General features: G+C 37.2%; 5 protein-coding genes, 1 non-coding gene and 2 pseudogenes across 7 annotated transcripts; 3 read left to right on the top strand and 5 right to left on the bottom strand.

Annotated features, from left to right (window-relative positions):
* Nucleotides 1–3,950: 3,950 nt before the first annotated feature.
* LOC126801327 (small nucleolar RNA R71) lies at nt 3,951–4,057 on the bottom strand. The gene has a single exon (XR_007672818.1). It is a non-coding gene; the product is annotated as a small nucleolar RNA R71 (small nucleolar RNA).
* Nucleotides 4,058–13,716: 9,659 nt separating this feature from the next.
* On the bottom strand, nt 13,717–14,374 carry LOC126796950 (auxin-binding protein ABP19b-like; annotated as a pseudogene).
* Nucleotides 14,375–27,899: 13,525 nt separating this feature from the next.
* LOC126800835 (leucine-rich repeat receptor-like tyrosine-protein kinase PXC3) lies at nt 27,900–31,583 on the top strand. Of its 2 annotated transcripts, none has more exons than XM_050528246.1 (3): nt 27,900–28,035; nt 28,470–30,927; nt 31,049–31,583. In XM_050528246.1, the coding sequence occupies exons 2-3, from the start codon at nt 28,581–28,583 to the stop codon at nt 31,366–31,368; spliced, it is 2,667 nt and encodes an 888-aa protein (XP_050384203.1). In that variant the 5' UTR covers nt 27,900–28,035; nt 28,470–28,580; the 3' UTR covers nt 31,369–31,583. The 2 variants fall into 2 exon arrangements, with proteins under 2 accessions (XP_050384203.1, XP_050384202.1); XM_050528245.1 differs by lacking the exon at nt 27,900–28,035 and adding an exon at nt 28,233–28,381.
* On the top strand, nt 28,233–46,257 carry LOC126800837 (leucine-rich repeat receptor-like tyrosine-protein kinase PXC3). The gene is made up of 3 exons (XM_050528247.1): nt 28,233–28,381; nt 43,244–45,701; nt 45,823–46,257. The coding sequence occupies exons 2-3, from the start codon at nt 43,355–43,357 to the stop codon at nt 46,140–46,142; spliced, it is 2,667 nt and encodes an 888-aa protein (XP_050384204.1). The 5' UTR covers nt 28,233–28,381; nt 43,244–43,354; the 3' UTR covers nt 46,143–46,257.
* Nucleotides 33,428–57,805, bottom strand: LOC126800834 (protein SEMI-ROLLED LEAF 2). Its single transcript, XM_050528244.1, has 21 exons — nt 57,651–57,805; nt 57,303–57,551; nt 56,573–56,647; nt 56,130–56,245; nt 55,495–55,609; nt 55,249–55,377; nt 54,881–54,928; nt 54,030–54,214; nt 53,734–53,930; nt 53,315–53,607; nt 52,891–53,040; nt 52,382–52,804; nt 51,644–51,793; nt 50,965–51,037; nt 50,532–50,659; nt 50,227–50,427; nt 49,988–50,128; nt 49,675–49,797; nt 49,349–49,585; nt 49,020–49,229; nt 33,428–33,714 (listed from the first exon to the last, which is right to left on the bottom strand). The coding sequence occupies exons 2-20, from the start codon at nt 57,447–57,449 to the stop codon at nt 49,062–49,064; spliced, it is 3,099 nt and encodes a 1,032-aa protein (XP_050384201.1). The 5' UTR covers nt 57,450–57,551; nt 57,651–57,805; the 3' UTR covers nt 33,428–33,714; nt 49,020–49,061.
* On the bottom strand, nt 33,708–38,007 carry LOC126800836 (protein SEMI-ROLLED LEAF 2-like; annotated as a pseudogene).
* An 8,230-nt stretch (nt 57,806–66,035) lies between the features above and the next one.
* LOC126796949 (putative F-box/LRR-repeat protein At3g58880) lies at nt 66,036–67,505 on the top strand. Its single transcript, XM_050523660.1, has one exon. It carries the CDS (start codon nt 66,036–66,038, stop codon nt 67,503–67,505), a length of 1,470 nt encoding a protein of 489 aa, XP_050379617.1.
* Nucleotides 67,506–68,193: 688 nt separating this feature from the next.
* On the bottom strand, nt 68,194–70,500 carry LOC126799002 (zinc finger AN1 and C2H2 domain-containing stress-associated protein 11-like). Its single transcript, XM_050526106.1, has 2 exons — nt 70,186–70,500; nt 68,194–69,189 (listed from the first exon to the last, which is right to left on the bottom strand). The coding sequence occupies exons 1-2, from the start codon at nt 70,282–70,284 to the stop codon at nt 68,410–68,412; spliced, it is 879 nt and encodes a 292-aa protein (XP_050382063.1). The 5' UTR covers nt 70,285–70,500; the 3' UTR covers nt 68,194–68,409.
* Nucleotides 70,501–72,089: the final 1,589 nt, after the last annotated feature.

Below are 72,089 nucleotides of genomic sequence, written 5' to 3'. Positions count from 1 at the left end.
CACGATTTAGAGAATAAATTTTCTGATATTTATTCATCTCACACTGGAAGCTACATATAGAGAATACATTGTACTACAACCCTACGTACTAGGTACTACCATATTCAGAATATGTAAGTACTAACTACATGATGTACATCCCTAAATTATATGATATGACTCGAGCTAACACTTCCCCTTAAGTTGATGCATACATATCAACCATGCACAACTTGCTAAGTGAGTCATAAAATGCCTTCTTAGAAACTCCTTTAATGAGTATATATGCAAGCTGCTCTTCAGTAGGGACAAAAGAGAAATTAATCATTTTTGCATCTAGCTTCTCTTTTATGAAATCATGATCTACCTCCACGTGTTTAGTACGATCATGTTTGTGATATATCAATTGTTATTTTGTTGTCACAATACAATTTCATAGCACTTTTCAACTTAACACCCTAATCACATAGCATATTTCTCAGCCTCAATAATTCACACACTCCATGAGCCATACCTCTATACTCAGCCTCAACACTTGATCGGACCACAACGTACTTTCTGCTTTTTATTCTTCTATATGACCAAATTACCTCCCACAAAGATAAAGTAACCAAATATTGACCTCCTATCTGTAATATTTCCAGCCCAGTTTGCATCTGTAAAGCCATTAACCTCAAGAATGTTGTTGTGTTTAGAGAACATTACTCCTATTCCTCGAGCTGCCTTCAAGTACCTCAGAATTCTCACAACAGCATCTATGTGACTCTCACTTGGATTATGCATGAACTGGCTCACTACACTCACTGCATAAGCAATATATAGTCTAGTATGGGTCAAATAAATCAAGCACCCAACTAACTTCTGATAGCGAGATCAATCAGTTGGAGTCTGTGTCACGCCCCGGTCCCGAGGTTAGTGGCTTTTTACTGCCACCAGACGCCGGTCCCGACGCGAGACTTAATTTTACAGTGCGGAATGTAGTAAAAATAAAAAACACTTCTTTTTAGGCTCTTCACTCTAGTTAGATTCGTCCAATCCGTTCTCGACTGATAGGAGCACAAAGTGTGACGTTCTTAATATATATATATATATATATATGTCATATTCTTATGCTTTGTTACTTCTTATTTAGTTGTTTTAGGTTCATAATTGTCATTTGTATGTTCTAAGTAGAGCTATATCGAAATTAAATGACTTGATAATGAAATTGTGCTAAGTGTTAGAAATCCTTATTGAGCTAGGATTCCTTACTCGACTAGGATTCTACTTTCCTATTTTCATTCTTTCATATTCCTTAATCGTCGAATTATTTTCAGGAAAGACAAATCATACTTGGAAATGAAGTAGTGATGCCGTGATGCATGCCTAGTGAGATAAGGAAATCATATCCGAGTTGAAGAAGGAGAAGAAGAGGCCGGCCTAACTATTCCTAGTTGAACAAGGAGAGATGCCGTGCAGCCCATATGTCTTCTCCCTATTGGATTTGGTTTCCTACATCAAGTTGGATTTGGAGTACATGAATCAAAATCCATATCAAAGAAGATTTCAGCTTTGCAATTGGACTCTATCTCCCATAAGGGACTGCAAGAGGGTTTATTTTCTCCTATATATAGAGGCACGGCCTCCCCATTCATTCATCATCAACCTTGCACACAAGCACAAGCCTAGCTCTGCCGAATCAATCTCTCACCCTTCCAAGAAATCCTAAAACCAATTCCACCATTCTCCATCATCATCCTTAGCCTTCAAGCACGCTTGTGAAGAGGTTTCATTCCCTTAGAAGCCACGGCTACACCTTGGAGAATCGCTTGATTGATAAAGTGTAACCATAATTCTCTCTTTGATTAATTCGGTTTTGGTTTTCTTGTTCTTGGATGAGCATGCGATTTGTGTAGACTAATCTTGTTTCGATTTTGTCTATGAAATAGCTACTTGATTCAATTTATATAAAGATGTGAATTCATGTTTTGGTTTTATGAATTTTCTGTTTTGGTTTCTACCGTGTACTATCTATGAACAATTTCGATTTCTAAGTGTTATGATTATGCTTGTAGCATGATATTTAGGTTGTTGGATTAAGGACTTATGCTAAGAATACGTTTACTCTTTTATATGTGAATTTTGAATTGCATGGTTGTTGGTTAAGTAGGTGACATGCTTAATGAATTCAATGTGCATGGCTTTGGAATTACATTATGAAGATGAACATGTTAGATTTCGATTATGGCTGCTTGGTATTAATCGAATGTGTTAAGTGTCTATGTGTTAGGTTACTGCTTAGAACCCTAATTGCATGATCCAACCTTAAGTGTTCATAAGGAGGTCTCGGCATGATTCTAAAAAGAGACATAGAACTTGTTTTTTCGATTTCTTTATGTGAATTGTTTTGGTGATGTATTGTGTATTGATTGGTTGATCACATGTATATAGTAGTTTAGGTTTTATTTACTGTTTTTATCTTTCAATCCGAACCTATATCAACAATCGTTTATATCTCTATGAATTCGTGTTAAGTGTTTGTGATTCTAAGCCCTGGCTGGATCCCCGGTTTGTGAACGATACCCTCTTTCTTTATACTATTAATGATGCGTACATGGTTAAATATTGATGTTGAGTAATCGAGCAACCATCAAATGGCGCCGTTGCCAAGGATCCATAGAGATGGATCCCTAACTTTTAATTGCGAATTCATTGTTTATATTGTACATTTGTATATTCTTATCTTGTTTCGTTGTACATATAGTAAATATATCTTAGGTTGTTGTTTTGGTGCTTGAGTGAATGATTGTTGTAGGTTGTAAATCGAACAGAATAGGTAAAGTCCCTTTTGTTAATATTAGTCTTAACCTTTCATGCTAGCTCTCGGGTTTGCATGATGTCGAGGGCGGCGTTTATTAACACTTGGAGATTTGTCTAACACACAAGGTTAAGTCCAGCTGAGTAAGAGGCACGCTCTCTTACTACTCTGGTGCATGGGACCAAAATAGATCTCAGAGAACTACTGACTGACATACATCTCGGTGATGGAGTCGATACGGAGTTCGCTCTCCGTAGTTCAACAAATGAGTCCTACCATGTTCACTATCTCTAATTGAGCTACACGGCATTCTGAAACAAAGACTTGATCTTGTGTCTAGGTATCTATACTTAGGCCGCACGTCCACCTTGATTTACAATTTAGAATTAATCGATCATTCAATCATTGAAACAGCAAAAAGAACTTGTGAATTGTATGAACTTTTGTAAACGTAAAGAACTAACTTTTTGTAAACTTGACAACATAGTTGTCGTGCCTCTTCTATAAGTGTGTGTGTATATGGCTAAGGAAGGGCATGATTTTTATGTCTTCATTGTGTATTCTTCAATGCTAACTCTTTAACTTTTGTGTCACAAGAACTATGCATGTCTGAAATATCTACGAGAACACAAGAGCTCAAAGATCAGATTTAAGCACTTAGAGATTTAAACAACTCTTTCACGAGTGGACCCTTAGATTTCGAAACATCTCCAAGCAATTCAATCTTAAACTCTTCACCTAGATCAGAAGAAGAGGAGGACTTTTCCTTCCCCTTCATCTTCAATTCAGAGCTAGACACAATTGTGGACCGTGACATAATTCATGTTAGTGCTCCAATTGCACTCAAGAATGCGTTCATCCCTAACACCCATGAATCAGCTTCATGCATTGCTTTCACTCCACCTGATGAAGCTAACTTCTCCATTCCAGTTCAATTGCTTGGGCAGCTGCCTAAGTACTCTAGTTCGTCAATGGAAGATCCTAATGTTCACCTTAGGGAGTTCTTGGACATTTGCAAGCTTCAATCAATTCATCATCTTTCTTAAGAAGTCTTGAGGTTGGTTTTGTTTCCATTTACCCTTAAGGATGATGCTAAGCGTTGGTTGTACTATTTGCCTACAGGAATCTGACTAGGAGGTTCTTGAAGCAATTCTTCCCTGCTCAACTCACGAAAAGACTTAGGAAGGAGATTCAGAACTTCACTCAAAATGATGGTGATTCACTCTATGAGGCATGGGAGGAATTTCAGGAACTACAAAGGAAGTGCCCTCACCATGGTATTTCGTTTGATGACTTGGTGCAATTCTTCTATGAAGGACTCGACACCACCAATAAGAGCATGGTAGATTCGGCATGTGGCTGCACATTCATGAACAAGACCGGTCAAGAAACTTACACCTTGATTGATGACTTGGCTGACAACAATCGCCAATTTAGTTCCAAGGAGAAGAGAGGAAGCAAGAGCCGTGGGGTGTATGATGTTGATGCAAGAAATCAGATGGCTACTTTAGAAAGGAAGCTTGACGTTTTATTCAAGGCATTCAATGGTTCGAGCATCAACACTCAAGCTTGTGGAATTTGTTCTTTCAAAGATCACACGATGGAGAATTGTCCAAATGGTGCAATCACTGAAGAAGAGTTGAATTTCATGGGGCAACAAAGGCCTAGGTATGACCCTTACTCGAACACATACAATCCTGGACTTAGAGATCATCCCAATTTTCGTTGGAACAACAATGCTCAACCATCAAATGTTCAAGGTCAAGGACCTCGTCCTTCAGGTTTGTTTGTGAGGCCTCAGGTACCTCAAGGTTATGTTCCCTTTAACTCTAATGTTCATGGTTCGAATAACGCATCTGCATCTAACTATGATGAACTCTTGAAGTCCCTTGCTCAAGGGCGACAAAATTTAAACTCTACTACTCAAGCCTTAGTTACAGGTCAACAAGCTCATTCAAAGGACATAACAGAGCTTAAGAAGCAGATGGGACAAGTGATCGACTTCATGGGCAAGATCCATGAAGGAGGAAAGTTTCCGAGTCAAACTGAGCCAAATCCTAACGTGAAGGCCAGGCTTACAAGAAGTGGGAGGACCTTGGATGCTCCATTGCAACAAAACAAGAACCCCGTGCCTTCTAAAGGACAAGAGGCCGAGAGTTTCAATATCAATGACTTAGAGAAGGACTCTGCCTCGTCTAAGGCTAATGATGTCGTGCCTCTATCTCAAGGAGGTCATGCCATGCATGACTAAGGTAAGGATCCTAACTCTAGTTGTTTGGTTTTAACTAATGATCTTCCTCGTGTTCCCTTCCCTAGTAGATTTGCAAAGCAAAAGAATGATGACTCTGATCAAGCCATGCTCGACATCTTCAAGAAGGTGGAAGTGAACATGCCTCTTATTGAATGCATACAACAGATTCCTAGGTATGCTAAGTTTTTGAAAGAATTGTGCACCAATAAGAGGATGACTCGAGAGAAGGAGGTTGTCACAATGAGTGAGACGATTTCTGCCGTGCTCCAAAGAAAGCTACCACCAAAGCTTAAGGATCCAGGGAGTTTTTCTATCCCTTGTACAATCGGAAATATGACATTTGAAAAGATAATGCTAAACTTAGGTGCATCTATCAATGTAATGCCGTACTATATTTATGAGGACCTAGGTCTAGGTGAATTGAAACGTGATAATGTTGTGATTTGATTGGCTGATTGTTCCAACAAAGTCCATTTGGGCTATGTTAAGGATGTTCTTGTGCAGGTTTAGAGCTGAATTTTCCCTACAGACTTCTATGTCATTGACATGGAACCAACTGAAGCAGATGACAAGGAGGTCCCCATCTTATTGGGTCGTCCCTTCATGAGGACTGCAAGACCAAAACTTGATGTGTTTAGTGGATCACTCACCTTTGAGTTCGATGATGAAGTGAGTAGCTTCAACATCTTTGAAGCCATGAGGTATCCTCTTTCGGAATTAAATGATTGTTTTTCAGTTGACATTCTTGATTCCCTGACAGATAACTATTTAGATACTTTGGCACATGACGAGTTAGCACTTACTATTGCCCAAGGGGCCGGATTTACAAGTGATGGTTCTAACGTTTTTGAATTAGAAGCCAATGATGTCGTTCCATTCTTTTTTCTAGAGAACGTGACCTCTCTTGAGGTTGCACGTGAGGTAAGTTATGTCTCTCCTAGTCCAATTCTCTTAACTACTAACAAGAATCTTCTTTCTGTGGTGCAAGCTCCAAAGTTTGATCTTAAGGTTCTAGCGGACCACTTGAAGTATGCGTTTTTGGGAGATGAGGATACATTGCCAGTGATCATTTCATCTGCACTCAACGAGGAACAAGAGGAGAGATTGATTGAAGTGTTGAAGAGACACAAGACGGCAATAAGATGGACCCTAGCCGACATCAAAGGAATCAGTCCTACCATGTGTGTGCACCGAATTTTGCTTGAAAATGGGGCTAAACCGACCAAGGAAGGTCAGAGACGCCTTCACCCACCAATGATGCAAGTTGTCAAGGATGAAATCACTAAGTTGCACGATTGTGGCGTGATCTACCTCATCTCGGATAGTAGGTGGATCTCTCCCATTCAAGTTATGCCAAAGAAGTCATGAATCATGGTGGTGAAGAACAAAAATAACGAGTTGGTGCTTTAAAGGACAGTGACTGGTCACCGTGTGTGTATTGACTATAGGAAGCTCAATGCTACAACAAGGAAGGACCATATCTCATTACCATTCATTGATCAAATGCTTGAGAGGTTAGCTGGTCATTCTTTCTATTGTTTCCTTGGTGGTTATAGTGGATACAATCAAATTAGTGTTGCGGAGGAAGATCAAGAGAAGACTACGTTCACATGCCCTTTTGGTACGTTTGCTTATCGTCGCATGCCTTTTGGTTTATGCAACGCTCCAGGTACGTTTCAACGTTGCATGTATCACATTTTCTCTGAGTATGTTGGTTCAAAAATTGAAGTTTTCATGGATGATTTTTCTGTTTATGGTAAAAATTTCGAAACATGTCTAGAGAATGTTGAACTTGTGCTTAAACGTTGTGAAGAAACTAACTTGGTCTTGAATTGGGAAAAATGTCATTTCATGGTTACGCAAGGCATTGTCTTAGGCCATATTGTTTCATCTAGAGGAATTGAGGTTGATAAGTCTAAAATAGATCTTTTGCGTCACTTACCCCTCCCCACAACTGTGAGGGATGTTCGATCGTTTCTTGGACATGCCGGTTTCTATCGTAGGTTCATCAAGGACTTTTCCAAGATTGCGAGACCAATGAGTTCATTGCTTCAAAAGGACGTTCCCTTTCACTTCGATGATGATTGCAAGTATGCATTTGAGACCTTGAAGAGGCTTTTAACGTCGACACCTATCATGGCACCGCCGGATTGGTCCTTGCCATTTGAGTTGATGTGTGATGCCTCTGACTATGTAGTTGGAGCCGTGCTAGGGCAAAGGAAGGATAAGCAGCCCTACGCCATCTATTATGCCTCACGAACACTCAATGATGCTCAACAGAACTACACCACAACCGAAACGAACTTATTGTTGTGATCTTTGCTCTAGATAAGTTTCGTTCTTACTTACTTCAATCCAAAGTTATTGTTTACACTGACCATGCAGCGTTGAAGTACTTAATGACGAAGAATGATATCAAACCAAGATTGATTTGATGGATTCTTTTACTCTAAGAGTTCGATCTTGAGATCAAGGACAAGAAGGGAAGTGACAATGTTGTGGCGGATCACTTGAGTCATTTGGTGAGAGATGCCGAGCCCTTGGCTATCCAAGAGAGCTTTCTGGATGAGCAACTCTTTCGAGTTGAGGTAAGTGAGCCATGGTATGCAAATATTGTGAATTATCTTGTTTCTAAGCAATTTCCGGATACTTTATCACATGTTCAAAAGAATAGACTCAAAGCATTAGCTAAGTATTATGTTTGGGATGAACCATACTTGTGGAAATATTGTGTTGATCAAATCATTAGGAGGTGTGTCCCTGAATTTGAACATCATTCTATACTTACTTTTTGCCATTCTGAATCTTGTGGAGGACATTTTGCTTCACGTAGGACTGCTCTTAAAGTGTTAGAATGTGGTTTCTTTTGGCCTACGATTTTCAAAGATGCATATCATTTTTGCATGACTTGTGATAGATGCCAACGCATGGGAAACTTAGGATCTAGGGATCAAATGCCTATGAGACCGATTATATATGTTGAAATATTTGATTGTTGGCGTATTGATTTCATGTGACCTTTTCCTAGCTCAAATGGTTTCTCGTACATATTTGTTTGTGTTGACTATGTTTCGAAATGGGTGGAAGCAAACGCCACCCGGACTAATGATTCTCGAGTTTTTGCAGACTTCCTTCGTTCTAACATTTTCTCTAGGTTTGGTATGCCGAGAGTTATCAATAGTGATGGAGGATCTCACTTTTGCAACCGGACCATTGAGGTGTTGTTGAAGAAGTATGGAATCAAGAATAAGGTTGCTACGCCTTATCACCCCCAAACAAGTGAACAAGTGGAGCTATCTAATCGTGAGATCAAGAGAATTTTGGAGAAGTCTGTTGGACCATCACGCAAGGATTGGTCTCAACGATTGGATCATACTCTTTGGGCCTATAAGATGACATACAAGACTCCTCTTGGCATGTCACCATTTTGATTAGTCTATGGCAAGGCATGTCATCTTCTTGTGGAACTTGAATATCGTGCATGGTAGGCTGTGAAGAATTTTAACATGGACATTAATGAGGCCGGATTGCATAGACAGTTGCAATTGCATGAGCTTGAAGAAATTAGGAATGAGGCCTATGATTCGGCAATTATTTACAAGGAGAAGACTAAGACATTCCATGACCGCATGATTAGGAAGAAACACTTTGTCGTTGGGCAGAAAGTTCTTTTGTTTAATTCTCGACTTAAATTGTTTCCGGGCAAGCTCCGTTCTAGGTGGCTTGGACCGTTTGTTGTTACTAATGTTTTTCCTTCTGGTGCTATTCAGATCAAAAGTATGGTGCATGGGAAGGAGTTCACGGTCAATGGACATCGCTTGAAGCCATACTATGAGAATTTTGTGGAACATAACGTGGAGGAGACGTCTCTCCTTGATCCTACGGCAAGCAAGTGATATTTTGGAGATAGTTTAGGCTATAGACTCTAAACTTAAGCTAATGAAGGAGCCATCAATGAGTGTTTGCATTTTCTTATCCCTTATCTCTTTTTAATTTTTGTTGCTTATCATATTGTACATTGAGGACAATGTAAGTTTTAAGTGTGGGGTGGGGTATACATCATTCGTTGAATTCTATTGTTTGATGTTTATGTGTTTTAATTTTGTTGCTTTGATTTCCGATTTTTAGTTTGAAATTTTCGATTTTGAGTTGTTTTGTTTTTGTTTTGAGTCCTAGGTATGCCTTTAACTGTCTAGGATGAGTTGATCTTTGAATTTATGGTTAATAGAAGATCACGATATTGAAATAAACTTAATTTTTATTTGATGGTTAATCGATATGTAGATTTTGTACGAACATGTAGTAGATGAGGATTTTGAAACTTAGGTACAAAATGAGCATGTTCCTTACTTGTTTGAATTCATGTAACCTATGTGAGTTTCGTTTGAATTCATGTAACTTATGTGAGTTTAGAGCCATATATGTGTCTTTCTTTGGAGAGTTTTATTCTATCGTTTCTTGGCTGTATAACCTCATTACACCTATTTTGATCAATTCATATGCCATAGAATTGCAATGAACTAGAGAATGCTAGAACTTACTTGCTGAAACTTTCAAAACTTTATGTCATAATATACTCTGATTTTGAAAAGGATTGTTGGATCTTTTTAGGATTTCCACCACTTAAGCCAAAAAGCCGTATCCCTATTTGAGCCCTGTTTGGGACACCTTAGTGTTAACCCATTTGAGCCTACGTTAAGCATTTTCTTTCATTACCAACATGTTATATCCTTGCTTAGTATAATTATATCTCTACCTTGTCTTTGAGGCTTGGCAGAGCCGATTCTTGGTGTTAATATGGAGTGATGATTTGATTCAAGTGTGGGGTTATGCTATTGTATGTAAGAATGTCGTGAAAAGCATATGAAAAAGAGAAAAATTGTATGATGTCGTGTGAAAAAAAAAAGTATATATGCACGGTTTGAGAAAAAATGAAAGGAATGAAAAGATGGCACGACTTGGGACTTGTGTTGTGAATTTGGAGTTGTGATGTATTTGTTGAAGGCTCAATAATGTTATACTTTAACTTTTTTTCGTTTTTACAATGTTTAAAGTGAAGGATGGGTCCAACGTGATGATATTTGGCCCTTGTTTTATAGAGTATGGCGACATAATGATGGTTTGCTCTGCTAAGTCTTGAGGATGACCTTTGTGATTCCTTTATCTTGAAAAATATATCCATGCCGAGCCTAAGCCTACCCTATTCTCAAAATCCGCATGATTCTTAAAATGAGTAGCTCTTGATCTGTGGAGTTTGTTTCACGAGTAAGCATATGGTTTGGGTTCATTTGTGCATATAATTGCTATCTTTCATGAGGTTTTCGAATTCACTATGTGTTCATAACTCTTGTGTGTGAAAAGCTTTTAAGCATATGCCATGTTCTTGAGAGAAAAGAATCGGATTACATATCCTTTGTGAGTTGAATTTGAACTTGTTTTGAACATGTCGAGCTTAATATCACCTCTGTTTCTGCCATGTCTTACTTGTTAAACAAAATCTCATGTTTATTAACCATTGAATTCATCCTATCTATTTTGATTTCATGTTATTCTTGATGCTATGAGTTTGAGTATCTCTAAGACAAAATGTTGAAGGCATTAGAATGTTTCGTGTCATTAGTTTTAGTTGTATTGTTTATGTTTTATGTTTTGATTTCCCTTTTTAGTGTTTGCTATGGGACTAGCAAAGTCTAAGTGTGGGGTTGTTGATAGGAGCACAAAGTGTGACGTTCTTAATATATATATGTCATATTCTTATGCTTTGTTATTTCTTATTTAGTTGTTTTAGGTTCATAATTGTCATTTGTATGTTCTAAATAGAGCTATGTCGAAATTGAATGACTTGATGATGAAATTGTGCTAAGTGTTAGAAATCCTTATTGAGCTAGGATTCCTTACTCGACTAGGATTCTACTTTCCTATTTTCATTCTTTCTTATTCCTTAATTGTCGAATTATTTTCAGGAAAGACAAATCATACTTGGAAAGGAAGTAGTGATGCCGTGATGCATTCCTAGTAAGATAAGGAAATCATATCTGAGTTGAAGAAGGAGAAGAAGAGGCCGGCCTAGTTATTCCTAGTTGAACAAGGAGAGATGCCGTGCAGCCCATATGTGTTCTCCCTATTGGATTTGGTTTCCTACATCAAGTTGGATTTGGAGTACATGAATCAAAATCCATATCAAAAAAGATTTCAGCTTTCCAATTGGACTCTATCTCCCATAAGGGACGGCAAGAGGGTATATTTTCTCCTATATATAGAGGCTCGGCCTCCCCATTCATTCATCATCAACCTTGCACACAACCACAAGCCTAGCTCTGCCGAATCAATCCCTCACCCTTCCAAGAAATCCTAAAACCGATTCCACTATTCTCCATCATCATCCTTAGCCTTCAAGCACGCTTGTGAAGAGGTTTCATTCCCTTAGAAGCCACGGCTACACCTTGTAGAATCGCTTGATTGATAAAGTGTAACCATGATTCTCTCTTTGATTAATTCGGTTTTGGTTTTCTTGTTCTTGGATGAGCATGCGATTTGTGTAGACTAATCTTGTTTCGATTTTGTCTATGAAATAGCTACTTGATTTAATTTATATAAAGATGCGAATTCATGTTTTGGTTTTATGAATTTTATGTTTTGGTTTCTGCCGTATACTATCTATGAACAATTTCGATTTCTAAGTGTTATGATTATGCTTGTAGCATGATATTTAGGTTGTTGGATTAAGTACTTATGCTAAGAACAAGTTTACTCTTTTATATGTGAATTTCAAATTGCATGGGTGTTGGTTAAGTAGGTGACATGCTTAATGAATTCAATGTGCATGGCTTTGGAATTACATGATGAAGATGAACATGTTATATTTCGATTATGGCTGCTTGGTATTAATCGAATATGTTAAGTGTCTATGTGTTTAAGTTACTGCTTAGAACCCTAATTGCATGATCCAACCTTAAGTGTTCATAAAGAGGTCTCGGCCTGATTCTAAAAAGAGACATATAACTTGTTTTCGATTTTTTTATGTGAATTGTTTTGGTGATGTATTGTGTGTTGGTTGGTTGATCACATGTATATAGTAGTTTAGATTTTATTTACTGTTTTTATCTTTCAATCCGAACTTATATCAACAATCTTTTATATCTCGATGAATTCGTGTTAAGTGTTTGTGATCCTAAGCTCTAGCTGGATCCCCGGTTTGTGAACGATATCCTCTTGCTTTATACTATTAATGATACCTACAGGGTTAAATATTGATGTCGAGTAATCGAGCAACCATCATCCACTCGAAAAATCTACACTTTAATATATATAAGGAGAGAAACTCATGATAAAAATAAGAATGCTTGTGGTGGGATTAGAACCTTGGTCATCCAAATGATCCAACAAATCCTCAACCATTCCAACATATTCAGTTTTTGTTATATTTATGCACACTTTAATATATATACATCTAAATACTTTCAAATTTTAAATTAATTTTTTAATAAATATATATATATATATTAAAATAATTTTAATTGACGTGTCCACCACGTGTCCGTGTCCAAAAACATTTCTATATGCCGTGTCTACGTATCGAATCGTGTCCAATACGGACACTCGTGTCTTTGTCCGTGCTACATAGTAAATGACACATGACTCACATCTGATGATGACATAAGTAGCCCACATGGGTTAGCTGGTCACCTGCCACATGTCACCACGTGGTCCAATAAAAGCCCGCCACATCACTATGCGACATAACTTCAACGAAATTTTCTAAAATACGTTAAAAAATAACTCGGAACTCTGAAAAATTCACCGAGAATATGGCAAACTCGTGGCAACCTCTACATTATATTTCTCAAAAGAAAAAAGAATTTGACCTACTCCAAAAATCGGGATAGTACAATCAGGTGTAGAACTCTGCTAGGGTTTTGCTCAATAGGGGTGTCAATAGGTGTGCAATCTAACATACATGTCTCTATCAACAAATCAAGTATGTACTTCCTCTGGTACAAGTAAATCCCGTCTCTCCCCCTTGCTACTTCAATCTCTAAGAAATACTTGAGATCCCCCAAGTCCTTCATCTCAAACTCAGAAAAAAACGGTCTCTGCAGCCGATCCATCTGTACAGTATCATTGCCAGTAATCAGCATATCATCAACATATATGGTTTGTTGGAATGATTGAGGAGTTGTTGAGTGCTTTGGATGACCAAGGTTCGAATCTCACCATAAGCACTTTCACTTTTATTATGAGTTGTTGCGTGTCCGCGTGTCCGATTCGGATACTCGCGTGTTTAATTCAGATACTCGCGTGTCCGGGCCGTGTCCAAAGTCAGTTCGCATGTCCGAGCGTGTCCAAGCTTGTCCTTCCATGTCCGTGTCAGACACGAAATACGCTGCCCATAGTACGTGTATGTGGTTCATAGATTGCAACCCATTGAAAGATCAATAATAGAAAACACATAACATATAGTCATATATAGCTAGGCGACACTCATTCATACAGAAATTTGGACCATACAGCGATGCAGGGTCATTAAACTTCAAAGTTGTGCAACAATTGAGTTTAAAGACCTTCACAAACCACAACAAGGAAAAGAAAATTAAGGTACACTGATGACGAAAGGAACTAGGGACGATTGGGATCAATCCTTAGTCACATTCTTATTCTATAGTCAATACTAATCTCGTGAAGTGGAACCTTAATTAGTGCCACCAAAGACTGCCTTCAATCTTCTTATCTCAGAATTTGATAACAAAGTAGTCCGATTTATCAATTGAGTAGGAAAGCTGCTTCCAAATAGTGCATTATCCACACTCTGAATACGTAGACTTGAACTACTGTAGCTAGCAAATGCAAGGGCCGGATTATCTTTAGCACCTCCAATATTCACAAAGAAATGAAATAACGCTTCAGGGATCATAAACATGTCACCACTCTTGATAGTCGTTATATACACTTTGTTTTGATCCGATGAAATGAACCCGGCAATTAGTTTTCCTTGCACGAGAAGGAATATTTCATTTGCTCCGGGGCGTGTATGTACTGGGACAACTCCACCGGGGTGCCAAGTCTATACGAGCCATTGAAAGGTCGAAACCATTCAAACTTGGAACCAGATTAGAGGACGCTCGAGTGATTGTACCATTGAACATGTTTGAGGTGTTTCTGGCAATGCCTAGGCCGGAGTATACGAAATCATCTACGGTAACATTCTCAAGCAATTTGCAAGAGTAGCCTGCAGGTCCTCTTGGAGCTGTGTAGTCTGCAGCGCAGAAGTCGGAACTGGAAGGCACGCTGCTTTGGCATGTTCCCTTGGAGAGAATGAGAGAAAACATCAAGATAAAGAAAACTGCCATCTCAACTGCCTAGTGCTCTAGCTATTTTTCAATGTGTTTTGATCAGAAAACTAAAGGGAGGGGGTATATATATTAATGGAGATTTACGATATTACAATGTAGGATTCACATTTGTTATAATGGTAAAAGTATCAGAAATTTTGAAATGTGATTATATGTGAATATGTATGTTATAACTTATAACCGTTATATACAAGAACAGCACACACCCGATGGGTGTGATATAAGATTATTTGTTTTTTGAAACAGTAGAATGAATTCGAGAGAATAACTGTAATTTTATTAATAGACATATAACCTTATATATAGGCATTACATCAAAAATCCTGATGAATCAGGGATAAGATAATATTTCATATCTAAATAGGCTATACTAATTAGAACAAGATACACCAAGTATGTATAGGAGATGATTCCCCTACAACATTTTAAAAAAATTTAGAGATTTATTGCAAAATAATGGAGATAGTGGATGGTTACAGCATGTGGAAGTTATCAACAAAAGAAAACAACTTTCATTTTTTCTGTTTTTATTTTGACTTTCACCTTTTTATCCCTGAATTAATTTAATTAATTTTGAATTAGTATATGATATCGGAATCTATATGTATTTTCACATGTTTTTTTGTTGACAAATCATGTTTTGGTTATAATACTATAGACTAGAAACAAAAAACACACGTTGTGTGTGTAATTAAGAAAGTGGGTGTTAGAGAAAAATGTGGGAGTAGAAAGTTACAGAGAGATTGTAGGAGAAAAAAAATTAGAATTAGTTTTTACATCATTGTTTATTACTACATTATCCTTTATTTATTAAAATATATTTTGATATAATCTATGGTGTAAAGGTTAGATCGTGATTTCTTACACATTTTAGTTAACAAAGTAAGTTTTGGTTATTAAAGTATAGATTAGTACTTGAGAAATTTTATTCACACATCTTAAATTACTAGACACACATCCTTTTTTTCTCTAGTACTTCTTACTAAAAAAAAAACACAAAACAAGAGGCCAACGTACAGCTTCTCTTTCTATTCTGAAACTACAATTTGTTTTCAGTGCCGTAATATTTTTGTGAGGATTCATGATTGGTTAACTTAAGCTTATTTCTAAAATAATGTTAAGTAAGTTGCATTTATATAGTAAGGATATCTCATTAATTAAAGGGCTTCTTATAAAAAAAAGTCACTTTTGACACCCAAAATTAGAAAAAAAGTCACCTAAGTTTACAAAATTATAAAAAAAAGTTGGGCTCTTCAAACTCTTAAAACGTTGCCCATAATTTTATAAATATTTACGATTGTGCCATTGATCCTAAATTAAAGAACAATTCGAAGTTTTCGTCGATAGTCTAAAAACTTAGACATACGGAGATGGAGCATGAGGCGTGATCTGCGACAGAGCCCTAAGCTAGCATCAGAGATTTAGGCTCCGATTCAGGTCAATTAAGCCTAGATCCAAGTCAGATGCACTAGGCATGGAGGCTCCAAGATGAGAGTTAGAGCTGTTGAGGAAGGAGTGGATCAACAGGAGTAGTGGCGGCACTGGGTTGTCATCGAAGCTTGTAGCGGAGGCTCAAAACGTTGTCTTGGAGCAAGGAGCCTTATAAATTGAAATTTGAATTTGAAGAGGACTTGAATACGACATCATCTGGAGGTTAGGTGCATGGGTGAGTGGGATTTTGTGGTCAAATTGGTGAGACCTAATTGGGGGAAGAGGGAAAGATGGGAGCTTGAATTGGATCGGAGGAAATGTAGATGAAGATGGGAATTTAGGTTGCATTCACACGTTGGGTTTGCTCTGTATAAGTTTGATGTAGATTGCTTTGTATATGAAGTTTGCTTTCTCACATAATCTTCTATCATCCTTTTTGCATTCACACGTTGGGTTTATATGGTTCTTCCATTTATATGGACTGAGGCAAAGATATGGTTCTAGATTAGTTGAGAATTGCAATTGAAATCCAAATCACACTGTGTTAGTTGGATGATTTCTATTCAATATTGTGAAAAAAAAAATTTGAACTCAAACAACCGAAAGTGTATCCCCATCATTGTATTTGGGTTATAGCATGTGGGTAGAACTAAAGTAGCTATTATTATACCTGTCACCCTATCACACTATCAGTCACACTAATTTTGTGATGTGACAGGTGCTGTGATAAGTAGTGTAACTGGTTGTATTATGTACAATAACTTGAATGTTGATATTTGCATCATATAAGTTTATTTGAGAAGTTCAAGCTCATATAACAGTAAACAAAAGTTCGTTATTTCTAGTCATTTTTTTTCTTTTTTCTTCTTATTTTTCTTCATCTTGTCACAACAGGTGTGATAGGTAGTGTGACAGTTGGTGTGATAGGTAGTGTGATAGTAGGTGTGACAGTAGGTGTGACAACATGTGTGATAGGTAGTACAGCAACTGTGACGGGATCTGTGATAACAACTGTGTCGGGATCTGTGACAACAACTGTATCGGGATATGCGACAACATCTGTGATAGGTAGTGTGATAGCGGTTGTGATAGGTAATGTGATAGCGACGTGATAGGTAGTGTGACGGCAGGTGTGACAGTGAGTGTGATAGTAGGTGTGACAGTGGTTGTGATATGTGTGACAACGGGTGTGATAGCTGGTGTGATAGGTAGTGTGATAACGGGTGTGATAGGTATTGTGATAGTATGTGTGACATCAGCTATGATAGGTAGTGTGATGGCGGGTATGATAGGTAGTGTGATAGTAAGTGTGATAGCGACTGTGATAGGTAGTGTGACAGTTAGTGTGACAACAGTTGTGACAGGTAGTGTGACGGTAGGTGTGACAGTGGTGTGACAACAGTTGTGACAATGGTTGTGATAGGTAGTGTGACATGAAGTGTGACAACAGGTGTGGCAACGGCTGTAATAGGTAGTGTGATAGCATGTGTGACAATGGGTGTGACATCAGCTGTGATAGGTAGTGTAGGTTTAACAGGATCTGTGACAACATCTGTGATAGGTAGTGTGACAGCGGCTGTGATCTGTATATAGTGTGATAGGGTTTGTGACAGGTAATGTGATAGGAGTTGTGATAGGGATTGTGAATTGTGATAGGTGTTGTGACATATAGTGTGATATTTGTTGTGACAGAGGTTGTAACAGGTAGTGTGACAGGAGTTGTGATAATGGGTGTGATAGTGGTTGTGACAGGTAGTGTGATAGAAGTTGTGACAGAGGTTGTGACAGGTAATGTGACAGGGGTTGTGATAGGGGCAATGTGTGTGACAGTGGTTGTAACAGTAGGTGTGACAGTGGGTGTAACAGTTAGTGTAATAGGTAGTGTGATAGTGGTTGTGACAGGTAGTGTGACAGTTAGTGTGAATAGATAGTGTGACAACTTCTGTGACAGTGGGTGTGATAGCGGTTGTGACAGTAGGTATGATAATTAGTGTAAGAGGTAGTGTGACAGTGATTGTGACAGTAGGTGTGACATGCCGAGAGTAAATGTGAAAATATGCGAAATTTTGTTAAAATTCAAATGAGATTGGTATACGTATGCTTAGAATGAAGAGAATAGCTAGAATTAGGGAACCTTGAACTTTGGTTTCGCCGGAATTGCTTGGAACACCGCCATCGATGGCGACAACTCTTTGTTATGGTTGTTGCGCCTTGTATGTTCACCGATTCGGAGTAGGTAGTATATCAAATGAAAAAAGGGAGCGAGATTTTTCTAACGGTACCAATTTCGTTAAAATCTATCGCGGGAAAGTTATGGCCAAAATTAGAAAAAGAAGAAAAATAGTGAAAATGGCAAAACAGTCTAGAAAATATTTGTAAAGTGACTTTTGTCTAATTTTGTTGACTTTTTCTAATTTTAACTTAAATGTGATGATATTTTTATAATTAATTTATAAATAGTGACTTATTTTTAATATAAATTGTGAAAGGTCCTCTCAATGCTCTAACGCCCACACCGGATATGGACCGAACTGTCTCACGACGTTCTTTTGAGATTTTGAGAAGAGTTGCTCTTTGGACCCCTACCTCCTTTATCACTGAGCAATCATTTAGGGGCCTTAGTTGGTGATCCGGGCTGTTTCCCTCTCGACGATGAAGCTTATCTCCCACTGTCTCACTGGCCGACCTTGACCCCTGTTATTTTGAGGTCATATCTAGTATTCAGAGTTTACCTCGATTTGGTACCGCTTTCGCGGCCCAAGGCACATTAGCATGGCGTACTTCTCCTGTTCGAACCGGGGTTTGAAACCAAACCTCTCCTCAGGAGGATAAACTAAGGGACATGGATGAAGAAAGAATGAAAAAGCCTCTCTCTGTTTCTGAAACTCCAATAACAGCAAGGTATGCATCCGTCCTTTTATCACTGGTCCACTGCTGCAAATTATTGTCGTGAAGGTAATCCCAACCCAGCTATTGATTAAACAAAACAGGATATGAGGAATCATGCAGGAAGTGGTTAAAGTAATAGTTATTTGATTTGTAGACTGTATTTGAGAAACCTCTTTCAAATCGCCACTTAAGAGGCTTCTTACAATTTTTCATGTAGCACCTCCAGAGATTCAAAACTATTCGACTAGAAATGTTGCATTGTTACCTAGATTTTAGGTCCTGTTTTTGAGTCAAAAATATATGTTTTAATGCAATACGTGTTCTGAACCAATTTATGTAGTCCAACGCGGTTTTGCTCAATACTATATATGATTTAAAGATTACGGCAACTATCAATTGATGGGTGCGAATCGGATATTTATCGTATTAATGTTTTCTTACCAAATACATGGTAATTAATAGTTGTTTACTTGGCTTCCAAGACTATACAGAGGTAGAAGATTGTGCATTAAATTAAGGCATTCTAGACGCGGAGGATTGCCATATCATATAAGATAATTAAGGAGCATATCTATGTGACGTGCACTCATGCAAATCTATCAAGGTGTATTAATTAAGGGATGAAAGTTTGGCCATAATTATTGAAGATATTCACAAGGTTCAAATATGTACGTGTACGTAAAGGCTAAGATACAAGATTCATACCCTATGTTAATTACCTTCTCCTACAAAATATAGATATGCACGGCCAGAGGAGGTCATATTCCTTAATCAAGCTGGAGAAATTCACGTCCAATTGCATGGAAAAGGTAATAAGTTTGCCACGAAGTTTGTTGTCGGCCAACCTATTAAGGTGCATGTTGTTTATCAAAGATTACATGAGAAGATTTCCACGGCTCCATAACCGTATCAAAGGATAAAACTCTTATGCCTACGACGTATTCGCCAAGTCAATATTTGTGGTTTAAATATATTTCACTCCTAAAAGGTTATTATTAGGTAATTATACTAACGACGTAAATGTAAGAAAATCGTCAAAGGTTTTTGATATACTTAACCGATATCTGGGTTACAGATATTATCTCGTCAATGAGGCCTATAAAGAAGTAAATTGTCTCAAGGAGTGAGCAAGCTTATATAAATAGAAACTCTGGCGAAGAAGAAAGACAACTCTCAACATACAAAGCAGCACATCTGTTAAACAAAAGACCCATCAGGCAGCAAGCTATCAAAGTCCTCCTCGAGATAACTAGCTCTCAAATAGTGGTGGATCTTGAAATAAATTAATGAAGGGGCCAAATTTTCTGAATGGCCTAAAAAACTACCATATTTTAGAATTAAATGTTGTTTTATACATAATTATATCATAATTAGATTTTCAATTATATTGTAATTATATATAATTATACCATAATCATAATAATTATAAAAATAATATCATAATTATGCAATATTTAAAATGTTGTTTCACTCGCTGGGGGGTGCCATTGTCCCCTCCCGCCTCCAAAGAGTTCCGCCACTGCTCTCAAAGTCTTCTTAGAAGTAACAACATCCAAACCGCTAAACACCTCACAACCTTAGCAACCTATTTACCTATTTTAAAGCTATGCTTACTTGCATCTCATCGGTTAAGTATCGATAGGTGATAAAAGCATTTTATGCTATGATTATATTGTCTAATTCCTCATATTTTTCTGAGTTTATTTCTTAAGCATCATTATAACTTACATTTATTATTTTAGGTTTGTTTTGGAAGCAAATGAGAGGATCATGGGAAAAATATGCATTTAAAGCCAAATCAGAATTCTGCCTTTACAGAACAGTCAACTTCGACGAACCATAGTGGGCAAACTACACGGTGGAAACTTATGAATCATATATCGATGGAAAGTCCTTTGAGTCTACTTTCTCAAGACTTTGGAATAGCATCAATATTATTTTTCTACAGGAAGTTATACTCAATTTATTGTTATGTGATTGGTATGCCTTGATTTGTGCTATTGATAAATTTTGCATGTTTATTTTCTTTGGTGCACAACTTAGATTATATACATGTGATCGCAACTAGAGTTTAAGGATTGTTTCACCTAGTAGTTGTGATTCTTTCTCTCACCGAGTAGTAACTACCTTACTCAAGGGGATAAATCAAGGGATGCTTATTAATTTGGGTAGAGAGTGTGTTTCACGCTACCTAAACTTTAATCAATGAACAAACTTTCATAGATCTTAATGATTTCTGCTTGAGTTACTACTATGTTTCAGAGCTAGTAAATTTGTTAAAGAATGTTTTTAACAACAAGTATGTTTCACGGCGTTAAATAACTTCATGGAAGTAGTAAGAACAATTTCAATGCGTTTCATGGTTGTTCTTGTTTGTTGTCAGTCACATAATTGTTAAACAATGGTGACTAGGACTGGTCAAGAGTAGAGTATAAACAATGGTGAATTGGTGTAGTTTCTAACTTGTTCATCTCATTCATTATATATTATCAATTTACATTGTTTCTCTACCTTGGCATTTATAATCAAAACTCCCATATTTATTTGTTTTGTTTTATTTAGCGTAAATTGTGAAAGTACCCTCTCTGTCATCGAACAATCATCGCTTATTCTAAATTACGATTGACAATCTTTTGTAGAGTTAATTGAAAAGACAATTTTGGCCCTATCAATAGGCGGCCCGTGAAAGACGCAAAAGAAGGCTTGGGCAGACCATGTGACCTACACGTCAGACCAAGCGAGGTTACAGTTCTCATCCTGTTACATTTGCTAGAATTAGATGTCAAGACAGCGCAACACAATTCAACCCACTCTCGTATGCAAGTACTGCCATGACCCCAATGCTCTAATTGAGAAAATTTGATTACCTGAACCCACAAGGAGTGCGAACATCATAGAAATCCAATTTTCTTTGGTACACATCTACCAACTGAGGCACTTGAGTGTGATATCAGTTCACAAATCTATTCCAAGAAGTACTTCTCCATCCTCGAAAGCTTATAACCTAAACTACTCCTCTTCTATGTTTTTCCATCTCGTTCACAACGAAAACCATTGCAACTTGTTCATACAATATTGGTACAGTCTTATAATCTGGTTTATTTTCCATATGCATATGGCATGGCCTTTCTTATGGTAGTAGATGATATGTACCAAAAATCTAACGATATTAAAAATCTCACTTTGTAATAGGGACTTACAAACTAGTCGTGCCTAGCAAATCTTAAGAGAATTTTCCCTGAGTATTTTTTATGCAAGCATGACTCAAGGAAGGTCTTGAAGAGTACATGCATGAGCATTTAGTAACCATCCAGAATATTACAAAAGGTTATGGAAACCTCTTAAAGGTCATGGAAGCCTTTGGAAGGTAAAAGACTTTAAAGAGTCATAGGTGGCTCTAAAAAGTTTTGGAAGTCTTTGGAAAGTTGGGGATCAAACACATTTCTAGAACTCTCTAGAACCATAGAGAAGCTCAATGATCTAGGTCACTATGGAAGTCTTTATAATAATACTTGAGGGATCTCTTAGGCATGTATATAATTTTCTAGATACCTCTAAACTTGTCAATGTCCTAAAATACTTTAGAAACTTAGGTGAAGGAGGAGGAAGTCTATAAATAACTAAGTAGCATGGACACAGACACGTGGTGGACACGTTAATTAAATATTATTTTTCATATATATATATTTATTTAAAAAAATATTTTTAAATTTGAAAGTATTTAGAATTTTAGATGTATATATATGTCAAAGTGTCCATTAAAATGACGAAAACATAACTTGTTAGAATGGCTAAGGACTTGATAAGTACCTTGGATAACCAAGGTTCGAATCTCATCACAAGCATTTTTATTTTTATCATGAGTTTCTCTCCTTATATATATTAAAAGTGTGCATAAATATAACAAAAACTGTTGGAATGGTTGAGGAGTTGTTGAGTGCCTTGGATGACCAATGTTCGATTCTCACCATAAGCACTTTCACTTTTATTATGAGTTGGTGCGTGTCTGCGTGTCCGCGTGTCCGGGCCGTGTCCAAAGTCAGTTCGCGTGTCCACACGTGTCCGACACGGACACGCAATACGATGCTCATAGCACGTGTCTGTGCTTCATAGATAAATAAGAAAGCACCCATTCAATTTGGATTATAGAGAGATAGAGGGATCAAGCAATAAGCATTCAAGCTCACTTGTAAACACTTGTAAAAAAAATTTAGCTTAATGCAATTAAGTTTTCTTTTAGAGATTTTCTCTTGTCTTTCAACTATTTTAGCCAAAGAGTTGCGTGAATTAGCTTGACTTAGTATAAGGGACGTGCTAAGGCCTCACGAATATCATAACAAAAGAGTAATCTTGTAACACATAGTTACCTTAATTTGCTATTATGGAAAACCCTCGCCCTCCGCCATCACAAGTTGCAATTAACAACCAAATCAGCCATATCCAACTACACAAACACAACATAGTGTCATCCTTCACCATTGGCTAAATGTTACTATATATTTGGCTCAGAGTAACATTCTTATCGTCGTTCAGTATAATGTTGTTAAGTCTGATTTCTTTATAAAGTATATATAATTTTCTATAAGGAATGTTTTAAAATAAAATATTTTAACTTTAAGCTTTCTTGACAAATTTGTCGACTGAGATAATTTAAATTTAAAGTAAAATTATAATAGAAAATCCTATGCAACCACTATTTTCCTAAAAAATTATAATAAAGAGTTTGTTGAAGATGTTCTTATTAATGTTAAACTAGTTTTAAATCAGTTCATATATAATTTCTACTACATGTTTTATCATATTGTCAACCAAAAGAATATTACTTTTCCTTCTTTATTTTTTATTTTTAACTTAACCGAAATAGAGGATCGAATTACATTATGTGCTGAGAACATGTTATGGGTTTTATTCACACTATCAGGTCCCTGATTTAATGTATCAATGATTTCATGGGAAATATCATGCAGGAATTAATGGCATAATAAAGTAAAATATTGGCCTTTTTTAGAACGTGCCTTACGCGCACGATTTCAAAATAGAAAAGTCATCTCTGGTGCGGCAACCAACGACAAGAACGACGGCTTTTGTGCGTGCTGCACAAGTTCTTTGTGCCTGGTCTATTCCTTTGAGCATAGGGCTTTCGCCTCATGGGTTTGGAGTTTGGGTCTTGGCCTGGGTCTGAGTCTGGGTATTTGGCCCATATGAGGTAGCTATTTTTAATTTTTGACCTATTAATCATATCACCTATTATGTGGTACATTTTTCACCCGTTATGTGGTGCGTTATCCCTACGTGAATTCTACTACTGGCTTGGTCTAGTTTAAGAGGACTTGGTTCCTCATATTAGTACCAATCCATTCCAACTATTAGCTATTCTACACCAAAACAACTCATCATCTACCATTGTATTCTTCCATGATAGATTGTACGTCTGCACGCTTAAAGTGCTTTTTGGCACTCCCTAATTGGATTATGGGTGCTCACGCGTGGGTTCATCACCCCCCCCCCCCATTTTCCTCGGTTTTGGTTCTTTGTTACGATTATGATTACGTTTCTTGGTTCTTTCTCGTCAGGCACAACTCCTTCATGTTTTGATTTTAATGGTAGTTTGTATGTTGTTATTTTGTTTGTGGGTTTCCAAATGATCTGTACCTTAAAATTTGATTGGCGTCTGGTATTCCGGCTTTTGCGCTTCGATTTAATACACCCTGCTACCTTATGTTGCTTACGGTGATGGTGACGATAATGTTAGCATGCATTGGTGATGGGTGTGGTGGATTTGTTAACATAATTGTTTTTATGTTTTCGGTTGTAGGGTCTTTGACTCATAGATATTGAGTTGTATGTTTCCTTTCACTCTTTCTAATTTGATTGAGTTGGTGAGTCATGCTCTTTGTATTTTCTTTTGGTCTCACGTATGTGCGGGTCTTGTAATTGAGTGCATCCCTTAATTAATGAATTTATTAATTTTTCACTAAAAAAGAAGAAGAACTAATGGCATAATAAGAAGAGAGAGCTCAAATTTGCACTCCTATTTTTACATTTTATGCTCTTTTATCCTCGTTTCGACCAAATTGCCCCTCTACTAGTTGAGTTCCGGTCTGCATCATCTCTCTAAATGAAACTAAAAAATTTCTATGCCCTCTCTTCCTGGCCGGTCTTCAAATGCCAGACTATGTTCTTTGAAAGAAGAAGTTCGCCGGAAACTCATTGCTACACACAGCTGATTGTAAATCTGAGAGAAGACGAACTCTGAATATATCGATCACTTCAAAATCTAAGGGAAGAAGTTCACCATAGCTTTTAGAACTGATATCATAGCCTTTTCGACGTTCTTCATCTCTCTTCTCTTTTCAATTCATGGCCTTTGATTTCTTCACCCAGAAAAAGGGTTCCTCTGAAATTGTAGACAATTATTTGCTTTTATAAGGCTAGATTGAAGTGAACATATGTGAATACTTTCCAATTTATCATAGCCCAAGTTCACAAAAGGAATCGAAAGGAATGACATAGAATAAATTAAGTAAAGTAAGCACCAGAATTGGATGACATGTATTGCCACAACCATCAAGACCTTGAGAAATTTTTACTAAAGCCACGAATGAGACTCGTAGATCATCCATAGTACTCATTCACTAACCCAGAAAAGCTATTCCACGATCCGCGAGCAATCAACCAGTCCTACTCATGGGAACGGAAATGTTTCGGAGCTCGGGCACCGTGAATCGCCTGGAGAGCCTGATACTGCTTTGTGTACGCAAGGCTAAGAGAGCGGACATAGAGCGATAAGTGGTGGATTGTTGGAAGAATGAGAGAGAAATCTTCATGTCTGGTGGGCGTTGGGTCGTTTTTGTTTCTCGTGGATGAGAGGGAGATGATGTAAAATGAGGGGTAATTTGGTCAAAATGAGGACAAAAGAATGTAGAATGCAAAAATTGGAGTGCAAATTTCAGCTCCTTGAAATAAAGAAAATGAAGAAATGGGGTGTGGCAATAAGGAAGGTTGGCTTGGTTGGTGTCTTTCTGAAACTAAATTTAAAATTGAATGGGAGGCTCCTTGAAAGCGAATGCCTACTCGAGTTATGCTCCAAAATTCGTACAGTCGGACCTACATGTTTTAAACTTTTCAGATACTTTACCTAATAAACTTAAATTTATGAAAATATGAATATGCAAAGTAAACATTACAATAATATCAGTTTGTGGTACTGTGGCAGTGGAAATTATGATTTGCAATAATTTTTTTACTGAATATAAAATTATAGTTAAGAAATTAAAACAATAATAGATTATTATTGCTAAGGTTTTTATCTCTATGTCTTTAAATCGTGAACTGCAAATGGCATATCAAGATGAGGAGGTTTTACTCTAAGTCACAGGTGATACGTGAAACGAGATGTTTGAAAATGCAAAAAAATATATAATTATCCAGTATAAAAAAAAATCAAACAAACCCCACAGTATAAAAAAATTTACTTAAGGATGCCATGTCGCCATTTGTCCATGACGGGTTGGTCCTCGATGATCATGGATCATTCCAGAACTCTTCGTGTCTGGAAGACTAGAAGTCTAGAAGCACATTTGTTAAATTGTTATGAAATAAAACCAATGAGTAGTCGCACTGTAGCAATGTAACCGTCTCAAATAATTCATCATTTGATAATGATAATAATGTATGCCACTTGCACATTAAGAGATTAGTGATTCTATTAATTTGAGTTCATCAAGACGTTATTAATCGAACACCATCAGATTGATACAATAGAATCACACTTACGTCCTATAACTTATTAATTTAAACTCTTTCCAACAAAATTAGTCTTACTTACTGATATGATTCAATTTTTTAAGATTTTCAATTTGACAGATATTAAGCAAATGAAGCAGTATACTAGCACATACTCTCAAAAGAGAGCAAGATATATACGAGTCAAATTGTGGTATCTATATATGAAAGATCATTATCATATGAATTTTTTTTTGAAGATGATAAAATCTTTCATTTAGATCACAAACAAAAGTCAAGGAAATGTCTCTACACGTCCACCCGCTACCACCTTTCAGGATAGCCAATGATTCATGGAAAAGTAAAAAAGACAGATATCACACCTACCTATCTAAACAAAGAAGCACCATGCACAATGAAACTCCATGATTAACACTGAAAATACAATCAGGATAAACCTGACATCCCATCGAGACAAGCTCGACATATTAACAAAAATTACCACATAGTACAAACTACTGAAAGAAATAACAAGAACATGAAAACATAATTTCCCATAATGGGCTTAGTTCCAAAACTCAAGCCCAAAGAAATATGTCTAAGAGGGAAAGAGAACCATCCCAAGCCCAAAATCATCTGCCTCTTCTACCCAGTTGATGATCGTCATACACCTGAGAGCAGGTCAGGGAGATCACTAGAGATTGCCAACAATTAACCAATCCAGCCAACGCAGGTTAATCCCCTTTGCCTAAAAACAAACCATGCCTGTCATCTGATCTTATCACCTACCATCCATCCCATCGCCCATATCCACTGCACTTATGAACTAAGTGGATCGACCCATCGTGTCAATCCTCCACCACTGCTTCCGTCAGCCCCAAAGCCAAGAGAACTCCTGCCTAGACGCACAATCGCCCTTCCCCATCATTGAAACAAGTTTCAGATCTCAAGTCAGAGAAGAATAGTAGCCAAGAGGACTTTGGCAAAGAGGTCACGTCCGACGACGACGTCGTTAGGATGTGTCGCCGGACGGAGAAGGAAAAAAACGTAGGGTAGACGCACGTGGGGGCTGAGAAAGAGCGTAGGATTTGAATACTATCATATGATTGTTGTTATATATTTTATGAGGTAATATAATATTTCACATTTCTTATAAAAACCAAACAATTCTCACAAGTATGAATTTAACTTTTTAAGCCAAATAAAAGGGGTGTGTTTCCTTCTTTGTATACATTCAATTGATTCAAACCCTAAATTTAAGCCACAAATATTCTTTCATGTGTATTTTATATATTACATAATGACATGGTATGCCGTATGCTTGATGCTTCTGTCTGCTAACGCAGGGATGGGTCAGCATCAGGTTTAGTTCATTCACTCATCACTGCCCATTTCTCGTGAAAGAAGCATACTTGACAAAAGAATTTCCATCTCCTCTCTCTACTCGCCTACCCTTTTCAGTTAAGACCCACTAAGACAGAGAGGAACACCTGGTCCGTGAAACCAACCCAACCATTGCAGCACTACTACTACTACTCTCTACTCTCTACTACTGCTTCTCTCGTCACTTTACTCTTCTTCCGGTCACTCACACAAGCCTTGCCTGCTCTCTGGTCTCTTTCCTGTTTCTTCTTTTGGCCTTTTCTTTTCCTTTGTTTCCATGATATGGGCATTTTCCATGTACAACACAACCCATGTTCCATAATGCAATCCTGCTTTTAGATGTTTTGTTTGCTTCTTCTTGCTTTTGGTTCTTTTCATCTGCGTCTTCACTCTCACTTCCAATCCTCAAGCTTTGGTTGCTCTACTTGTTTTATGTTGTTCCCCTCGAAAATCAAGGGATTGGTTTTATCTGATGCAATGCCCTGCTTTTTAGGAATCTGGAAATGTTAAAGAGTTTGGCGAACTGAGAAGTGAATTCTTGTGTTGGGGTTTTTAATCTTTTATAGCATTTTGATGGTGGGTGGCTTTCATGGTTTTTAACTTTTTATTGGGTTTGATTTTCTGATCAAGAAAATGGAAAACTGACATTGGGTTTTGTTGTTAGGTACTATAACAAGTAAAGACTTGGTCTTGGTTTGAAGGGTTTATGCCCTTTTCTCAGTTTGGGGAAGAAAGCTAAGTTCTTTTCCACACCTGCAAAAGAAGACAACCAACAATGGCATTGCTGTGGTGGCTGCTGCCTTTTCTAGTTGGGTTCTTATTTAAGTCTCAGACTCAGCTTGCGGGTGCTCAGCTTCATGATCAGACCACATTGTTAGCCATCAGTGAAGAGCTTGGAGGACTGCCTGGGTGGGGAGGTGTGAACAACTCAGACTACTGTTCTTGGCCTGGCATTAGCTGCGGTTTGAACCATTCAATGGTTGAAAGGCTTGATCTTTCTCATCATGACCTTCGAGGTAATGTGACTATCATTTCTGGGCTCAAAGCTTTGAAGAGGCTTGACCTCTCTTTTAATGGTTTCCATGGTTCCATTCCTGCTGCTTTTGGGGATTTGTCTCTGCTTGAGTTTCTTGATATGTCTTTGAATAAGTTTGAAGGTTTGATTCCACTAGAGTTGGGTAACCTCAGAAACCTTAGATCTTTGAACTTGTCCAATAATTTGCTTGTAGGCCAAATACCAGATGGTATTAAGTTCCTACGTCAGTTAGAGGATTTTCAAATATCTAGTAATAATCTGAATGGTTCTATCCCACTTTGGGTGGGCAATTTGACCAATTTGAGAGTTTTTACTGCCTATGAGAATCAATTGGGGGGCAAAATTCCAGATAATCTAGGCTCAGTTTCTTACCTTGAATCGTTGAATCTACATTCCAACTGGCTAGAAGGCCCAATTCCGACGAGCATATTTGCTTCAGGGAAGCTGGAATTTTTAGTTCTGACCCAAAACAGATTGAGTGGAGAAATTCCAACAGAAATAGGAAGCTGCAGTAGCCTTTCTAGTATCCGAATTGGGAACAATGATCTTATAGGTAGCATTCCTCACACGATTGGGAATATTAGTGGCCTAACGTACTTTGAAGCTGACAACAACAATCTTTCTGGTGTCATTGTTCCAGAATTTTCCAATTGCTCAAATCTTACCCTCCTGAATTTAGCCTCAAATGGATTTACTGGTAGGATACCTCCAGAGCTTGGACAGCTGATGAATCTGCAGGAGCTAATTCTCTCTAGTAACAGTCTGTTTGGAGAAATTCCCAAATCAATTCTCGGGTGCAAGAATCTTAACAAGCTGGATCTCAGCAACAACAGAATCAATGGTACCTTACCAAATGATATCTGTAACATGTCAAGATTGCAATACTTGCTACTGAGCCAGAATTCGATAAGGGGGGAGATACCTCATGAGATTGGGAACTGTGTTAAATTGCTTGAGCTGCAAATGGGAAGAAACTATTTGACCGGTAATGTCCCTCCTGAAATTGGTCGTATCAAAAACTTGCAAATAGCTTTAAATTTGAGCTTCAATCATCTCCGCGGGCCTCTTCCCCCTGAGTTAGGTAAACTTGATAAGCTAGTTTCTCTTGATGTCTCTAATAATCAGCTTTCCGATATAATTCCACCTGCATTCAAGGGAATGATGAGCTTGATTGAGGTTAATTTCTCAAACAATCTGTTCACTGGTCCAGTACCTACATTTGTACCATTCCAGAAAAGTCCAAATTCAAGTTTTCTGGGAAATAAAGGGCTATGTGGTGAACCACTGAGCTCCTCATGTGGATACAGTGGTGACCATGACAACTACCATCACAGGGTATCTTACAGGATCATACTCGCAGTTATTGGCTCTGGTTTGACCATTTTTGTCTCAGTAACTGTAGTTGTTCTGCTGTTTATGATGAGAGAGAGACAAGAGAAGGAAGAGAAAGCTGCTGAGACTGAAGATGAAGGCGCCAACAACCTACCAGTGATAGTAGCAGGGAATGTTTTTGTTGAGAATCTCAGACAAGCAATTGATCTCGACTGTGCTGTTAAAGCAACAATGAAGGATTCAAACAAGGTCAGTACTGGGACTTTTAGCACTGTTTACAAGGCTGTAATGCCATCTGGATTGATAGTATCAGTGAAGCGACTAAAGTCCATGGACAGGACAATAGTTCATCACCAGAACAAGATGATTAGAGAGCTTGAAAGGCTGAGTAAGCTCTGCCATGATAACCTTGTGCGCCCTATTGGGTTTGTTATTTATGAAGATGTAGCTCTTTTGCTACATCATTACTTGCCCTATGGGACATTGTGCCAGCTTCTTCATGAGTCTTCCAAGAAACCTGAATATCAACCTGACTGGCCAACAAGACTATCTATTGCCATTGGAGTAGCAGAAGGGTTGGCTTTTCTTCATAATGTGGCCATTATCCACCTTGATATTTCTTCTGGCAATGTTCTTTTGGATGCTAACTCTAAGCCTCTGGTCGGAGAGATTGAAATTTCAAAGCTGTTGGATCCGTCCAGAGGCACAGCCAGTATTAGTGCGGTTGCTGGCTCCTTTGGTTATATTCCTCCAGGTACATTACAATTTATTCATTTTTGTTAGTAGCTTACTAGCTTTATTAAACTATTAGTCTTTTTGTAACTTGCCCTCACATTTAACTATTTAAGTATTCTGTTTTGCTTGTCTGCTATCAGAATATGCATATACAATGCAAGTTACAGCTCCTGGAAATGTTTATAGCTATGGCGTTATTTTGCTGGAGATCCTCACTACCAAATTGCCAGTAGATGAGGCCTTTGATGAGGGAGTAGATTTGGTGAAGTGGGTGCATAATGCTCCCATGAGAGGGGAAACCCCAGAGCAGATTCTTGACGCAACGCTCAGTACTGTTTCCTTTGGTTGGAGGAAAGAAATGCTTGCAGCATTGAAGATTGCATTACTCTGCACTGACAGCATCCCGGCCAAACGGCCAAAAATGAAGAAGATTGTGGAAATGCTTCAAGAAATAAAGTGAATCGGACAGATTGGTAATCATGAACCAACCAGATCAAGGTTCTTATGTTCATGCAACGTTCCAGCTGCAGTGAAAATAGTTATCTTCAAAGTTTATTAAGACTGGGTCCTTCAGATCCTCCACGGACTAGTTTCAATCGAAGCAGCAGTTGTAATCATTTTTGGATGGTGATGCACCGAGAGTCCTTCCTCCCATAGGAAACGACTACTCTAAGTTTCTGCTGTTGTATATTAGTATATTACCCTTTTGTACCATTGTAATTCCTGGTTCTGAAATCTCAATGCCAGTATCGATTTGCAGTGTTTAGATGAATTTTAGTGGTTTGAGAAAGAACTAGCATAGCCGTAGTTCAAATCATTCAGGTAATGTGAAGCAGAGGGGACTGATGTTTCTGGTAGAGAAAACCTCATGTGAAAAATTGGAATTGCAAGGTTCTGTTTGAGGTAGAAGATCGCAATTAATTGGATTTAGTATGATTTTGTTCATAGACTACAGATTCATGCCATAGAGGAAGCTCTGACTCCGGATCATTATCAAAAAAAAAAATCAAGCTGACTCCGGAAACAATGTAGATTTAGGTCTCTGGATTAAAATGGAACAACGAAATTGGTAGGCAATATCTTATATGTGGATTCAATAGGGAAGTATGTTTTTTCACCCATTTCTCAGTCCTCATGATAGGCACCTTACTTAAATTTGCTTGACGAGTAATGCTACAAATAGCAAAGCCTAAGATAAAATCATGTGTGTCATCTGCATTATCTGGTGACTAATGATGAAGGTAATTCAGGATTTGTTCAAGTGACATTTATTAAGATTCAAATGGTTCAAAATTCACAGCAACCAAACCCTACAAAATAGGAGTGTCATTACATTACACTACATTACATCAGAGATAGAGTAAGTGACCATGTTGAAGATTTTATTAATCAGCGCGTGACTTGACAATGAAATTCTGACGACTGATGGGATTCATGACCACAGGTGGACCGGCGGTGCGAGGCCATGCCTGGAACTTCTTGTCAGTGGCTTCCCACCATTCTTTGTTTGCAACGGTCGATGGAGTAGTTCCTAAGTCCACGACCGAAGCACATAAGGTTAAGGAATAGGAATACTATTGCAGCAACTACACATCTATCTATCTATCCTGCAGCAATCTTTTCTCAAAAAAAAAAAAATCTATCCTGCAGTAATAATGCATGTCATCTCCTAATCACTGAATAGATACATGTGTCAATTCTACCTAGTTAGAATTAAGTGTGTCTTAAGATTTAAATAAATGAGACACCGTCCCATAATCATGAAACACACTAAATTATAACTTATAAGACACTAACTAAATCATTCTACAGTTTATCATGATCATACTATATAAAAATTCAGAGTATGCCATACATTGATATGTAATAGATTATCCAGAAAAGCATGACTTTGTGCAAAACTGAAACTTGAAAGCTTCAAATTGAAAACTAATTAACTTGCCTCCAAATATCTTCCTGTCAGCAACGAGATGGTCACCTGCCCATGCCACTACAAATGACCACAACACAGCAGAGACAACATACATTGCACGACCCATCTAAAATGATCTGAACAAGTAGATACAAAAATGCAAGGTAGCTTACCAATGGAGCTCCCTTGAGTTCTTGATTCTTCTTCTCCTGGGCAAACAGATGATGTAGAGAGAAGCTTCCTGGTATTTTGAAAGGTGTCCAAACAATTAAAACGTGGCGCATTTCTGTAATTTCCTTCTTCTGTCTTCTGAAAATTCAATTTCGATATACCTTCTTTGCGTCTAAAATAAACAACTCGGGTTTAAGTTCTATGTTCCCCGATCAATGTTTTCAATTTGTGTAACATATGTTTCATCAAAACTCACTGTTTCGAATTACCCCTCAGTTGTGTTCCTGATGGTAGTGTCAAAATATAAAAGGGTGCTTGGATATATAGAGTTGAATTTTCCAGCCAAAATCTCTTCTCAGAAGACGAGAAATTGTAAGAAATTTACAGATGTAAAGCATAAAAGTTCAGAACTAAAAAAATAATAATAATTAAAAAAAAAGACTAAAGTGAATATCAAATAATAAGTTTCAAAATGTACTTGCGGCTTTGCAGAAAAATGAGATCATAAGGGAAGAAGCAATCTAATAAGGCCACTTCCCCATGACTGTGTACAAGTATTGGAAAAGGAAAAGAATGAAAGAATTGGAAATGGAAAGGTTACAATTTTCGCTGATCTTCGATAACAAGTTAACAACATTCTTTTCAAAGCCTATAGAATAATTAACCCCCAACACATGCACAAAAAAAAAGACTTGCTCAGCGATGGTGACCCTGTTGAGCAACCTAGACTACTGATAGCTAGTTTCCTTGCATACCTCTACAGAATCAGCAGCCTGCAGCTTTTAAGAAGTTATCATATGGATTTGAGGCTGGTAGTCTGAAGGAAGAGTGGGGAATATGCTGGTATTCCGTTGCACATAGCATTGGTACATGGCCTTCGGTTGGCCGTGGTTTGTACGTAGTGGCAGTGTGATCAGCAAAAGGATTACCGCTCTGCATGTAATTTTGCACAAACACTCAGAAACCTTGTAGTATATATGAAATATTCATAGCGTCTAAGATGTGATTTAAATAGCACAATTATGCATAGTTTTGAGTTATAGCCAGACTACCGTATGGGAACCCATGTTGATATGAGAAGCGTTATTCATCTCTTGCAGGTCATCATTATGAATTTTCGAAGAGAAGCTCATTAAATAGTCCTGTTTCTTTTGGGTACTCATCAACTTGGACATCTTTTGCTGCTTTCCTAGCAAAAGTTCCTCACAATGGCCAGCCATTTCCTTGAACGATACATCAGGATTGGTTGAGACTGAAACCCGTCCCACTTGATTTGCTGTCTCCTGGACCTGAATGCATAAAAAAAGCATAATATCAAAACATTGCATGTATTAATTGTAAGTAATAAAAATTAACATAGCATGTCGTGGTTAACATACCGATTCCATTAGTTGATTTACATGTAAAAGATTTGGATGATCTACAGGTAATTCTACATTGTTCATGAGGCAAGTAAATGAGCTTGGAACAGAGTCATCTTCCATTGAAAATAATGGAGCATCCTGAAATAATAGAGTAAAATTATAAACTAGAATTCACAAGCATGAATTAACCTAGACAACTCTTTGCTGACACCCTTTAAGTGAGGTGCGGCGGTGAGTCACTTATACGCTCCTAGTAACAGAAGAAACGAACAAGAAAAAAGAAAGAAGGCAAAACAAAAACAGAAATTTATGCAAGCTACTTACCTCCTTAACAGATTCGGTAATTATGGAATCAACCTGATAAAGTTTTTTCGGAGCTTCCATGAACAATTGTGCTCCTAGTGGACAAATGTCATCAGGTGCAAAATCATTAAGAAGCTCCTCCTTTATAGAAGACAATTCAGGCTGCATATAGATCAGTGTCATTATAAATATTATAGCACAAGTAACATTCTTATTTACTATGTATGGGTCCAACCAACTTCAATTGTCCTGAGGCTTACTTCTGTCAATTTGTCCAAGCTCTTCACAATTTCAGAAGCAAATGATTCCCTACTTTGCTTTTCAGTAATCACAATTTGCGATAGTGAGTCAAATTATCATCTTCTGGAGATCCATAGATACTTGTGGGAAGGTCAGGTCCAGTGTTCACAGCCTGTAACTTGTACTCTTCAACCAAATGTAGGAATGGATCAACCTGATTTTCCATATAGTGAGTCACTGAGTCTACTTGATAAAGTTTACAGCTAATAAGACCTACCCAAGAATTACACAATGTAAATGTCTGCTGAACCAAATTAGACACCTGTTTATCTGTCAGTGTTGCCTTGACTCTATCAACCAGAGAGACAAAATCGTATGCTTTTGATAGAAAAAGAATCATCGATGTTGCCAGTGTAAACAGGGATCTGCGACGGGATGGCGGCAATGGCCCTGAAATGAAACAGTTAAAAGAGGCTTGAACTAACATCCTGATATGCAATATCGAGCTTGTTTAAATTTTCTTTGATTATCATGATGATGAATGCTGGACGAACTTCTATAGGAATAAAAATATAATTGCTTGAACATAAACAGTGTTTACTTTCTTCTTTTAAATGACTCTTTCCTTCAATAGGAATTTATTGATATTTTTTCTCACTTTCTTATCATCAGTGGAACCAAGTAATTAAGGTATCTTATTATTAATGGAGAGAAAAACATATAAGAAATGATGCTCACTAATTTGCACGGCTTACCTTCAATGAGAGAGGCATTTCGCAAGGAAAATGCCAGCTGAAAACTTCTCACAAGAACCTCAATACTGGAATTCTGGAAGAATATAAAATAAAATTATAAAAAAAAAAAATTCCGAAGCTCATCTTGCATAATATGGGGAAATGGATACAACTGATTCTACGTATACACTTGAGAACCAGAATCCCTCATGGTAAATTTACTCTTTGTGCATAGTACCCTAAGGTGACCTACCAAGCATTTAAAGATGCTATGAAAGACCAAACGAATTCCTATTACATCCCATCTTTTGAAACTCTATGGGTATGTTGATCATCAAAATCGATAAGGCTAATCCCTGCCCCCCACCAACAATAGTTAAAAATAAAAAAACCAAGAGTTGTGGGTGCGGAAGTATAGAAGGTCATCTCTCATACTGCTGATACTATAATTAATTAACATGATGCCATAATAATCACAACTATTCTGAGATTCCTATGCATGAAATTGAATGTCTAGATATAATCATCCGTTACTAATCCCTAAATCAGTTTATAAGAATAAGAATAAGCCAATAAAGAATTTCATCGAAGGAACAAAACGTTCTTAATATTTTGGGACTAAAATGACCAAAATACTGATCATAAGCATTTTAAAGTACTGAAAAGATTCAAATTAAACCTGACAATTACCTTTGCCTGAGAGAAGAGTAATACAAGGCTATATGTGTGAGCAATTGCTTCATAGTTATCAGGCATGTTCCCAGGAGAGATGGATTGTCCCGAAATTGATAAAAGCAAGTGAGTTATTTGGTGGCTGCTCAACCGGAGGAAATGAGAGTCCTGTGATTTAAGAAATGTAAATGATAAGTATTGAGGAATCAAATTTTTTACATACAATTCAATAATTGAACTCCTATATATGCTTTTATAGAGAGTGCCAACAATGAATCTCAAGCCAGTGATGAACACCCTCCCTCATTTCCAGCCTCATCCAGCACGTGGAGAGGCAGACAGATCAAAATAGATAGAGACATTTTACGACCACCGCCAGTGTTCATAGCTACTATCATGTTAGGCGACCACTGAATCATCGCAAAAAAAGCTTAAATGGTTATGGAATGAGTCTTCCACTCCATAAATGTAAAAGACACCGAAGTAAAAGCACTACTGTAAGAGTGTAGAAATATTTATGCAAGCTTTTGATTACATTTTTTCTTTCTTCAAAAAGAAAGATTAATGAATTAATGAAAGGTGTGACTGCCTGTACTACTACTCTAAGAACAGCTAACTTTGCCTGATTGAAGACAGGGTTTAAAAAGGCAACTCAGACAATAAACTAGATAAGATCCCTAAACGTTACTATATTGCCATAGGCTGATAGGTGTACAAAACAATATTGTAAGCAATAAAAAACTTAAAAACACTCACAAGTTCCTTCGTATTGCTCATGGAATTTTTATTTGGTGTTGATGGTGCAGGCAAGCTTTTCATACTATAAGTCCGACTATAAGATGACTTCAATCTGCTCAGAAACCCATCATTAGTGTTTTGTTCTTCTCCTTCAGGAACAGTGTTCCCATCTTCTTCACAGATACTTTCCCTTAAGGAAATTTTCTCCCTCCTCAGCTTCTCAAAGAGGGCTGCTGAAGAAGAAAACACTGAGACAGCTCTTGAGAGTGTCCTGTGATGATCGAAGGCCTTTTTTGTCTCAGTATTAGATGAGAATAGATTAGGGGAAACTGAAGATGGCACAAGAACAACAGAGAAGATGCGATGAGCTCCAACACGTGTTTCATGGTCTGGATGGACCATAGCTGGGAGTAATTGGTGAAACAATGCCTCTGGGAAAGCCTATAAAGAGGGGATGAAAGATTAATTAGACAGACTAAATCTATGTTATACAGAAGAATAAGTACAGGACCATAAATCATACTTGCCTTGTTTTGATAGGACAAATTTGGTAAGGAAGCTACAATTTGAGCAGTACGGTAAACAGCAGCAACTGTGGTCCTGGCTACAACTGTAACAGTTGAGATATTTTCAAGCATAATAGCCATAGCGTCAAGAATTGGTCCTGGTTCCCCAATCTGTTCAACAATGACAGTTTAGTTGTATGTGCAGGCAAGTTTTTTTTTTATTCTTTTTTTTATTTTGTATAGCTTACTTCTTGTAATGAACAAAGAGAATTAATTTGTAACACTGCAACTGAAATTTAACTGTTGGAAACTTGCAAAGACTCTTCAAACTATTTGAACTAATATGAGAACCTAACATTATAAGGAACTCTAGCTCAATATACTATAAGGAAAGGTAATGGTTTTGAAGTAGAATGAGTGTTCAGTAACAGTGGAAGATTATGACCTTATGTGATAGCCGTACAATGATCAACTTTTGACACTGAGTACATGTTATTGGTTTTATTCACACTATCAGGTCCCTGATTTAATGTATCAATGATCACAAAGCATGGCAGCCTGATGAACCTAGACATAGTTAATCATTTTGAGCAAAGAAAAATAAAAGAAGAGAGACATAACTCATCATTCTGTTATTTGTGGATCTTGGGACCCCTTAATCCCAGCATTCCTTCCTTTTAGCACTCTTTTGCCGTCCTCATTATGATGTTTCAGCCTTCCTCAAGATATCACTATCTGCATTTGACCACCAATTATTACTTTCATCAGTGTCAAAAGTTGGAATCCAAAAGATTGAAATGTCCATTATTTTTATTTAGGATTAGGGTTTTACGCATCCCGGAAGGAATCCTATGTCTATTCTGCTTGAACAGATTCAAGCCAATTTTTTTATGGGAAATATCATGCAGGAATTAATGGCATAATAAAGTAAAATATTGGCCGTTTTTTTAGGACGTCCCTTACGCGCACGATTTTAAAATAGAAAAGTCATCTCTGGTGCGGCAACCAACGACAAGAACGACGGCTTTTGTGCGTGCTGCACAAGTTCTTTGTGCCTGGTCTATTCCTTTGAGCATAGGGCTTTCGCCTCATGGGTTTGGAGTTTGGGTCTTGGCCTGGGTCTGAGTCTGGGTATTTAGCCCATATGAGGTAGCTATTTTTAATTTTTGACCTATTAATCATATCACCTATTATGTGGTACATTTTTCACCCGTTATGTGGTGCGTTATCCCTACGTGAATTCTACTACTGGCTTGGTCTAGTTTAAGAGGACTTGGTTCCTCATATTAGTACCAATCCATTCCAACTATTAGCTATTCTACACCAAAACAACTCATCATTTACCATTGTATTCTTCCATGATAGATTGTACGTCTGCACGCTTAAAGTGCTTTTTGGCACTCCCTAATTGGATTATGGGTGCTCACGCGTGGGTTCATCACCCCCCCCCCCATTTTCCTCGGTTTTGGTTCTTTGTTACGATTATGATTACGTTTCTTGGTTCTTTCTCGTCAGGCACAACTCCTTCATGTTTTGATTTTAATGGTAGTTTGTATGTTGTTATTTTGTTTGTGGGTTATCAAATGATCTGTACCTTAAAATTTGATTGGCGTCTGGTATTCCGGCTTTTGCGCTTCGATTTAATACACCCTACTACCTTATGTTGCTTACGGTGATGGTGACGATAATGTTAGCATGCATTGGTGATGGGTGTGGTGGATTTGTTAACATAATTGTTTTTATGTTTTCGGTTGTAGGGTCTTTGACTCATAGATATTGAGTTGTCTGTTTCCTTTCACTCTTTCTACTTTGATTGAGTTGGTGAGTCATGCTCTTTGTATTTTCTTTTGGCCTCACGTATGTGCGGGTCTTGTAATTGAGTGCATCCCTTAATTAATGAATTTATTTATTTTTCACTAAAAAACAGAAGAACTAATGGTATAATAAGAAGAGAGAGCTCAAATTTGCACTCATATTTTACATTTTACGCTCTTTTATCCTCGTTTCGACCAAATTGCCCCTCTACTAGTTGAGTTCCGGTCTGCATCATCTCTCTAAATGAAACTAAAAAAATTCTATGCCCTCTCTTCCTGGCTGGTCTTCAAATGCCAGACTATTTTCTTTGAAAGAAGAAGTTCGCCGGAAACTCATTGCTACACACAGCTGATTGTAAATCTGAGAGAAGAGGAACTATGAATATATCGATCACTTTAAAATCTAAGGGAAGAAGTTCACCATAGCCTTTAGAACTGATATCATAGCCTTTTCGACGTTCTTCATCTCTCTTCTCTCTTTAATTCATGGCCTTTGATTTCTTCACCCAGAAAAATGGTTCCTCTGAAATTGTAGACAATTATTTGCTTTTATAAGGCTAGATTGAAGTGAACATATGTGAATACTTTTCAATTTATCATAGCCCAAGTTCACAAAAGGAATCGAAAGGAATGACATAGAATAAATTAAGTAAAGTAAGCACCAGAATTGAATGACATGTATTGCCACAACCATCAAGACCTTGAGAAATCTTTACTAAAGCCACGAATGAGACTCGTAGATCATCCATAGCACTCATTCACTAACCCAGAAAAGCTATTCCATGATCCGCGAGCAATCAACCAGTCCTACTCATGAGAACCAGAAATGTTTCGGAGCTCGGGCACCGTGAATCGCCTGGAGAGCCTGATACTGCTTTGTTTACGCAAGGCTAAGAGAGCGGACATAGAGCGATAGGTGGTGGATTGTTGGAAGAATGAGAGAGAAATCTTCATGTCTGGTGGGCGTTGGGTCGTTTTTGTTTCTCGTGGATGAGAGGGAGTTGATGTAAAATGAGGGGTAATTTGGTCAAAATGAGGACAAAAGAATGTAGAATGCAAAAATTGGAGTGCAAATTTCGGCTCCTTGAAATAAAGAAAATGAAGAAATGGGGCGTGGCAATAAGAAAGGTTGGCTTGGTTGCTGTCTTTCTCAAACTAAATCTAAAATTGAATGGGGGGCTCCTTGAAAGCGGATGCCTACTCGAGTTATGCTCCCAAATTCGTACAGTCGGACCTACATGTTTTAAACTTTTCAGATACTTTACCTAATAAACTTAAATTTATGAAAATACAAATCTGCAAGTAAACATTACAATAATATCAGTTTGTGGTACTGTGGCAGTGGAAATTATGATTTGCAATAATTTTTTTACTGAATATAAAATTATAGTTAAGAAATTAAAACAATAATAGATGATTATTGCTAAGGTTTTTATCTCTATGTCTTTAAATCGTGAACTGCAAATGGCATATCAAGATGAGGGAGGTTTTACTCTAAGCCACAGGTGATACGTGAAAACGAGATGTTTGAAAATGCAAAAAAATATATAATTGTCCAGTATAAAAAAATCAAACAAACCCCACAGTATAAAAAAAATTTACTTAAGGATGCCATGTCGCCATTTGTCCATGACGGGTTGGTCCTCGGTGATCATGGATCATTCCAGAACTCTTCGTGTCTAGAAGACTAGAAGTCTAGAACCACATTTGTTAAATTGTTATGAAATAAAACCAATGAGTAGTCGCACTGTAGCAATGTAACCGTCTCAAATAATTCATCATTTGATAATGATAATAATGTATGCCACTTGCACATTAAGAGATTAGTGATTCTATTAATTTGAGTTCATCAAGACGTTATTAATCGAACACAATCAGATTGATACAATATAATCACACTTACGTCCTATAACTTATTAATTTAAACTCTTTCCAACAAAATTAGTCTTACTTACTGACATGATTCAATTTTTTAAGATTTTCAATTTGACAGATATTAAGCAAATGAAGCAGTATACTAGCACATACTCTCAAAAGAGAGCAAGATATATACGAGTCAAATTGTGGTATCTATATATGAAAGATCACTATCACATGAATTTTTTTTGAAGATGATAAAATCTTTCATTTAGATCACAAACAAAAGTCAAGGAATCGTCTCTACACGTCCACCTGCTACCACCTTTCAGGATAGCCAATGATTCATGGAAAAGTCAAAAAGACACATATCACATCTACCTATCTAAACAACGAAGCACCATGCACAATGAAACTCCATGATTAACACTAAAAATACAATCAGGATAAACCTGACATCCCATCGAGACAAGCTCGACATATTAACAAAAATTACCACATAGTACAAACTACTGAAAGAAATAACAAGAACATGAAAACATAATTGCCCATAATGGGCTTAGTTCCTAAACTCAAGCCCAAAGAAATATGTCTAAGAGGGAAAGAGAACCCTTCTACCCAGTTGATGACCGCCATACACCTGAGAGCAGGTCAGGGAGATCACTGGAGATTGCCAACAATCAACCAATCCAGCCAAAGCATGTTAATCCCCTTTGCCTAAAAACAAACCATGCCTGTCATCTGATCTTATCACCTACCATCATCCCATCGCCCATATCCACTGCACTTATGAACTAAGTGGATCGACCCATCGTGTCAATCCTCCACCACTGCTTCCGCCAGCCCCAAAGCCAAGAGAACTCCTGCCTAGACGCACAATCGCCCTTCCCGATCATTGAAACAGGTTTCAGATCTCAAGTCAGAGAAGAATAGTAGCCAAGAGGACTTTGGCAAAGAGGTCCCGTCCGACGATGACGTCGTTAGGATGTGTCACCGGACGGAGAAGGAAAAAAACGTAGGGTAGACGCACGTGGGGGCTGAGAAAGAGCGTAGGGTTTGAATACTATCATATGATTGTTGTTATATATTTTATGAGGTAATATAATATTTCACATTTCTTATAAAAACCAAACAAATATTCTCACAAGTATGAATTTAACTTTTTAAGCCAAATAAAAGGGGTGTGTTTCCTTCTTTGTATACATTCAATTGATTCAAACCCTAAATTTAAGCCACAAATATTCTTTCATGTGTATTTTATATATTACATATGACATGGTATGCCGTATGCTTGATGCTTCTGTCTGATAACGCAGGGATGGGTCAGCATCAGGTTTAGTTCATTCACTCATCACTGCCCATTTCTCGTGAAAGAAGCATACTTGACAAAAGAATTTCCATCTCCTCTCTCTACTCGCCTACCCCTTTCAGTTAAGACCCACTAAGACAGAGAGGAACACCTGGTCCGTGAAACCAACCCAACCATTGCAGCACTACTACTACTACTCTCTACTCTCTACTCTCTACTACTGCTTCTCTCGTCACTTTACTCTTCTTCCGGTCACTCACACAAGCCTTCCCTGCTCTCTGGTCTCTTTCCTGTTTCTTCTTTTGGCCTTTTCTTTTCCTTTGTTTCCATGATATGGGCATTTTCCATGTACAACACAACCCATGTTCCATAATGCAATCCTGCTTTTAGATGTTTTGTTTGCTTCTTCTTGCTTTTGGTTCTTTTCATCTGCGTCTTCACTCTCACTTCCAATCCTCAAGCTTTGGTTGCTCTACTTGTTTTATGTTGTTCCCCTCGAAAATCAAGGGATTGGTTTTCTCTGATGCAATGCCCTGCTTTTTAGGAATCTGGAAATGTTAAAGAGTTTGGAGAACTGAGAAGTGAATTCTTGTGTTGGGGTTTTTAATCTTTTATAGCATTTTGATGGTGGGTGGCTTTCATGGTTTTTAACTTTTTATTGGGTTTGATTTTCTGATCAAGAAAATGGAAAACTGACATTGGGTTTTGTTGTTAGGTACTATAACAAGTAAAGACTTGGTCTTGGTTTGAAGGGTTTATGCCCTTTTCTCAGTTTGGGGAAGAAAGCTAAGTTCTTTTCCACACCTGCAAAAGAAGACAACCAACAATGGCATTGCTGTGGTGGCTGCTGCCTTTTCTAGTTGGGTTCTTATTTAAGTCTCAGACTCAGCTTGCGGGTGCTCAGCTTCATGATCAGACCACATTGTTAGCCATCAGTGAAGAGCTTGGAGGACTGCCTGGGTGGGGAGGTGTGAACAACTCAGACTACTGTTCTTGGCCTGGCATTAGCTGCGGTTTGAACCATTCAATGGTTGAAAGGCTTGATCTTTCTCATCATGACCTTCGAGGTAATGTGACTATCATTTCTGGGCTCAAAGCTTTGAAGAGGCTTGACCTCTCTTTTAATGGTTTCCATGGTTCCATTCCTGCTGCTTTTGGGGATTTGTCTCTGCTTGAGTTTCTTGATATGTCTTTGAATAAGTTTGAAGGTTTGATTCCACTAGAGTTGGGTAACCTCAGAAACCTTAGATCTTTGAACTTGTCCAATAATTTGCTTGTAGGCCAAATACCAGATGGTATTAAGTTCCTACGTCAGTTAGAGGATTTTCAAATATCTAGTAATAATCTGAATGGTTCTATCCCACTTTGGGTGGGCAATTTGACCAATTTGAGAGTTTTTACTGCCTATGAGAATCAATTGGGGGGCAAAATTCCAGATAATCTAGGCTCAGTTTCTGACCTTGAATCGTTGAATCTACATTCCAACTGGCTAGAAGGCCCAATTCCGACGAGCATATTTGCTTCAGGGAAGCTGGAATTTTTAGTTCTGACCCAAAACAGATTGAGTGGAGAAATTCCAACAGAAATAGGAAGCTGCAGTAGCCTTTCTAGTATCCGAATTGGGAACAATGATCTTATAGGTAGCATTCCTCACACTATTGGGAATATTAGTGGCCTAACGTACTTTGAAGCTGACAACAACAATCTTTCTGGTGTCATTGTTCCAGAATTTTCCAATTGCTCAAATCTTACCCTCCTGAATTTAGCCTCAAATGGATTTACTGGTAGGATACCTCCAGAGCTTGGACAGCTGATGAATCTGCAGGAGCTAATTCTCTCTAGTAACAGTCTGTTTGGAGAAATTCCCAAATCAATTCTCGGGTGCAAGAATCTTAACAAGCTGGATCTCAGCAACAACAGAATCAATGGTACCTTACCAAATGATATCTGTAACATGTCAAGATTGCAATACTTGCTACTGAGCCAGAATTCGATAAGGGGGGAGATACCTCATGAGATTGGGAACTGTGTTAAATTGCTTGAGCTGCAAATGGGAAGAAACTATTTGACCGGTAATGTCCCTCCTGAAATTGGTCGTATCAAAAACTTGCAAATAGCTTTAAATTTGAGCTTCAATCATCTCCGCGGGCCTCTTCCCCCTGAGTTTGGTAAACTTGATAAGCTAGTTTCTCTTGATGTCTCTAATAATCAGCTTTCCGATATAATTCCACCTGCATTCAAGGGAATGATGAGCTTGATTGAGGTTAATTTCTCAAACAATCTGTTCACTGGTCCAGTACCTACATTTGTACCATTCCAGAAAAGTCCAAATTCAAGTTTTCTGGGAAATAAAGGGCTATGTGGTGAACCACTGAGCTCCTCATGTGGATACAGTGGTGACCATGACAACTACCATCACAGGGTATCTTACAGGATCATACTCGCAGTTATTGGCTCTGGTTTGACCATTTTTGTCTCAGTAACTGTAGTTGTTCTGCTGTTTATGATGAGAGAGAGACAAGAGAAGGAAGAGAAAGCTGCTGAGACTGAAGATGAAGGCGCCAACAACCTACCAGTGATAGTAGCAGGGAATGTTTTTGTTGAGAATCTCAGACAAGCAATTGATCTCGACTGTGCTGTTAAAGCAACAATGAAGGATTCAAACAAGGTCAGTACTGGGACTTTTAGCACTGTTTACAAGGCTGTAATGCCATCTGGATTGATAGTATCAGTGAAGCGACTAAAGTCCATGGACAGGACAATAGTTCATCACCAGAACAAGATGATTAGAGAGCTTGAAAGGCTGAGTAAGCTCTGCCATGATAACCTTGTGCGCCCTATTGGGTTTGTTATTTATGAAGATGTAGCTCTTTTGCTACATCATTACTTGCCCTATGGGACATTGTGCCAGCTTCTTCATGAGTCTTCCAAGAAACCTGAATATCAACCTGACTGGCCAACAAGACTATCTATTGCCATTGGAGTAGCAGAAGGGTTGGCTTTTCTTCATAATGTGGCCATTATCCACCTTGATATTTCTTCTGGCAATGTTCTTTTGGATGCTAACTCTAAGCCTCTGGTTGGAGAGATTGAAATTTCAAAGCTGTTGGATCCGTCCAGAGGCACAGCCAGTATTAGTGCGGTTGCTGGCTCCTTTGGTTATATTCCTCCAGGTACATTACAATTTATTCATTTTTGTTAGTAGCTTACTAGCTTTATTAAACTATTAGTCTTTTTGTAACTTGCCCTCACATTTAACTATTTAAGTATTCTGTTTTGCTTGTCTGCTATCAGAATATGCATATACAATGCAAGTTACAGCTCCTGGCAATGTTTATAGCTATGGCGTTATTTTGCTGGAGATCCTCACTACCAAATTGCCAGTAGATGAGGCCTTTGATGAGGGAGTAGATTTGGTGAAGTGGGTGCATAATGCTCCCATGAGAGGGGAAACCCCAGAGCAGATTCTTGACGCAACGCTCAGTACTGTTTCCTTTGGTTGGAGGAAAGAAATGCTTGCAGCATTGAAGATTGCATTACTCTGCACTGACAGCATCCCGGCCAAACGGCCAAAAATGAAGAAGATTGTGGAAATGCTTCAAGAAATAAAGTGAATCGGACAGATTGGTAATCATGAACCAACCAGATCAAGGTTCTTATGTTCATGCAACGTTCCAGCTGCAGTGAAAATAGTTATCTTCAAAGTTTATTAAGACTGGGTCCTTCAGATCCTCCACGGACTTGTTTCAATCGAAGCAGCAGTTGTAATCATTTTTGGATGGTGATGCACCGAGAGTCCTTCCTCCCATAGGAAACGACTACACTAAGTTTCTGCTGTTGTATATTACCCTTTTGTACCATTGTAATTCCTGGTTCTGAAATCTCAATGCCAGTATCGATTTGCAGTGTTTAGATGAATTTTAGAGGTTTGAGAAAAGAACTAGCATAGCCGTAGTTCAAATCATTCAGGTAATGTGATGCAGAGGGGACTGATGTTTCTGTTAGAGAAAACCTCATGTGAAAAATTGGAATTGCAAGGTTCTGTTTGAGGTAGAAGATCGCAATTAATTGGATTTAGTATGATTTTGTTCATAGACTACAGATTCATGCCATAGAGGAAGCTGTGACTCCGGATCATTATCAAAAAAAAAAATCAAGCTGACTCCGGAAACAATGTAGATTTAGGTCTCTGGATTAAAATGGAACAACGAAATTGGTAGGCAATATCTTATATGTGGATTCAATAGGGAAGTATGTTTTTTCACCCATTTCTCAGTCCTCATGATAGGCACCTTACTTAAATTTACTTGACGAGTAATGCTACAAATAGCAAAGCCTAAGATAAAATCATGTGTGTCATCTGCATTATCTGGTGACTAATTATAAAGGTAATTCAGGATTTGTTCAAGTGACATTTATTAAGATTCAAATGGTTCAAAATTCACAGCAACCAAACCCTACAAAATAGGAGTGTCATTACATTACACTACATTACATCAGAGATAGAGTAAGTGACCATGTTGAAGATTTTATTAATCAGCGCGTGACTTGACAATGAAATTCTGACGACTGATGGGATTCATGACCACAGGTGGACCGGCGGTGCGAGGCCATGCCTGGAACTTCTTGTCATTGGCTTCCCACCATTCTTTGTTTGCAACGTTCGATGGAGTAGTTCCTAAGTCCACGACCGAAGCACGTAAGGTTAAGGAATAAGAATACTATTGCAGCAACTACACATCTATCTATCTATCTATCTATCTATTCTGCAGCAATCTTTTCTAAAAAAAAAAAATCTATCGTGCAGTAATAATGCATGTCATCTCCTTATTTTCACTGAATAGATACATGTGTCAGTTCTACCTTGTTAGAATTAATAGTGTCTTTAGATTCAAATAAATAAAACACCGTCCCATAATCATGAAACACACTAAATTCTAACTTATAAGACACTAACTAAATCATTCTACAGTTTATCATGATCATACTATATAAAAACTCGGAGTATGCCATACATTGATATGTAATAGATTATCCAGAGAAGCATGACTTTTTGCAAAACTGAAACTTGAAAGCTTCAAATTGAAAACTAATTAACTTGCCTCCAAATATCTTCTTGTCAGCAACGAGATGGTCACCTGCCCATGCCACTACAAATGACCACAACACAGCAGAGACAACATACATTGCACGACCCATCTAAAATGATCTGAACAAGTAGATACAAAAATGCAAGGTAGCTTACCAATGGAGCTCCCTTGAGTTCTTGATTCTTCTTCTCCTGGGCAAACAGATGATGTAGAGATAAGCTTCCTGGTATTTTGAAAGGTGTCCAAACAATTAAAACGTGGCGCCTTTCTGTAATTTCCTTCTTCTGTCTTCTGAAAATTCAATTTCGATATACTTTCTTTTGCGTCTAAAATAAACAACTCGGGTTTAGGTTCTATGTTCCCCGATCAATGTTTTCAATTTGTGTAACATATGTGAGGCACCTAATTTTGATTGGTTACTCTAAAGAAAGAAATTGAGAGAATTACTTGTGGTAGAAAAAATAAATGACAACTGAAAGGTTCACGTATGATATATGATATATTCATATGCACAAGTTAAGTTTTTTCACTTGAAAGTAATAGAAGATATATTTCACTGATGGAAACATCATAACCATAGGCAAATTCGATATATAGGATCTGAAGATCAGCCATTATATTCGTTTTTCAAGTAGTGCATGACTACAATTGAAAATGATTGGTAGTCTAGACGAGTAAGACGACTACACCTGAACATAAGAAGCTAAAAATTTCATCCAAAATAATCACTATATCCACCTAAGAGTCTAAGAAGCTCTGCAAGTTATTATAATTTTTACTTGTGGAAGTACATGCGGCCCTGAAATTCAATTGTTTCATCAAGTCCTTGAGGTAAGTAGGACGGATAGTTTCCATCAAAACTCACTGTTTCGAATTACCCCAGTTGTGTTCCTGATGGTAGTGTCAAAATATAAAAGGGTTGGATATATAGAGTTGAATATTCCAGCCAAAATCTCTTCTCAGAAGACGAGAAATTGTAAGAAATTTACAGATGTAAACCACAAAAGTTCAGAACTAAAAAAATAATAATAATTAAAAAAAAGACTAAAGTGAATATCAAATAATAAGTTTCAAAATGTACTTGCGGCTTTGCAGTAACTGTTATATATGTTAACTTTTGTACATCAAAACATTTGAATCAGTAAGAGAGAAGGTAGAAGGCTGCAGAAAAATGAGATCATAAGGGAAGAAGCAATCTAATAAGGCCACTTCCCCATGACTGTGTACAAGTATTGGAAAAGGAAAAGAATGAAAGAATTGGAAATGGAAAGGTTACAATTTTCGCTGATCTTCGATAACAAGTTAACAACATTCTTTTCAAAGCCTATAGAATAATTAACCCCCAACACATGCACAAAAAAAAAAATGACTTGCTCAGCGATGGTGACCCTGTTGAGCAACCTGGACTACTGATAGCTAGTTTCCTTGCATACCTCTACAGAATCAGCAGCCTGCAGCTTTTAAGAAGTTATCATATGGATTTGAGGCTGGTAGTCTGAAGGAAGAGTGGGGAATATGCTGGTATTCCGTTGCACATAGCATTGGTACATGGCCTTCGGTTGGCCGTGGTTTGTACGTAGTGGCAGTGTGATTAGCAAAAGGATTACCGCTCTGCATGTAATTTTGCACAAACACTCAGAAACCTTGTAGTATATATGAAATATTCATAGCGTCTAAGATGTGATTTAAATAGCACAATTATGCATAGTTTTGAGTTATAGCCAGACTACCGTATGGGAACCCATGTTGATATGAGAAGCGTTATTCATCTCTTGCAGGTCATCATTATGAATTTTCGAAGAGAAGCTCATCAAATAGTCCTGTTTCTTTTGGGTACTCATCAACTTGGACATCTTTTGCTGCTTTCCTAGCAAAAGTTCCTCACAATGGCCAGCCATTTCCTTGAACGATACATCAGGATTGGTTGAGACTGAAACCCGTCCCACTTGATTGGCTGTCTCCTGGACCTGAATGCATAAAAAAGCATAATATCAAAACATTGCATGTATTAATTCTAAGCAATAAAAATTAACATAGCATGTCGTGGTTAACATACCGATTCCATTAGTTGATTTACATGTAAAAGATTTGGATGATCTACAGGTAATTCTACATTGTTCTGGAGGCAAGTAAATGAGCTTGGAACAGAGTCATCTTCCATTGAAAATAATGGAGCATCCTGAAATAATAGAGTAAAATTATAAACTAGAATTCACAAGCATGAATTAACCTAGACAACTCTTTGCTGACACCCTTTAAGTGAGGTGCGGCGGTGAGTCACTTATACGCTCCTAGTAACAGAAGAAAGGAAAAAGAAAAAAGAACAAAGAAAAAAAGCAAAAAAACAGAAATTTATGCAGGCTAATTACCTCCTTAACAGATTCGGTAATTATGGAATCAACCTGATAAAGTTTTTTCGGAGCTTCCATGAACAATTGTGCTCCTAGTGGACAAATGTCATCAGGTGCAAAATCATTGAGAAGCTCCTCCTTTATAGAAGACAATTCAGGCTGCATATAGATCAGTGTCATTATAAATATTATAGCACAAGTAACATTCTTATTTACTATGTATGGGTCCAACCAACTTCAATTGTCCTGAGGCTTACTTCTGTCAATTTGTCCAAGCTCTTCACAATTTCAGAAGCAAATGATTCCCTACTTTGCTCTTCAGTAATCACAATTTGCGATAGATATATTACAGCCAAATTATCATCTTCTGGAGATCCATAGATACTTGTGGGAAGGTCAGGTCCAGTGTTCACAGCCTGTAACTTGTACTCTTCAACCAAATGTAGGAATGGATCAACCTGAATTTCCATATAGTGAGTCACTGAGTCTACTTGATAAAGTTTACAGCTAATAAGACCTACCCAAGAATTACACAATGTAAATGTCTGGCCAAATTAGACACCTGTTTATCTGTCAGTGTTGCCTTGACTCTATCAACCAGAGAGACAAAATCGTATGCTTTTGATAGAAAAAGAATCATCGATGTTGCCAGTGTAAACAGGGATCTGCGACGGGATGGCGGCAATGGCCCTGAAATGAAACAGTCAAAAGAGGCTTGAACTAACATCCTGACATGCAATATCGAGCTTGTTTAAATTTTCTTTGATTATCATGATGATGAATGCTGCACGAACTTCTATAAGAATAAAAATATAATTGCTTGAACATAAACAGTGTTTACTTTCTTCTTTTAAATGACTCTTTCCTTCAATAGAAATTTATTGATATTTTTTCTCACTTTCTTATCATCAGTGGAACCAAGTAATTAAGGTATCTTATTATTAATGGAGAGAAAAACATATAAGAAATGATGCTCACTAATTTGCACGGCTTACCTTCAATGAGAGAGGCATTTCGCAAGGAAAATGCCAGCTGAAAACTTCTCACAAGAACCTCAATACTGGAATTCTGGAAGAAAATAAAATAAAATTATGAAAAGAAAAAAGAAAGAAAATTCTGAAGCTCATCTTGCGTAATATGGGGAAATGGATACAACTGATTCTACTTATACACTTGAGAACCAGAATCCCTCATGGTAAATTTACTCTTTGTGCATAGTACCCTAAGGTGACCTACCAAGCATTTAAAGATGCTATGAAAGACCAAACAAATTCCTATTACATCCCATCTTTAGAAACTCTATGGGTATGTTGATAATCAAAATCGATAAGGCTAATCCCCCCCCCCCCCACCAACAATAGTTAAAAATTAAAAAACCAAGAGTTGAAGTATAGAAGGTCATCTATCATACTGCTGAAGTGCTGATACTATAGTTAATTAACATGATGCCATAATAATCACAACTATTCTGAGATTCCTATGCATGAAATTGAATGTCTAGATATAATCATCCGTTACTAATCCCTAAATCAGTTTATAAGAATAAGAATAAGCCAATAAAGAATTTCATCGAAGGAACAAAACGTTCTTAATATTTTGGGACTAAAATGACCAAAATACTGATCATAAGCATTTTAAAGTACTGAAAAGATTCAAATTAAACCTGACAATTACCTTTGCCTGAGAGAAGAGTAATACAAGGCTATATGTGTGAGCAATTGCTTCATAGTTATCAGGCATGTTCCCAGGAGAGATGGATTGTCCCGAAATTGATAAAAGCAAGTGAGTTATTTGGTGGCTGCTCAACCGGAGGAAATGAGAGTCCTGTGATTTAAGAAATGTAAATGATAAGTATTGAGGAATCAAATTTTTTACATACAATTCAATAATTGAACTCCTATATATGCTTTTATAGAGAGTGCCAACAATGAATCTCAAGCCAGTGATGAACACCCTCCCTCATTTCCAGCCTCATCCAGCACGTGGAGAGGCAGACAGATCAAAATAGATAGAGACATTTTACGACCACCGCCAGCGTTCATAGCTACTATCATGTTAGGCGACCACTGAATCATCGCAAAAAAAGCTTAAATGGTTATGGAATGAGTCTTCCACTCCATAAATGTAAAAGACACCGAAGTAAAAGCACTACTGTAAGAGTGTAGAAATATTTATGCAAGCTTTTGATTACATTTTTTCTTTCTTCAAAAAGAAAGATTAATGAATTAATGAAAGGTGTGACTGCCTGTACTACTACTCTAAGAACAGCTAACTTTGCCTGATTGAAGACAGGGTTTAAAAAGGCAACTCAGACAATAAACTAGATAAGATCCCTAAACGTTACTATATTGCCATAGGCCGATAGGTGTACAAAACAATATTGTATGCAATAAAAAAGTTAAAAACACTCACAGGTTCCTTCGTATTGCTCATGGAATTTTTATTTGGTGTTGATGGTGCAGGCAAGCTTTTCATACTATAAGTCCGACTATAAGATGACTTCAATCTGCTCAGAAACCCATCATTAGTGTTTTGTTCTTCTCCTTCAGGAACAGTGTTCCCATCTTCTTCACAGATACTTTCCCTTAAGGAAAGTTTCTCCCTCCTCAGCTTCTCAAAGAGGGCTGCTGAAGAAGAAAACACTGAGACAGCTCTTGAGAGTGTCCTGTGATGATCGAAGGCCTTTTTTGTCTCAGTATTAGATGAGAATAGATTAGGGGAAACTGAAGATGGCACAAGAACAACAGAGAAGATGCGATGAGCTCCAACACGTGTTTCATGGTCTGGATGGACCATAGCTGGGAGTAATTGGTGAAACAATGCCTCTGGGAAAGCCTATAAAGAGGGGATGAAAGATTAATTAGACAGACTAAATCTATGTTATACAGAAGAATAAGTACAGGACCATAAATCATACTTGCCTTGTTTTGATAGGACAAATTTGGTAAGGAAGCTACAATTTGAGCAGTACGGTAAACAGCAGCAACTGTGGTCCTGGCTACAACTGTAACAGTTGAGATATTTTCAAGCATAATAGCCATAGCGTCAAGAATTGGTCCTGGTTCCCCAATCTGTTCAACAATGACAGTTTAGTTGTATGTGCAGGCAAGTTTTTTTTTTATTCTTTTTTTTATTTTGTATAGCTTACTTCTTGTAATGAACAAAGAGAATTAATTTGTAACACTGCAACTGAAATTTAACTGTTGGAAACTTGCAAAGACTCTTCAAACTATTTGAACTAATATGAGAACCTAACATTATAAGGAACTCTAGCTCAATATACTATAAGGAAAGGTAATGGTTTTGAAGTAGAATGAGTGTTCAGTAATAGTGGAAGATTATGACCTTATGTGACAGCCGTACAAGGCACTTATCCACCTCTTCTCTGAAACATGTATTCCATTTGATGATATCTGGCCCCAGATTGGCATCATCCAGAGAGCAGTGGATGCTCTTTCTCAAATGCCTCATGGCATCACTTAGAGCCCCAATTATTGCCACTGAGGGTTCAACCTTGGCATGTAGAGCAAGGGAGGTCGTTACCTCCACTATGTCAAGGTGCATGTTGGGTTGTTTCAGGACATTTTTGTGGTCAAGATGCTTCATTAAGATGGATAGCAAAACGTGGGTATTTTGCCCTGCAACATAGTCAGATCCAAGGCTGGATGAGTGAATTTGTCGAAGATTAGATCAACAGTATATGTGGTTCGAACAGCTGCATATGAGTTTAGAAGACCTGATTTCGATTTAAAATAAATAAATACCAGAGCTATCCATCAAGAACTGTATATCCTTTAACACTGTGATGGCGAGCCCATGTTCGAGAGACCACAAGTTGCCATTATCAAAGTAACGGAACAAAGATTCCAGGACACGCCTTATTGTTGTAGCCTCTTTGGCTAACTTTGCCATGTTATGCAGGCAGACCCTGGACCAAAAGCTGAGGTTCTTGGTGTCTTCCCTATAGTATTAAACAAAAGAAACATAAATATTGGATAATCCATCTATTCAAAGAACAGTGTAAGGGTTATGCAAAAATCCAGTGCCAACAGAGACTTACTCTGAAACTTTTAGTTCGCCTTTCGCATCCACAATGGTGCTCCAAGGAGGAATCCTGACAGTGATATCTTGTAGAGAATCACGACTCTCATTTGTTTGAACTTCCTGCACCCACTGATCCTGGGAACCTTGATTCTCCAAAGTTTTCTTGGGTACTTCATAATTTTCCAAAACCACTGCAACAATCTGTTTCATACAAAGACAAAAACAATATGAAGATCATATAAGGTGGAACTCAGTTCTGCTTCACAAAAGTGACTGCAAACAAAAACTCAGTATTATTACACTATATGAATATATTTATGAATATATTATAGCTTTGTATGAATATATTTACTAACAAAAGGAAAAAGGTTTAGTCAGTCTTCACCAATGAAGAAGAAATTATAATAATATTAATTGTATATACAAAACTACCCAAAGCTACGGTCTCCAAGTCTCTGTGCTAAATTGTTGTGATTGCTGTGTTAAGCTGAATTTTCTGTCCTTTGTTTTTCTATTCTCTGCTAAGTATAATGTAACCTATAGAGCTCACTAATTAATACTTTTCTGGAAGTAACTTCAGTACAGACTAAAGTAATCTGCTATTCTACCAAAACTTCTGAAGGACTGCCAAGATTTGAACCCAGATTTGGAAGGGTTGGTAAATTTCAAATCCAAACAAAATGGAGCCTTAGTTCAGTCTTAAATTATAACTACAAGCAAAGCTACAGTAGGGGTGGCCAAAATTCCAAGGTTTGTGCAAGGATATGTGAAAGGTGACAACTAAAGCGTAATTGATACAAAGTTTCTAATTTAGACAAATAACATAGTTGAGAGTTGCACCTGGATGGAAAGTTATGATGTACTTACATTATCAAACTCGACTGATATGTGAGAATTCTGGCCCATAAACCAAACCTACAAAGAAGGTTTGGATAATTTATAGTCACAATTCTAAGACATCAATTGGAAGTTAAATTTTTTGGAAAAGGGGCAATGTTGCAAGATACGTTTCATCAGGTAGGAATGGATACATAATAAGCAATGCAGATAAATCATTGCACTATGGATCTCTCACATATATACTCAGTATGTCAGGAATTATCCTTAGTTGATGAAATGGAAACAGAAACTATACAAGAGGAATACCATTGAAGAAAGGGCTTGCTATATACTCAGTATGTCAGGAATTATCCTTAGTTGATGAAATGGAAACAGAAACTATACAAGAGGAATACCATTGAAGAAAGGGCTTGCAGCGCAGCAGAACGCAGACTATTTGCCCTTTCATCTTCCCCGGGCTCTTGAGCTATCTGACAGAGTTTCGGAATAAATCCTTCTAAGTTAAACATGTAAGTTCCATCGACCTGCAACATTAAGTGATACAAAATGAGCACCACATGTAATATATGTTTATTCAAGTTCAAGACATGTATTTTATGAGTAGATAGTAACAATATAGACCAAGTATCACGAGCACCAACCTGATTATTTACGAAATCAAAGAGAGTCTGGCATCCTATAATTTGCATTTCATCTTGCCGTGTTTGATCCAGAAGAGTGTGCATGATGCTGAGTAAGCTACTCGCAAAGAGAGGCCTAAGAAAATGTACTCTAACATAAATCAACGGCATAACTTGACTGTCACACACAAACACCTACACATATAAACATATGCATATACACCTACATGTACACATATATATAGAGTGATAGTACATTTGATTGAAAATGATTCCACCTCAATGATTCCAATCACAGTCTGCCAACCGATATAAGTGATATTAATTAGTTTCAGGCTAGGCAACGGCCTTGTTTTGTTTCGTTTTCCTTTCCTAGATTGACAGACAGTGACTACTTTGAGGTGTAGAGTACAGTGTCAACTTAGCTCTAGCTAATACAACCCAGAGGTGTAGTCAAAGCTTTACACTTCAAGGATAAAAGAAGAGCTTTAGTATGTATCATTTAATCAAATATTTGTAACAGATAGCTGGAAGAGAAGCAAATGGATCTTGCAGTATCACTGAAGCTAACACATCCAGTAATATTATAATATATCAAATCCAGATATTTCCGCATATATTTTACATAAAATAAAACTCAAGAAGGATGAACTCACATTTGCTCCTTGCAAGTTATCAGCAATTTCTTGTAAATACACATGACAATTTTTGTGGATAGAAAATTCTCATTTCTCAATTCTTTGTAACACCTTTGCTCAAGAGAGGTTGTGATCTGCTCAGAAATTTGCATCTCAGTCAGATATCAGAAAGCTTACATTTAATCGAAGATGGGATTCAAAAATAAAAATATAGATTTGAGGAATATATGCAAGATGCAGCTCCTGAAGGATTGGTGGATCTTGATTGACAATTGACCTCAGAGGAAATATATACATAATTATCAAATTAATCTTCATTACTCGTATTAGTCATACAGTGGTAATAACTTTCTATGATAAGCATGAGCTAATTAAATTATATTGTAGCAAAGGATTTGAAAAATATAATTAATCTTTGAAGAGTGTGACTACTTTAAGGCTTTGAAAAATATAATTAATACCTTTGGAATCCGCAAAGGATTTTTAGCAGCATATTCACACAATTTTCCTATCTTCCGATCGTTTGGTCCTTCTTCCTGCCAGAGTATAACATATAAATCTCAAATTTGACAAAATTAAAAGAAACTGTCTTCATTGACAATATTAAACATGATGTCAATAAGAAGGTAAGCATCAAAATCATTGAAAAGTACAACACAGAGCATAATAGCCACCATGATGCATGCGGTCTATACCTAGAAACCACATGGCACACAGAACTAGGGATACTTCTTTTTCTCAAATGCAGATCCGTAAACAACTCCAAAATCCATATTAACTTTTGGTACATGGTCCCAATTTACGGATAAAGGGATGGTTATGGTAATGTCAATCAAAGTATTTAGAAGTTATACAATGAGCATTAACTTGACAAATAGATTGTTGATTGTTTTGGCTAGCTTTAAGCATTCGAAACATGAAGATCAAGAACAGATATCATATACCAAGTAGGCTGCTCAATACAACACGAACAAGAAGATCACCAGTCAGTCGAATCAAGTACCAGATAAGTAGGGCGAACAGCTAACAAGATCATTCCAATAATATAACTGCCGAAACTCAAGTAATAAGCCGACTCTCCAAGGCTCAATTAACAAGTAAACAACAATACTCGATTAAAAACCGCACCAGAAGTCCAATACTTGTGCAAAACCACAGCATTACACACGAGAAACAGAACGAACCCGGTACCTGGTTTTTGGGGAAAATGTCAGCAATGAGCTTCTTGTACCTCTTGACAGGCTGTCTGGACCTGGCACGCAACCCGGGGCAAAAGAAACACAAACTGCCGCAAGCCGGCAAAACCTGCCGCGACACCACCCCTGAAACCGCGCTCATTTTGAATCAACAACCAAAGGCTGCCTGCCGTCACAAAATTGCGCAGAGAAGGAGGGAGAGAATCGAGAGAGGGCTTCCTCCTCCTCAATTCCAATGACCAGCCTGTGTCAATTTACACATTCAAACCTCAGAATCATCGCACATAATTTCAAACAGATTCAGAATATTACATTACTTGGTTTTAATGAAGATGAATGGAACCTCTAGGATGAGTGCCTGCGAGGGGAGCAGGAAAACACGAAGAGGCTGGGCGGAGATTGGAGAGGGAAGGGGGGGTGATTATGCCATGATCGAGGCGCAGGTGAAGCCCAACAAAAGCATCACGTACCGGAATTCCAGCGGATTCCACCGCTGCTTCTTATGTGTCGCCTCTCCTATTTCGAATGCTTTTTTTTTTTTTAATAAAATTTAAATCTGGAAATATTAATCTGCAAATGATTTTGGGGAAAACGTCTCACACGTTTTAACGGTTAAATATCTTGTAGGGCCTGGTAGGTGGATCGGGTTGGAATAAAACGATTTGCTTTTTGTGGGGCCCGGGGAGGGGCAGACGTGCTCTCCTTATGACAGTTGGAAACACCTCGACGAGGTCTGTGGGACGAAGCCAAAGAGGGCGAGACAAAGTTTTGGGCATCACTCGTTACCAATGTTTAAAAATGTGCATCTTGAGGGGAGGCTTTAAGGTAAGGTAAGTCAATTTCACCTCATGGCTCTATCTATAAAGTTTTTTTTACCTGAAATGCGACGTCTTTGGCTAGTCTTGACATGTTTTCACGCAAATTTAACCATATATTATGTATTGAGATGAATTTAATACTGTTGTGGACGTGTATCCAACAGCTCTAGTGATAAATAGAGAATAACTTAAAATAAGATAATTGTAATTTACGCGATTATTAGTTTTAAAATGTATGATTTTAATGTATTTTAATTATTTATTTGAATTTAAAACCATTTTAATCCACATTTAATTACTTGTTTTATTATAATTTCAATATTTATAAAGCATGAAATGTTTCGCCTCAACACCTTAAGGTTTCCGAGGCTTGAGGCTTCGACAAAACGCCTCGCCTCACACCTTCGCCCTTTTAAACATTGATTGCTACTCCCTGGAGAAACTACGATGTATAACTTGATTACAATATGTTTTTTTTTTTGAGTTTATTGAGTATCCATTAATTGAGATTTTAATTGATTTATGTAACAACTCTCACTATAGGTTTAAAAACTAACTTCTTATCCCTATATATGCTTCTAGCGCGTGCCAAGATGGTTTATTATTTACAAAGTAAAACTAATTTGTACAAAGTGAAAGACAGAGCGAAAATAAGTAAGGATTGTTCAAGACCTAGGTGAAGCCTAAGAGCATCTCCGACACTATTGTTAATTTGAAATATTCAAAAATTTGTCAATGTTTTAGGTAAACGGGAGCTTTAGTAGAATTGTTAAAGAATTACTAAATTTAATATTTGTTAAATCAAATTTCTGAATTTGTCAATTGCTCATCAATCACTAAAGAAATAGCTAAATATTCGCTCCCCATGTGTCAAACTACAATTCGATAAAACATAACATTTAGTAACTATTGATGAAATTGTTGTAGGGAAAATGGAATGATCTACTCATCTCATTGATAATCCCCTTTATATAGGGGTCATGATTACAATAGAAATAAATGGTAATTACAATGGCAATTAAGGCTACATTATGGTGATTGATATGTTACATCCGTTGACCATAAACGTCATTAATTTATTCCTTTATTTGCATTAACGAAGGCACACTAATAGTGTTTTTCCTTCAACACTTCCCCTTGTGCCGAGTTTAAAGATATAATTGTGCATAAGATGTTGCCTCATTAAAAACCTTGTCAAGTAACAAAACTCAATGAGAGAAAATAAAACCTTTATCGAAAGAGAAAATAGCACAACACACCTATTACATTTAAGATTAGCATATATGTGCTAGACTCCTCCTGATGTCTGCACCTCCCCCTAATCTTTACATTAATCATGGGATATTTGATAACTTTTGCATATTTAATGATGCATCTTATTTGGTACGTATTTCTTTACGCCAAATATGTAACGACGTGAATAAAATTCATTCTCATCATGTCGTTTTCTCTTTTCTTTATAGGGACTATAAACCTAAACCTTTAGGTATTGTTGTTGCGTGGGCGCTAAGTTATACAACGAATGAGAGGTCAAGTCAAGTATATTGTGTTAAGTGAAATAATACGTCTTTGCACTTGTATAGGGAATCTTATTTCCCAATACTTATTCATCATCTTTCAATTAAACGAAAACAGATATATCTTTAAAAATTTCGACTGATCATGGGAGTTATAAAAGCCTCAATTTTAACCTTTAGAGTGCTTAAAAACCGATTGATGGTTAATCATCAATATTACAGTCCTCAAGATCCATTTTGAGAATGTGTCTTCCCAACGATCTTTTTCATTCTCGACTTAGGATTTGTAATGACGACATCATTTTAGTTCATCAAAAGACTCTGCAATCCATATTGAATACACAATGACATAACACATATGATCCCTATTTATAATCAAGTATTTTACTTCATGAACGTTTCAATTTCTTTTGTAACGCTACGTGATCTATAACCATTTCTTGGGTGGATAAAGTCTGTTCTATGACTTTCATGTATATCTATTAATTTTGATCCCCATAGAGATACCCTATTTTACCATAAACTGCATTTGTCAGTTTTTCGGAAACTACCAAACTGATAAGGTAGTGGAGTGCAATGACATCCATTATGAGAATATCTCTTTATGGTCCATTACAAAAGAATATTTCCTCATAGTCGATTCCAGTGCGTTTGTGAGAGACCTTGCACCATAAGGTGAGTCTATACTCTTAATTTTCATACGCATCCTAACAAAGATATATGATAGGGTTTACACTTGCGGTGTCGGCTTCACCTGCCCAAATACCTATCTCTTTGTTAGTGAACTTTAGTTCATGTTGGATCGTTTCTTTCCATTGGGATAAAATTACTACGTTGCTATTTCTCAACGAAGTATGGTTCAATATGAAGACTCAATATCCTACATCCTCATGTGGTTTGTATTTGGTAGAGATCTCTATATATTCAAGGATTTGTTCTAACATCTTAGGCGTCCCCCAGTGATAACCAAAATCCAGGAATTCTCATGAAACGGATTTGAGATTATGGATCAATAGATCCAATTGTGCCAAACTCGCTTTCTTCCTTTAATCGAGTATATATCGAACATAAGGTGGTATCCCCATCTTCCTTGGAGAGCCATGACCTATGACACAATTTATGCCACTTTATGGTGTCAACATGCCACCATCTATGGTGGCAACGCAGTGCCCAATTCCTTTTGGGTGGCGTCATGTCCTCTTCTTAGGACATTGAACCTTGCAAGCCTATTTGCAGCTATCTCATCACTTTGTACAATAGTGGGGATCAAGATGAGACACAGTGGGGACAAACCACGACAATTCATGTCGTCCACTTGAACATTATTTGTTCTTATCTCCCCCTAACGATGAGAAGACTGTCTCATCAAAATGATATTCCACATATCTAGCGGAAAAAGAGATCGCTTGTCAAAGTTGCAATATAGCGGACTATCTGGATGCTCGTCTCCAGTAAGAACATTTATTCACATTAGTTGGCTTCATCATTATGCGATGTGGCGTCGCAATTTGGCACGTAGGTTAATCTAGTTGAGTTCAAGGATTGTAGATCCGTGTCAATCCTGGCGAGCTCAAGTATTTCGATCATTCGATGTTATTGATTGTAATTCCTTTAACAATGATAGCCAAGAAATAGTGAGTCATAAGTTATTTATGCAAAAATTACATTACCCTAAACGAAAAGATTGGTACGTATTACCATTTACCAATATCAAGACTAGTAATTTAGTCATTTTCCGTGTGACCAAGTGGGTTTGTAACTAGCATAAGTAACATTAGTTTTAGTAATGAATGGTGTGATGACACGTGACCAGCGTGTCGACACATCAACCAACACCATAAATTATTTAAAGTGTCCGCAAGTTGGTTGAATTAATCCACATAATTTTCATTGGATTCAATCCTTGAACACAATGACAATACATGTCCTTTGCATAAGATAATCTCAATCCAAATTTCTTTAAGAGATCGATAAGCTTTGAATGATTAGTTTTACATATGTAATCACAATGGATACAAGAAGTATAATATGGTGTTAGTGCATATACTTGTGCATCAAACATTCACGGTTCCATCTTAGGGGAGCGACAAAATATGAGAATGAAATCACATCTTTAATTCCTCCATAAAATTATATTGTAAGGATTTTCACAGTTCTTTGTTTATGTTGTTCTTACTTCTATTTTTCCAAAATATTAGTGTCCTGGTGTAACTCCTATAATATATAGACACACACATCACGACCTGGGTATCCCAGTAAATCGTGTCAAAGCCTAAATATATTAAAATCCCGAAAGTCAATTTCTTTTGACGTTGTTAGATTCATTAAGCAATTTCTCATATACTTTCTAAATGGACTTATACACTTCTCTAATACTCGGTTACATCCGCAATCATTAGAGATAATGCAAAGGAAGTCAACTGTAATCTCACTTATTCATTTCACATGAAAAAGTCATTGATACAAAAATATTTAAAAATGTATAACGGTTCGATTGTATCTTGTTGGTTCTTGTTACATAAAATGCCAATGGGCATAGTTGGGACATAAAAATGGAATATAAACTCAATTTCTTTAGAGTAATTTGATAGAATCATTAAAACGATATCTTCATCTCATAATGCATGTATATTTTGAATCCCGAAGGATTATATATTAGCGATCATTATTAATATTATTATTTATATCCACGCATATAGTACGATTATTCTTCAGTACTACTACTGTGGGGATCGCATGATGCATTTCTTTGCATTCAGTTATTCATGTCATACTAATATTTTGTTAAGTTGCTTTACTTTATGCGGTACTTCGCAAAGTCAAATATTAAAAATCGAACCCTAAAATCAAACCGCGTATATCTCGATTAATATTCGAATATTCTCAATTCATTGAGAAAAATTCATAACCTTGGTTATATGTCAACGATTGCATCAAGGTCTTGTTCAATCCAAAGGTACTTCAATACTGAAATTTTAGGCATATATAATAACCATTACAATTATATCTTGAAAAATTAGTGACAGACTGTAATCGAAGTCAGAAACATTTTGAATTGACATAGATTTGTGTCGTTCTTAAAATTGAGGAGCTTTCTCCTCGTAGTTTGATATTGAATATACTTTTTTCAAATTGTCGTACTCTCATTATTCTATACTCTTTTTGTAAGAGGGAATTACATTGCTCATATCATATCCCCTATGTATTTTTTAAACGGTACATTGTTATCAATTGTCATGGATCGGTTTGTATGAACCTACATGTTCATAATATTTGCCCTTTGTTTTAGGATTATTTCTTCATTATTATCCATACTTCATTCTGAGAATTTTTTTCTCATTTTTTTTAAAGACATTTCTTTGTCTTGAGAGACATTTCTTTGTCATTCAAGATTTTAAATATGCTTCCAAGTTACGTGTAGGAAAACATGTTTGCATAATTCGATCATAGTTGAGCCTTAGTTGACTTGTAGGGAATGTCGGTACTCAAATTCTTTAGAGTTCTATATATATGTTGTGTTGGTTTAACAAACTGTAAATAGAGTACGAGACTTATTAGTTTCACAGTCTAAAATTCTAAATAGACTTACACGAAAATTAAACATACCAAAATACATTATGGCCACTTTGGATCTTTATGAAGTTGATTTATCACAGTAAAGATATACAATTTAATTAATTTCCAAAAAATACAAATCGGATTGCAAGACCAAGAATTGAAATGGTCGTATTTTTCGATGCTTCATGAAAATATTTTCACAAGAATATGTTTGTCCACTCTTTGTTTTTAAATTATAAAATTATCATGTAATTTCGTTATCATGACAATACTCATATCATATGCTAAATAACATAATTATAAAAATTATATAAACATAGCATATGCAACAAATAGAGCATATCATTTAATATGGTTAAGTAATTTACAAAACTTAGGCAATTATCGTATTCATGATACATACCAATGACCATGTATAAATATATAATGCTTAAAAATTTAAATCATAGCATCACGATTTAATAACATGCTAAGTAATTAAATTTTGATAAAAAACATAACATATAACATGAATAATATTTAGAGAGTACTTTTATCATATAACATATATAATTTCATTTATATGAATGAAATGCAATAAAACCGACAATATTAATTTAGATCTTAATTGTTAGTTTGCCAAATAAACTGCATATTTAAGAGATTTTTGATCTCGTGATTCCATGTTGCTCGTCACATGGTTATAAATAAATCACCTTTTCTTTCATGGGTCGGGTCGGGTCGACGGATCCGATTTAGGAGTCGTCGGGTCGAGTTCTGCAACCGCATATAGGAGTCAAGCGTCGTCGGATTTGTAAATTTGCCAAATAACTACCTGTAACTGTGGTTGCTTTTCACATTCGATTGAATCATCGCATTTTTTGCATTAATCGTCGTAGTGTAAGTGATACGTTACATACAAAACAATTAGAATTATATGATTATGTCACATTTAATCATATAACGAATACTAATTTACTAATTCACCACATAGTAGTAAAGAGTCTAATAGTAAATTAAATGATTAGGTCACATTTAATCATAATTTCCATTTAAAATTAAGTGAATAAAAAATATGATTCACTGAGTGTAATAATTTAAATTACTTTGTCAATTATACCAGAAAGAGGTAAACATATTTCTTTATGCTCTTGAGTCGGATTCGGGGTCACGAGCGGAGCAGGTCGGGTCAAGTTCATCAATTTGCAAAAACTATGATGTAGCGGCGTTCAGTCGATGGAGGGGAGCGGCGATGGAAGGGTGTCGACGGTGAGAACAAAGAAGGAGGTGGGTGCCCAGATAAGAAATATGGGTTCTTTTCTGCCTTCTTCATCTTCTTCTACAAAAATTCTTTTCGGCAAAAACTATGGTTTCTAGGTTTTCATGTTATTTTCTTTGGCTAAAACTCAAATCCAAAGGAAACGTGCTGATAACGTGTTGTAGGGAAAATAGAATGATCTACTCATCTCATTGATAATCCCCTTTATATATGGGTCAAGATTACAATAGAAATAAATGGTAATTACAATGGCAATTAAGGATACATAATGGTGATTGATCCGTTACATCCGTTGACCATAAACGTCATTAATTTATTCCTTTATTTGCATTAACGAATGCACACTAATGGTGTTTTTCTTTCAACAGAAATGATATTGTTAAATTGATTATTAAAATCTCAAAATTCAGTTAAATGTAGCAATTTGATATTGTATATGCTCATATTAGAGATGCTCAAACTGCTCCAATATGATATTTTTATGAGAAGTCCTAAAATTTATTATTTTAGCGAGTTTATTAATAATCGAATATTAATCTAACGATCGAGTTTCTACTGTAATTAAAATAAGACCCTTTACAATACTTAATATTTTTCTTCCCACCTAGGTATTATCTAATTTAGAAATTATCAATAAAATTTGTTACCATCACAAAGATCTTGACAAGATCTTTCATATGCAGTCAATATCAAATATATTTTATATACAATTATGTACATGGTTGATTATTAAATTAAACATTTATATGCCAAAAGTAAATAATATATATGGATCCCAGAAATAATAAAAAATCTTGAACAACAAAAGAGACCCTTGTATTGTTACAGAAACAACACATGTAACGATTTCATATTAACGAAAGTTCTTTCCGAAAGAGGCTATTATATTGTTACAAACAACCATTTTAAAACTAGACATACCTATTCAGTCTAGGGGCATGAAAATTTCATTGGGGAATGTTGTTTAGATCAAACTCCTCCAACAGGTATATGGAAGTCCATATAATTATTGGTATATTGAAGACAGCCGTAATCACTGATTCTAATCCAAAAGTTGGGATGTTGGGTCGGATTAAAATAGATGGCCTCTGATTTAAGAACTGACCTTTAATCGACGAGATGATTGTAGAAGAGCGATACATACCAACATAAAAAAGAGAATAAATGACGGAGTAAAAGAAGAAAACGAAAATTGAAAACTTTATCTTGAGCAATTTGTATAAGCTTGGACACATGTCACGATAACAAAGATGGGTAAGGAAGGTTGGGAGAATTATTTGCTCCAGCATCTAGATCCATGTAGTAATAGGTGTCCTACTACAAGTAGAAATAAAATTCCTAATTAATTGTAATAACTTGAAATCGTCTATAAATAGAAACTCATATCAATCAACAACAGATGTGTACATTATTGTTATCTGTTTTTTCTCCTTAAACCCAGTACATTATTGTTAGTTGTCCTTCTAGCTGCAACTTCAACGAATTTTACTGGGTTTACATTGCATTGTGGCTTAAATACTGTTGATCGAAATTCATTGTTTCGTTGAAGTATAATTCGGCACTAGTTAGTCAGTTCAATGGAAGACAGGAGGAAGCGCATGTTATTGGCCAGTGAAAGTTGTCAAGGTCATGCTACTACTGAGGTTTTGATCGGTACGCTGAGTAATCTTCCGGACCAAGTTATTCACCACATTCTTTCGTTTCTTCAAATTAAAGACCTTACTAGTTTCGGCTGCGTGTCCAAAAGATGCCGAGAATTTTATCTGTCAACTCCATCATTGAATTTTGAGGGATTTTCCAGCAAGCACTTAGAGAGTTATAGTCGGAGGTTGAGACTGTGGAGTTATTTGGATAGGTACCTTTTTAATCGCGAGTTTAATAGAATACAGCGCTTTCGTATTCACTGGGAACGTTACGATGAAGAGCGTTGTCGTAATCACTGGGGATATTACGATGAAGAGCATGAAAAAAGCTTAATTGAAGATGAGAGATTTCGACTGGAGAAATGGATCTGCAATGCCATAAGGTGCAATGTTGAAGACCTTGATATCAACTTCGGCATTTGTTATGATGAGGAGGCAGTACGCTTACCTTCTTCTAGATATTTGAAGTCTCTATCGGTGTACGGTAGGATTCATAAACTGAAATGCTTGAAGTTGAATAATGTTGGTGTGGTAGATGAGGGGCTTTTCAAATGGATCTCGTCTTCATGCAAATGCATCAAGGAACTATTTCTTAGATTTGTTCGTGGTAGGAAGCCAATGGATGTCACTATTGAAAGCTCATCTTTGGAATCATTGTACATTGAGGATGTTACTACTTTGCGTCATCTTCACATTGCCGGTGATAAGATTAGAAAAGTAATCATCGAATGTTTATTTTGGACAGACAAAGATCAATATTTTAGTCTTTGTGCTCCGAATCTCAGTAGTTTTAACTGGATCGGGAGTTTGGTGAATCGACCTGACATTGGAAGATTGGAACTTTTAGAAGAAGCTAGTATTTGTCTTTCTCCTAGTAATGCTGCGTTTGTCTATGTATCTGAGATTCTTTCCTGCTTGTCAAGTGTTAAGGTTCTTACACTAAACAAAGCGACTACGATGGCCCTAATCAAAGGAGGCTCCATGCCATTGCTAAAGAATGTTACTTCTCTGCGTATTCATATTGAAGGCTTTCTTAATACTCTAGTCCCTACAATGGCCTCCCTTTTGGGAGGAATGTCTAAGTTGAATGTGTTAATAGTAAAGTCTGACCTAGTCCTCCGTGACCCTAAAGATGAGTGTTGTTGGTTTGATATGGGATACTGGAAGCTGCAAAATATTGCTTTTATTAATCAGCTCAAGGAGATTACCATAGAGCTTTGTTGTGGTTCCAATGGAATTGAGTTTGCTACATATATCCTTGAACATGCACAAAATTTGAATAAAATGACAATTGTGCATTCACCACAGCAGTCTATTGCTATGAGTAAGTTAAAGAAAAGCAAGATGACTTCCAACATCACACTTGATTTTCAGGAAGATCAACGAAGAGGACCTCAGAAGTGAACATGTATGTAGGAGGGTTGTCCGGTGATCATAATGTAAACGTGGTCGATCAAACTGCGTTGTCTTATCCGAGTCTGGAGAGGTCAACTGTTGTGTTTCGTTCCAAGTCTCATGCTAGCATGTTATGGCTGTTTTGTTTAATTAAGAACAAATGTTTACTATGTCTACAACTATAGTATTTATGTTCAGTTTCAATCAAAGTATGCTGTTAATATCGGAAAAATTTCTATGTTACTTTCAGGTATTGAATTAAGAATACCGAGGGTGTTGAATTTAATTTGACCAGCTTCTTTCAGTATCAGTCATCAGATTTGGATATCCGCATTAAGCTCGATTACTCATCCAAAACCGTGTTCGTTTAAGAACTCCAGAATTTTACATTAAGATGAGACTTCTTGGTTGGGAAAACCAGAGATCTATACTTGACAGCCTAAATTGATTTTGCAGAAGCAGATCCCTTCGAATACGAAATATCAAAGATGGATTTTGAAAGAATTGTTTAGCCAGACATCATTATGCAGTCAATCGAATGCTTTATTATGTAATTGATCCAATGATTTCCCTTTTGTTCGATTTATAAGAGGGATTTAGTTCATTCTGATCAAAATTGCAAGGCCTAGTTACCAAGCTACATCTTCCAACGAGGGTAGTATACAAGACGGGCCTTTATTACGCAGAACAAGCAATAGTCTGTAAAGAAATTATTATGCATTATAAGTCTACAGACAGCACAATTGGCTATCAACAAATCAGTATTCACAGAGAAACAATTGTGTACAACCTTACAACTATAAGAGCAAACAATTTGACTTCACTCTCAACAGGTACATGCATTTGTCGGTATAACCACCTGACCGATATCCAATAGAAAACATTTACTCTTTGTAAGAAGAAAAAATTATACTTATGGTCTTGAGGTACCACCATGCTCCCTCTCAACATGCTCTACAAGAAGCACTGGATCACGAAATCCTTTACTACACTTGGGGCAGACATCAACTGTCAACTTCTTCACGCCTTCTCTGATGCCACCTTTTTCATGAACTTTCTGTACATGATCCACAAGAGTTGTGACTGAGGAAAACTTCATACCACATTGCGGACACTCCTCCACTGGCCCGTTTCTACTCCCTCCACTGCTGCTCTGCCCCACTCCATCTTTTGTTGTCTGAAACTTTTGGCTCAGTTCATTACTCAACTTCGCAACACCAGCTGAAGCTGAGGCTTTGAAAGATGAAGCTGCACTAAGAAAGCTACTACCCCAATTGGGGGAAGATGTGGGACGAGCATGGTTGCGCTTTGGAGTTTCCGTTTTACTTCTACTTAACAGACCCATAAAAGGAAACCCTGTCTCCGGTTTCTTCGGTCCAGGACACTTATGATCAGGACCAAAACGGTGCTTCAAACAGTGATCTGCCATGCAGTCCCGGCACTTGATTGTGTTTGAGAACGTTAAGACCTCCCTGCACCCAGGAACAGGACATTTTTTCTTCTTTGTGGCTTTCTCGTAATTTGAAGGGTCACAATCAGTGTTAACGTGCCTCTCCCATGAAATATTGGGATCTTCATCTGGAATTAAATGAACTCCTTTCGCACAGAGGGGGCATATGACAACAGTTACATTTTGTCTGTCGCCTTTTGGACAATTGTGTTTAACGTAGCTTCGGTGCTCCAAACAGAACACCTGCAAAGTATCAGCCATATGCCAATATGTCAAAAAGAAACTATTTCCAAGAAGCACAACTACAACTGAATGAAAATCCAGAAATTGGAAAGATGAACATGGCAGAAAGCTTAGAGACTATATTGTGGTGCCCATTCTCTTATACTCACTAAATCCAAAGTTCTTAATCAAATTGAACACATCAAGTCCCAACTCTCCTAGGATAGCATATACTAATGTTATAATGAAGTACCATGACAACGCCATTTAGAAGAGTAACGGAAGTTATTATACATCAAAAGATGTTAAGTTTTAAAAGGATTCCAGAACTAGCTACACAGGAATAGATATCTCATAAACAATGACCCCATATTTTTCACCTCCATCTTATCAATTTCAAATTTCTTCCACACTTATCTCCTCCAAATCTTTACCCTTCCAATAAACTAGAAAGCGTAATGAAGGAACACCCTCTCCAACAGATAAAAACACAGAGAACCATAAATAGGATGCACATAGGCAAACACTCTAGCACGACTAGCCTATAAAAGTATAATGAATTCAATTCTACCAAATTAAATTAAATGAATTTCATAAGGATATTCATGCTGTATAGCAGATAGCCAACATTCAACAAACGAACAACAAATCAATACATATCTCTGTATGCTCATAAGTAAACCATCCAACAAAGTTATAAACTCCAATACAATATCATTTTAAAAACACAACAACGAGAACATTGAACAACATTCCGAAACACAAACTTTCATTCCGGCGGCCACAGAAATCGATTTTACAAGTGATAAAATACTACAACCAAATGCCCGATCATTACATTAAGTAATTCTCGATTTCCATTCTTTTCATCTTCTTGGGAAAGAAAGTCTACATTTCCTCAGCAACCGAACCAAAACCAAGATTCAAAATCCAAACCACGCAGACATTCCATAATACACATTCAACACTGCTAAACCAATCACAAATTGACTAAAAAGGTAGAGATTGGTCAAGAACCTTATCGCAGCTGTCGCATGTGAACGGCAAGAAATCGATCTGCTGGCATTCGAGGACGGAGCAATGCTTTCCGAGATCTGGGAATTGCGGAGTTCCCATCAAGAATCAATGAAAATGAGAACTCACACACAAGGCAAGGACAGGAATGGTGGAACTTCCAAGTTGCGGGATTTGCTGCGAAGATGGGGAACCCGGATTTCTGAGGATATTGGATTTTCCGCGGATCTCTCTGTAGAGGCCGAATCCGCGGAATTGGAAGTCCACGCTGATTTTTCCCCAAGGAGACGGCGTCGTTTCCGAGTCGCTGCCTCGGAATATTTCTTTCTGAGAAAAAAAACAAGAACACGGGGAGAAGAAAGACGCGCTTTTATAGAAGAGGAAGAGATGGTTTTACGGTAATTAATATTACTGTCCATTGGTCTTACACTTTTACGCATTACAGGATGTGAACGGGTAATTATTCTTCATTTTTAGGAATTGTGCTGAAAACGGTCTAGGAGGTGCTACTTTTCTAATGGCAGAAGCACAGCTCTTCGAGACAGCCTTGTTAAAGATAGAAATCGAGACTACATATATGTTCAAGCACAGACTACAATTCTTGTTGAAAAAATAGTAGCCAACAACATAAACCAATAGAATTCGTCCATGGCCTTCTTAGAGTACGTGGTGTAGGCCTTGAAATATAATTTTTGGGTCTACAATGTGATCTTCCGTCTAACTAACATTTGTTTACCACATCGAACATAAATTCCTCTAGAAAAATAAGATTGTTGGGTAAATATACTAATGGTTAGACCAATGGTACGAATGATTCGCTCAAGAGCCATTAATCATCGGCTTGTAATATACATTACACCAATGGGTCTGAACACTTCAATGAGACTCGTGATCGGACATACTGCTAACATTATTATAAGAACATGTCAGCATACCGACAGAGCACCGAAACTTTGAACTCACGACCTGGTAGAGGGGAATGAACTTCACCTCTTGAGTAGTGTAAGGAAAGAGCCGGTGAGCTTGACCAGTAGTGGTATCTTGAGCCATGCATCAAACATGACATACGGGCCAGCAACATTATTCAAAAACAGAATAGTACAGTGTATAACTTTATATGTAATACATGATATATATATATATATATAGAGTTGAAGTAAAACATTATTATTGTGTATTTGTTAAAGTAAACGACAAAACAAATTAATGACGTTTACAGTCAACAGGAATAATAGTTACAATCAATACTTATGTTGTGTTAATTATCATAATAATTACTATTTTCTTCTATTATAATCTTAACTCATATATAAATGAGATTATCAATAAAATGAAGATGGCAATTCTTTAACGTTGAATATATGTCAAAGAAACAGTGAAGAAGCAAAAAAATACAGAATATCAAATTTTTGCCGCACACCCAGACAATTGATCTGGGCACCCACCCTAATCGACACAACCACAACCTTTCTCGTTGGCTGTGATCGCAAACGGCGACGGCAGCTGCCAATTCCCGGCGCGCCCTCGACCCGTAACCAAACCGGATCCGAAGAACTCGGTCCCGACCCCAAGCAGCATCTACACGGCAATCCAACCAGATCCGACGACGCAACGCTTCCCAGAACCGAGGCCTCCGCCTTGCAGCTCCGATCTAGGCACCCATCTTCTGCCTAGCCCAGAACCGAGGCCTCCGCATCCCAGCTCCAATTCGTCGATCATCTCTGTCCAGACTGGTTTCGTCGATCTCTGATCTTCGCTAAGAAACCCCAAATTGACGGCGACCATAGCCGAGCCCCGGGAGCCCAGAACGGTGGCGGCCACCCAAATCCACTCGATCTGTCGATCATCTCTGTCCAAATTGACATCGGTAGATACCTGGATCCGACCCGAGGATTTTTTGTGAAAGG

Source organism: Argentina anserina, chromosome 6 (assembly GCF_933775445.1).
Source record: "Argentina anserina chromosome 6, drPotAnse1.1, whole genome shotgun sequence".
NCBI lineage: Eukaryota > Viridiplantae > Streptophyta > Magnoliopsida > Rosales > Rosaceae > Argentina > Argentina anserina.
Note: the sequence above shows the minus strand (reverse complement) of the source record. Positions and strands in the feature narration are given on the sequence as shown.

What these genes read in the sequence shown, in the direction of transcription:
- LOC126796949 (XM_050523660.1), top strand. Translation starts at nt 66,036, where the DNA reads ATGGAAGACAGGAGGAAGCGCATGTTATTGGCCAGTGAAAGTTGTCAA.
- LOC126800837 (XM_050528247.1), top strand. Translation starts at nt 43,355, where the DNA reads ATGGCATTGCTGTGGTGGCTGCTGCCTTTTCTAGTTGGGTTCTTATTT. An exon ending in CTTTGGTTATATTCCTCCAG is followed by an intron (nt 45,702 to 45,822) that starts GTACATTACAAT and finishes GTCTGCTATCAG; the next exon opens with AATATGCATATACAATGCAA.
- LOC126800835 (XM_050528246.1), top strand. Translation starts at nt 28,581, where the DNA reads ATGGCATTGCTGTGGTGGCTGCTGCCTTTTCTAGTTGGGTTCTTATTT. An exon ending in CTTTGGTTATATTCCTCCAG is followed by an intron (nt 30,928 to 31,048) that starts GTACATTACAAT and finishes GTCTGCTATCAG; the next exon opens with AATATGCATATACAATGCAA.
- LOC126799002 (XM_050526106.1), bottom strand. Translation starts at nt 70,284, where the DNA reads ATGGGAACTCCGCAATTCCCAGATCTCGGAAAGCATTGCTCCGTCCTC. An exon ending in CATGCGACAGCTGCGATAAG is followed by an intron (nt 69,190 to 70,185) that starts GTTCTTGACCAA and finishes GATACTTTGCAG; the next exon opens with GTGTTCTGTTTGGAGCACCG.
- LOC126800834 (XM_050528244.1), bottom strand. Translation starts at nt 57,449, where the DNA reads ATGAGCGCGGTTTCAGGGGTGGTGTCGCGGCAGGTTTTGCCGGCTTGC. An exon ending in ATCCTTTGCGGATTCCAAAG is followed by an intron (nt 56,246 to 56,572) that starts GTATTAATTATA and finishes ATTTCTGAGCAG; the next exon opens with ATCACAACCTCTCTTGAGCA. An exon ending in TTGTACGGCTGTCACATAAG is followed by an intron (nt 53,041 to 53,314) that starts GTCATAATCTTC and finishes ATTGTTGAACAG; the next exon opens with ATTGGGGAACCAGGACCAAT.